Source organism: Oryctolagus cuniculus, chromosome 1, assembly GCF_964237555.1.
Source record: "Oryctolagus cuniculus chromosome 1, mOryCun1.1, whole genome shotgun sequence".
Taxonomy (NCBI): Eukaryota; Metazoa; Chordata; class Mammalia; order Lagomorpha; family Leporidae; genus Oryctolagus; species Oryctolagus cuniculus.
The window spans coordinates 130,236,351-130,308,439 of record NC_091432.1 but is presented as its reverse complement, the minus strand read 5'-3'; the positions used below and the strand labels follow the sequence as shown (position 1 = coordinate 130,308,439).

Below are 72,089 nucleotides of genomic sequence, written 5' to 3'. Positions count from 1 at the left end.
ACAATGGTCTCCCCCCCATAACGTCCCTCCCACCCACAACCCTCCCCTTATCCACTCCCTCTCCCCTTCCATTCACATCAAGATTCATTTTCGATTCTCTTTATATACAGAAGATCAGTTTAGCATGCATTAAGTAAAGATTTCAACAGTTTGCTCCCACACAGAAACATAAAGTGAAAAATACTGTTTGAGTACGAGTTATAGCATTAAATCTCAATGTACAGCACACTAAGGACAAAGATCCGACATGAGGAGTAAGTGCACAGTGACTCCTGTTGTTGACTTAACAAATTGACACTCTTGTTTATGGCATCAGTAATCACCCTAGGCTCTTGTCATGAGCTGCCAAGGCTATGGAAGCTCCCTGAGTTCACTGACTCTGATCATTTTTAGACAAGGCCATGGTCAAAGTGGAAGCTCTCTCCTCCCTTCAGAGAAAGGTACCTCCTTCTTTGATGACCCATTCTTTCCACTGGGATCTCACTCATGGAGATCTTTCATTTAGGTGTTTTTTTTTTTTTTCCCAGAGCGTCTTGCCTTTCCATGCCTGAAATACTCTCATGGGCTTTTCAGCCAGATCTGCATGCCTTAAAGGCTGATTATGAGGCCAGAGTGCTGTTAGGACATTTGCAATTCTATGGGTCTGCTGTGTATCTCACTTCCCATGTTGGATCATTCTCTCCCTTTTTGATTCTATCACCTAGGATTTGCAGACACTAGTCTTGTTTATGTGATCCCTTTGGCTCTTATTCCTATCATTACGATCAATTGTGAACAGAAATTGATCCCTGGGACTAGTGAGATGGCATTGGTACATGCCACCTCGATGGGATTGAATTCGAATCCCCTGGTATGTTTCTAACTCTACTGTTTGAGGTAAGTCAGCTTGAGCATGTCCAGAATTGCACATCTCTTCCCTCTCTTATTCCCACTCTTATATTTAACAGGGATCACTTTTCAGTTAAGTTTCAGCACTTAAGAAGAATTGTGTATTGATTACAGCATTCAACCAAAAGTATTAAGTAGAACAAACAAAAAAAATACTAAGAGGGATAACATATTAAGCTGTTCATCAAAAGTCAGGGTGAGGGCTGATCAAGTCACCGTTTCTCATAGTGTTCATTTCTGTTTAACAGGTTTCCTTTTTGGTGATCAGTTAGTTGTCACCTATCAAGGAGAACAAGTGGTATTTGTCCCTTCGGGATTGGCTTATTTCACTCAACATAATGTTTTCCATAATTTGGTTTATTTTTATAAAACGAAAAGCAATAAAGACATAGTAACATGAATAGCAATCATATTTTTTTAAAAAAATTCCTCCTAATAAATCTCATGTTGATTCTAAAACTGAGGTGAAAGACTGAAGTTTAGGTGGATCTACAGAACATGGACACAGAGACAGACCATATCATCCCAAACTGGCTACTGCCTAAAAATAGGTGTTCAATTCCAAGTTTTTAAAGGACATTTTAAAACTAACCAATGGCAGAGATATCTAGGTTAACATATCCCAACTATAATTAAACTAAGGAAAGAATTACTTGGTTACTTCCCCAGAAACTTTAGTAAACTGATTTTAGTTGATCTTTCTTAATATTTGCTCTTCATTATAGTAGTTCAGTTATATCAGTATGAACTAGAAAACATTTGTTGAACCAGATAAACTAGAAAGATAATATAAGGGCAGTTCAAAAGGTTTGCAGAAAATGGAGTTAAAAGTTTTTATTTTGTGAATTTTTTAAATCTATGGAGTTTTCTCAAAATAAACATTTCCATGAACTTTTTGAAGCATCCTCATACATCTTAAGATACTCTTCTAGAAAGATATATTGACTCCACTGACTCATGTTACACATCCACAGGAGTGGAGATGCAATCTGTAGGTTGTATCACCTTGATGTTTCTGTATGCCTTATACCACACAAAGAAGATCCCTATCTGCTTCTGACAGGATAATATTAATCTGATTCTCCAAGTGGGCACCCACCCAGCATATCACAAAGGTCAGAAAGAAAGCCTCATTCACTGTTACTGTGTTCACAGAGGATGGCATTTATTCCTTGGGAAGTAGCATCCAGACCATCATGATGGAACATCCCTCCTGTGAGGTACAGGTCTGCTTCCACACCCTGCAGGACACTGCTCCCAGAACCAGCACACAGGGCCACAGATTTGACTCATGATGCTAAGGTCCTTCCTACCCCAAGAGCTAATTGAATATGAGTTAGTTTGAGGTTTCTTTTGATTTGCTCAATTATGGTTGCCAGGGCAACAGATTCATCCAGGGTGCATGATCCACCCATTCCAGTATGTAGGGCAAAGGCTTCTGCAGTGACAGAATTTCAGTTCTCTGGTAAAGTTATCCATTTTAAGAGAGCTGAGCCACCACCTGCATCAAAGTCTCCTCAGTACAATTCAGGCTGATCCTTATTTTTCTCCTCATCAATCCTAGCAGAAAAAGAAATAACAGGAAAAACTTCAGCTTCTCTCACTGCAGACACAACTTTGTCCATATCTTGGGTATTCTTAATGTTGAATTGTACTCAGTGGTTCCCTCTACAGGATAGCTTGGAAGGATATATATACCTGGATGTGCAGGCTCCAAGACCTTTGGAAAGCCAGTTTTTCAATCCCTGGGGTGCAGCATCATAGGCTGTGTGAAGAGAGTAGATGCCAACTCTGTTCTCCAAAGCCCGGAACACCAGGTGCTCCTCTCAGGACATCCAGGTAATAGGCTTTATGTGTAGGAAGATAGGTGGAAGGTAGGAAAAGATGAGATGTGCCTTCTTATGCAGAGCCTCCTCCATCACCTGCTCAGTCAAGTCATTGGTCAGGAAGAGTACATTTATAGTTTGTGGTGGGCTTGGTTCCACCAGCAACCCAACATTGTCCCAACTCTCAGCAGAAGACAGGGATGCAAAGTCATTCAAGGAGGAAATGAGAGTCTTCAGACCCATAAAGGAACAGGAAGAATTGCAGTTCAGAGATTGGATAAACCAGACTGTCATGGGGACCAGGTGTAAGCAAGATGACAACATACAGCAATTGGCAAAACTCAATTTGAGTCCAGGTACATCTCCATAGCCTTTAATCTGTCTTTTTACATTGGCTTTTGTTTTCTAAATATCATTTTTCAAGTTGTTGTATATTTGGATTGCAGAACAATTTGTAAGATGAATTTTTTAACGTGCATTGCCAAAAATGTTCTGAGTGAAGCTAATTGTCAACTATATTAAGGAGGATTGCTTTCTGTCCACCTAGTGTAAAAATAAAATCAAGTAATGAAAAAACAAGATTACAAATGTAAAGACAAAGAAACAGAAAGATCTGAAATTAGACCTGATAGAAAATGAGTAATCCAACAAAAATCCCGTTATGTTGATTTAACTCATGGCTGGCTTGTACTACTACCATATACAAATGAAAAAGAATGAATGCTGCAGGTTTCATTTGAGATTAGTCAAGTGTGAGGTATTATTTGAACAGCTACCAAGAAGCATTCAAGATGGAGAAGAAACTATAGTCTAAAGGTCATGGAAGACGTTCATACTGGAAAGAGAATGTCTGGTTACAGATGGCAAAATCAGTCAGGCAGTATCAGAGATTGGAAAGAATGGGAGATTAGAGGGAATAACTAGATGGGTAATGTTAAGGAGAATGCAAATGGTTTCAGGAGGAAAATACAAGAAACCATCAGTGGAGTTCTGATAGAAACAGAGGAATTACCAGGGGAAAATCATATATAGTACTTTCAAATATGACAAAGAAAAATATTTGAATGGGCATTATGCATTTAGTGTAGTGGTTATGATGCCTATTTTTTTTTGACAGGCAGAGTTAGACAGTAGGAGAGAGAGATAGAGAGAAAGGTTTTCCTCCCATTGGTTCACCCACAAATGGCCACTACAGTCCTCACACTGTGCCAATCTGAAACCAGGAGCCAGGTGCTTCCTCCTGGTCTCCCACATGGGTGCAGGGGCCCAAGCATTTGAACCATCCTCCACTGCCTTCCTGAGCTACAGCAGAGAGCTGGACTGCAAGAGGAGCAACCAGGACAGAACCGGCACCCCAACTAGGACTAGAACCTGGAGTACTGGTGCCACAGGCTGAGGATTAGCCTAGTGAGCTGCGGTGCTGGCCTATGATGCCTATTAAGATACCCTAGTTCTACTTTACAGTACCTGGATGTGACTTCCAGAATCAATTAATTAGGCTTCTATCACACCTGTGAGAGACTGGGACTATATTTCTGGCTCTTGTATTCACTCTTGGCTCAGGTCTGACTGCTGTGGGTGTGGAGGAATGAATTGATGCAAAAAGTGTTCTCTCTACCTATATGTCTCATCCTACCTAGCTCCCTTTCTCTTGAAGGTAAAAATATTTTTTAGACATGACAAAAGATTCAATTAATGCAATGATTAGGGAATAGCCTTTGGCACTGACTATAATTTATGTTACTGGTAAGTGTTTCAGGGCTTCAATTAAGACTAATTTGAGTAGCTTAAAATTCAAATGTATAATAGAATGATTTCCCTGAAAATATAACATTAAAAAGTGTCTGTGCAACCTACATTAATAGACTGAGAGAAATGCATAGAGAATTATTGAAGGCCACACAATAGATTCTGCCCTCAACACACTTCTCGTCTTATCTATATATAAGTACAGGCTCCAAAAAGCTATCAAAGATCATTCTGTTTCAGCAATTGCAAAATAACCTAAACAACCTGTTTATGTTTTTTTTTTTTTTAATTTCACCGGTAGAGTTAGACAGTGAGAGAGAGAAGGCTTCCTTCTATTAGTTCAGCCCCCAAATGGCAGCTATGGATGGCACTGTGCTGATCTGAAGCCAGGAGCCAGGTGCTTACTCCTGGTCTTCCATGCAGGTGCAGGGGCCCAAGCACCTGGGCCATCCTCCACTGCCTTCCTGGGCCACAGCAGAAAGCTGGACTGGAAGAGGAGAAACCAGCACTAGAACCCATATGGGTTCTAGTGCCCATATGAGATATTGGCACACAGGTGGAGGATTAACCAACTAAGCCATGGCACTGGCCCCTGTTTATGTTTTAACATTAGGTAATTCTTGACTCTGCAGCATATTGAGAGTTTATTTCCAGCCTTGAACTAAAACATTATGCACAACATCATCTTTATGACTCATAAAGGTTCTGTTTCAGAATACATCTCCTAAGTATTTAGTAAATTTCCTCTTAATTTTTAATTTGAAATGTAACAAATATATCTTTTTGCTATAGCATCAGAAAGACAAGAGACTGTCTAAAGCCATACAACCCTGAACCTCCCACCCCCAATCTCATCTGATCTTGAGAACTAAGATGGGTCAGGCCTGGTTAGAACATGGATGGGAGAAAGACAAGATACTAATTTGCTCTCAGCTTACATGGCTATATTGTCTTATAACCATGCCAACTTTATCTTGTTCATGTGCATTCTCTAAAGATGAATGTTGTGTTTGCCTTTCCATTTTAATTAACAAATTTTCATAAAGGTCCTAAAGCATAATGTAAAATGTGCTGAGGAATGATAAAGTAAGCAAGTCACTGAGATATATTAATTTCTCTGGTCTGAGAAACATGTAGACATGTAGAAGTCAATGGAACTATATCTGGAAGAGAAAGTGAAAGAAGGTGGTATTGGGAGAACTGGTCAGGATTGTACCAACATTCTACTGTGCAAAACAAGATTATGAAAGAAATGTATATACAGAATAACAGATATATAAGCTGGAAGAACAAAAACAATAAACCTCCCTCTGCAAGAGTAGTGTTTTACCCATGGTTACAGGCTGGAAAGACATTCCTGAAAGGGCACTCACAGTGTATTAATTGGTAAAGATTAAACACAACTTAGTTTCATGAAGACATTCATTTGCTATTGAATTTGTAAAAAAATTACAGTTAGTAAAGATAACATAATTTTAAGAATTCTTATCCAAATAAATTACAGAATTCCAAAGAAAGATCATGTGTCACCAACAACTGAACAATGGAAAAATAATTCAATGATATTAGCTCTGTTCTTCTTAATACAGAGGTACCCATGGGATTCCATGTTAGCATTTTTCAATACAGTATCTCTGGATTTTATATTCCTAAAATTCCATAAAAATCTCGCATGTTGCAGGATTCCAAGATGGTGGAATAGGGAAGGGTATATACTAGTGGTAACTAGTTTCAAAAAATGTTGGAAGTACATTGTTGGGGAAGAGTTAGAGAAAACTGTGGTGGAAATTCTACAGGAGAGAAACACCATGGATCAGTGTGGAAGATGCAGACATGCAGCATGAACACAGACACAACATGATGCCAGCAGCCAAGAGGAGGAGAAAGGACCAGCTTTGGAGAGTGAGGTGAGATCAGACTGCAGCAACCCCTACCACTGGTAATATAGACAGAGGGAGACTTTGAAATGAGTCTGGCCTGGAGCTCTGATGGGGAAAGTGTACCCACTGACCCAGTAAAAAACTAAGGGGGCATGTTTCTCTCACTACAATCACTAAGCAATGGTGCCCAACAATCAGTTTGGAGAAGGTGGGCACCATTTTGGACATAAACAGCAGATGCAGAAGCTCTTGTGCATGTGCCCTGCACTTGGCTGAGACAAGACACCATCTTCTAACAGTACCAGTGGCAGCAACTTGAATGCATGCAACTTGCAACTGGTAGGGGGAAGGAAGCATTTGGTTGGTGGCTATTGTGCATGTGTGTGATCCAGAGATTCTAACAGAAGGAAAACTCCATGTTTCCCACTGACTTTGAGCATGGCTGGGTAAATTGACTAGAGTCTGTGCACCCACATATTACTGAGGTCCCCCCTATCTCTCAACATGTCACAGGCTCCAGTGCTCTGGGAATGTCTCTGCCTCTCTGTGAATGAGAGTCTAGCAAGGTGGAGCAAATCCTCTGCACCCATTGACAGTGGGAACCTTGTGTGCTGAGACTGTGGAAACTCTGTGACTGCATAAGAGGGCACAGGGTACAGCTGGTTCTCTGGGCAATCAGTGTGAGCTGCTCTACAGGCACTTATCAAAAGAGAAAATTTTAAAAACCACAGGCAAGTGAAAAATGCTCAATATCGCTAGTCTCCAGGGAAATACAAATCACAACCACAATGAGGTTTGACCTCACCCCTGTCAGAGTGCCTCTTATATAGAAATAAAAATTCAACAAATGCTTGCCAGGATGTGGGGAAAAGGCATCTTAATCCACTATTGGTTGGAAAATAAACTAGCACAGCTATTGTGGAAGATGTATGGAGACACCTCAGAAACTTGAAAGTAGGTATACCATATGACTCAGCAATCTCAATCCTGGAAATTAATCTAAGTGAAATGAAATAGGCATATGAGGGGCCAGCACTGTGGTACAGTGGGTTAATGCCCTGGCCTGAAGCAGCGGCATCCCATATGGGTGCCAGTTCTAGTCTTGCCTGCTCCTCCTCTGATCCAGCTCTCTGCTATGGCCTAGGATAGCAGTGGAAGATGGCCCAAGTCCTTGGACCCCTGCATCACATGGGAGACCTGGAGGAAGCTCTTGGCTCCTGGCTTAAGATTAGTGCAGCTCTGGCCATTGCTGTCATCTGGGGAGTGAACCAGTGGATGGAAGACCTCTCTCTCTGTCTCTACCTCTCTCTGTAACTCTGTATTTCAAATGAATGAAATCTTTAAAAAAAGAAATTGGCATATGAAAGAGCTATCTGTATCCTCATGTTCATTGCAACTCAATTAACAATAGATAAGATATGGATTTAACCTAGATGTCCATCAACTGATGACTGGATAAAAAAATTGTGATATATATATATATATGTGTGTGTGTGTGTGTGTGTGTGTGTGTGTAATAAACAACTACTCAGCTATAGAATATAATGAAATTCTTTGTTTTGCAACAAAATAAATACAATTGAAAACCATTAAATTTAGGCAAATACCTTATGTTCTCCTTGATCTGTGGTAACGAATAGAGCTGCAAAATATGGAATGCATAGGAGTGAAATTGACATTTTGAGATTTTATGATTGTTTACAGCCCTTGTCTCTACTGCTGAACAACAATGCTGTACTCTTGACTTACTATAGTGTTAATATTAAGAGTATAAAATCCACTGAAAATAGATCATAGTAAAAAGTAAGAGAAGTAGGGCTGACACTCTGGTGTAGTGGGGAGAACTATGCCCAGTTTCAGTCCCAGAGGCTCCACTTCCAATCCAGCTCCCTGCTAATGTGTCTGGAAAAGATCAGAAGATCACTCAGGGGCTTGGACCCCTGCAGCCATGTGGGAAACTTGGAAGAAGCTCCTGGCTCCTGGCTTTGGACCAGCCCATCTTCAGCCATCGCAGCCATGTGGGGAGTAAACCAGTGGATGGAAGATCTCTCTCTGTCTCTCCCTTCCTTTGTCTTTGTAACTTTGCCTTTCAAATAAAAAATGAATGGATCTTTAAGGAAAAATAAGACAGGGAGTTATAGAGGAAGGATGAGAGAGGATGTGTGGGTGGGAGAGAGGATAGGGTGGGAAGTATCACTATGTTCCTAAATCTGTATATATGAAATACATGAAATCTGTTTACCTTAAATTTAAAAAATTAAAAGCTGACATTTAATTTCAATAGCTGTGAAATAGAGTAACTACAATAAAAAATTCTACTTGTAGGCCAAATAAATTGGAATAGTAATAAAAATGGAATATAATTTTTAAAATGGTCTGACTTTAACTTGTATCATCCCAGACAGATGATGTATTGAAAACCTAATACCTGGGACTGGTGCTGTGGCACTGTGGGCTGAGCCTCTGCCTGTGGTGCCAGCATCACATATGTTACCAGTTCATGTACTGGCTGATCCTCTTCCAATCCAGCTCTCAACCACCTGAGAAAGCAGTGGAGGATGACCCAAGTGCTTTGCCCCTACACTGATATGGGAGACCTGGAGGAAGCTCCTAGCTCCTAGGTTCAGACTGGCCAAGCTCCAGCCATTGTTACCATTTGAGGAGTGAACCATCAGATGGAAGACCTTTCTCTCTGTCTCTCCCTCTCTGTCTGTAGCTCTACCTCTCAAATAAACAAAATCTTTTAAAAAATCCCCAAGACAATTGTTTCAACCTCAGGAATAGATTGACACCAATTTTGAAAGGACCTTGAGGTGATGAATTTTATCTCTTACACTCTCTCACCATGTGATGGCTCCTGCCAAGTTAAGTTACAGGAATATGGCCATCTCCTAATGGAGCCTCTAAATCATGGACTTCTCGTATGGACTGTAAGATACACTTTTTCCTCTATAAATTACACATTTTACACTGGTTTTGTAACAACACAAAATAGACTAAGACTGAAAATAGTTCAATACATATTTTTTCATCTTTAGGAAAGAGAAAAGAAAAATGGAGAGCCAGCATGTGGCTTAGCAGGTTAAACTGCTACCTGGAGTGCTGGCATCCTATTTGGTCACTGATTCTAGTCCTGGCTTGCTTTATGTCTGATAACTCTTATTAATATGCCTGGAAAAGCAAAGAAAGATGCCCTCAGTACTTGAGAGTGTGCACTCATGTGGGAGAATTGGATGAAGATCCTGACTCCTGGCTTCAGCTTGACCCAGCCCTGGATATAGCAGCCATTGGTGAGTGAACGGATGGATGGAATATTCTCTCTCTCTCTCTCTCTCTCTCTCTCTCCTTGTCTCTTCCCCTCTCTCTGTAATACTGCCTATTAAATAAATAAATCTTTAAAACAAAACAGAACACCAGCTTCTGAAGGATAGCATGTTAATTGAAAAAAGAGAAGGAAAATGCACAGAACTTTAGAAAGCCATGAAACTATTATTTTTTATTTTTAAAAATTTTTAAAGATTCATTCATTTATTTGAAAATCAGAGTTACACAGAGAAAGAAGGAGTGGCAGAGAGAGAGAGAGGTCTTCTATCTGCTGGTTCACTCCACATCTGGCTGCAAACAGCTGGAGATGCTCTGATTTGAAGCCAGGGACACAGAGCTTCTTCCAGGATTCCCAAGCAGGTGCAGGAGCCCAAGGACTTGGGCCATCTTCTGCTGCTTTCCTAGGCCATAGAGAGAGCTGAATTGGAAGTGGAGCAGCTGGGACTTGAACTGGTGCCCATATGGATGCCAGCACTGCTGGCAACAGGCTTACCAGTTATTCCACAGCACTGGCCCCATCTTTTTTTAATTTAGTTCATGTCTGTTTTCTAATGAGAATAGGGAAAGATTTTCTTAAGATTTATTTGTTTATTAGAAAGGCAGGTTTACAGAGGAAGAAGGAGAGAGAGAAAGAGAGAAAGAGAGAAAGAGAGAAAGAGAGAGAGAGAGAGAGAGAGGTCTTCCATCTACGGGTTCACTCCCCAAATGACTACAAACAGCCAGAGCTGAGATGATCTGAATCCAGGATCCAGAGCTTCTCCTGGGCCTGCCACGTGATTGCAGGGTCTCAAGGACTAGGGCCATCTTCCACTGCTTTCCAAGTCCATAGCAGAAAGCTGGATGGGAAGTGAAGCAGGCAGGACTTGAACCAGCATCTATATGGGATCCAGCAATGCAGGCAGTGGCTTTACCCACTATGCCACAGTGCCAGGACCATGAGATTATTTAGCAACCAACATAAGAAGCATACTTCAAAAAGTTTGCAGAAAGTTGAGTTAAAAATAAGAGAAGACTGAAAATAAGCTGAAGAATAATTAAGTGATCACCTTACTGGAAGAAAATTAATTTTCTTTGATCTTGGAAATATATAGATGTCCTTAGGATCATAACTGGAAGAAAGATGAATGGAGAGAGTTGTAGTTGGGTTTTCCCTTAGATTTCAATGTGCAAAATAAAATTATTATTGAAATGAATTGGAAGTGGAGTAGCCAGGATTTGAACTGGTTCCCATTTGGGATGATGGCACTGCAGGCAGTGGTGTTTCCCACTATGCCACAGTGCCAGGCCCTATGTATAAATCTTATGGCATCAGTAGAGACATTATGTCATATTATCCACTACACATGAACAGGGAATGGTGATGTGAATATGTGAAAATACTCGATCCACACATGATGATATGAAGTATTCATGGACAAAAAATTGTGTAACTTTTAGCTATAGACAGATACACATATTAAGTGATTTTGTAAAGATGAGTTTATTTCAACCAGTATAAATACACTAGTCATATGCTCTGTCAGATGCAGCCACAGGATATGCAAATGTTTGGAGTTACCAAGCTTACATCCTTAACCAGAAGATGTGGTGAATGAGAGTTTAGAGTCTTTATGATGTATGATTAAATGAATAACTACAGTGAACTGGAAAATATGAATAAGAGGTTGGTATTATTGGAAGTGGGTCCAATAGAGGGGGAATCCCCTTGCAGTACTATAAATGAGTCATATAGAATGACAGTGTGAGTAAGCTAAAAGGTGATATTCTAGGTAAAACTTGCATCTGATATGTACCCCTAAAGACGTACATGTTTAGGATTCTGAGCTTTGAAAAGAAGCACACCTGAATGCAAATTCTTGTTTTGTCATATTTTGCAAGGCAATTTTGTTATATTACTAAAGTTTTGACCTATATTTCTCCTCACATGGAATTAAGAATTCAATCCATAAGTAGCAGGTGTACTTCAAAGATTAAATAAGAAAAAATATACAAAAACCCATGGATATGCTTTTAATTAAACAGCATTTGAAAAACTTATTTTCTTGCCATGGGTCGTGGGACTCCAAATCCTATTAAGTTGGCAGGTACCAATGTCATCTTACTAGTTAAAGTGATCAGTTTAAGCTCATAATTGATCATAAATATAGGATTAAGTGTCAAATGGATCACATAAATAAGATCAGGGCCTGCTAATAATAATTGAAAGAATTAAAAAGGAGAGAACGATTCAACATGGCAAATAGTGTACATAGCAGACCCATAGAATGACAAATGCCCTAAACAGCACTCTGGCCTCAGAATCAGCCCTTAAGGCATTCAGATCTGGCTAAAAAAGCCCATGAGAGTTTCTCAGGCATGGAAAGCCAAGACACTCTGGCAAAAAATGATCTATATGGAAGATCTCTGTGAGTGAGATCCTGGTGGAAAGAAAGGGCCATCAAAGAAGGAGGTACCCTTCTCTGAAGGGAGGAGAGAACTTCCACTTTGATTATGGCCTTGTGTAAATAAGGTCAGAGTTTGTGAACTCAAGAGACTTCCATAGCCTTTGCAGCTCATGACAAGAGCCTTGGTTGATCACTGACATAAGAAATGAGTGTCAATTGTTAAATCAACAACAGGAGTCACTGTACACTTGCTCCCCATGTAGGACCTCTGTCCTTAATGTGTTGTACTATGACGATTAACTGTAAAAGTAATCTTCAGGGCTGGCGCCACAGCTCACTTGGTTAATCCTCCACCAACAGCGCAGGCACCCCAGGTTCTAGTCTCGGTTGGGGTGCTGGATTCTGTCCCAGTTGCTCCTCTTCCAGTCCAGCTTACTGCTGTGGCCCAGAAAGGCAGTGAAGGATGGCCCAAGTGCTTGGGCCCTGCACCCACATGGAAGACCAGGAGGAAGCACCTGGCTCCTGGCTTTGGATCGGCTCAGCATGCCAGCCATAGTGGCCATTTAGGGGGTGAACCAGTGGAAGAAAGACCTTTCTCTCTGTCTCTCTCTCTCTCTCTGTCTAACTCTGCCTGTCAAAAAAAAAGTAATCTTCAAACAGTACTTTATACTCTCCCTGTCTCCCTCTCTCCCCTTCTCCCTCTCTCTCTTCTGAAAAGTCTGACTTTCAGGTAAGTAAATCAATAACTTTTTAAAAGAGAAACTAAGAAAGCAGAACAGAAAAAAAATATTTTAATAAAGACTCCAGAACAGACTATAAATGTGCTACTACTGCACTTTTGTCACTATGATGTACTAAAAGAAAAATAATTAATGTATATTATCATGTACTAATTTGAATGATTAATTATTGGTAATTAGAATTTGGTTTTAAATGAAAACATTTCAAGTGATAATATTCATCAGCCTAGTAGAGATTGAAACAGGCCAGTTCCATGGCTCACTAGGCGAATCCTCCGCCTGCAGTACTGGCACTCCAGGTTCTAGTTCCAGTTGGGGCACCAGATCTGTCCCAGTTGTTCCTCTGCCAGTGCAGCTCTTTGCTGTGGCCCATGAGTGCAGTGGAGGATGGCTCAGGTCCTTGGGCCCTGCACCCACGTGAGATACCAGGAGGACGCACCTGACTCCTGGATTCAGATTGGTGCAGCGCTGGCCATAGTGGCCATTTGGGGTGTGATCCAGCAGAAGGAAGACCTTTCTCTCTGTCTCTCTCTCTCACTGTGTAACTCTGCCTGTCCAAAATAAAAAGGTTGAAATAAAGCACTCTTTCTTAATCTCACAAAGTCATGTGAATAGAAGGCATATCTGATTTATTCTAATCAGCCTTCCTAAAATTTACAATTTTTTTCTGACAAAAGTGAATTTGGCTCATCATAGAAAAATCTTTGAAGCCTCTTGTTAAACTTGTTCCTCTTTGAAAAGGTAAATTTTACTGCATGAATCTACAAGAGGTAAATTTTTGATTTATAGAAATTTGGAAAACCAATTATGCTTAGTCTCTAATTTCTGATTTACTTTATAGAACAGAAATTACACAGAAAAATTTCACTTTATCTATTTTTAAAAAAAATTCACTTACTTATTTGACAAACAGTCAGGAAAGAGACAGAGAGTCCTTCCCTTTGCTGGTTCACTCCCCAATAGCCACAATGGTCAGAGTTGGGCCAATCCAAAGCCAGGAGCCAGGAGATTTTTCTGAGTCTCTCACATGGGTACAGGGGTCCAAGAACTTGGGCCACCTTCCACTGCTTTCCCAGGTCATCAGCACAGATCTGGATTGAAAGTGGAGCAGCCGGTGCCATGGCTCAATAGGCTAATTCTGCACCTGTGGCGCAGGCACACCGGGTTCTATTCCCGGTCGGGGTGCCAGATTCTGTCCCAGTTGCCCCTCTTCCAGGCCAGCTCTCTGCTATGGCCCGGGAGTGCAGTTGAGGATGGCCCAAGCCCTTGGGCCCTGCACCCACATGGGAGACCAGGAGAAGCACCTGGCTCCTGGCTTCAGATCAGCGCAATGCGCGGGCCACAGAGCATAAGCTGCAGTAGCCATTGGAGGGTAAACCAACAGCAAAAGGAAGACCTTTCTTTCTGTCTGTCTCTCTCTCTCTCACTGTCCACTATGCCTGTCAAAAAAAAAAAAAAGTGGAGCAGCCAAGACATAAACTGGCACATGTATGGGATACCAGTGCCACAGGCAAAGGCTTAATGACTATGGCACAGCACCAGCCCCCACTTTATTTAAATTTATGGTAGACCCATGAGTTGCCCCACCACACAATTTTCCTTCCTTCCTTCCTTCCTTCCTTCCTTCCTTCCTTCCTTCCTTCCTTCCTTCCTTCCTTCCCTCCTTCCTTCCCTCCTTTCTTTCTTTCTTTCTTTCTTTCTTTCTTTCTTTCTTTCTTTCTTTCTTTCATTCTTTCTTCTTTCTTTCTTCTTTCTTTCTTTCTTTCTTCTTTCTTTCTTCTTTCTTCTTCTTTCTTCTTTCTTCTTTCTCTATTACTTTTGCTTTTCTTCTTTCTTTTTCCTTTTTTCTTTCTTTCTTTTTGTTAATTTTTTTTTCTGTGTCATGAAGCTTGTACATTGCATCCAAGGACATGGACCAGGGAAAAAGAGGCTTAGGATTACTGTGTTCAAGAACTCTCCTCTTGGGGGTCAAAGCATCTGGCAAGGAAGCTCTCCTAGATTAAGTCCCCAAGTGCCTCTCTCAATAACAAGCGAGAGAAGGTGTGCTAACAGGACAGCATGTTTAGTTTAATTAACTCTGGGAGGTCTGAGTATTGCTGGGGTCCTCATTGGGATATATCATGGGTCATGAATCATTTGAATGTGACTATTCACCACTAGAGGGCTCTGTAGGGTCAATGAAATTTTCACAATCATTGACACCTGATTCCCCACTGTTGTCTCCAGCTGCTCTTCTGGAGAAGAAAATCTGCTCCACTTGCAGGATACTTAAGTCCAGCACTGGTGGAAACATAATTGAAAGAGCCCACAGCTGAGGACAAGGCATACAGACACTTGCTTCCATGTGAGATTGCTAAGAATACTGTCTTGATTGGGTAGAAGTCATCATGAAGAGGATCAAGGACCTCTGCATCTCCAAGTGTATTTCTACCTCCCAACTGTGAACCCAGAATAGGGCATCCAATGAATAAACAATGATTCCATACTTCCATGTGGTGCTTCTCTGCTGAACTTTGCTTGCTGAACTCTTCTTGTTCCCATATATTGTTACCCAGCATGATTTATCTTGATTTTTTCACTTCTCCCTGACAATACTCAACAAATTGCACATTGTGCTTTATACCTGCACGCCCTGTCAGCACTTTCTCTTGATGTGCATTATAAATCTGATAAATTGCCCTAACGATTTTTATTATTCCATCATTGTAAAAATGCCAGTATCCTGTCCTTTAATAAGTTTTGCATAATACTGAAAGGTGTTTGACACTGAAGACACTGGATTTTTGCTTGCTAGTATTAGTTAGATTGGGAGTAGTGATATCCTCTAATTATACCTTCAAATTGAACTAAAGAGAGCCTAAATTCTAACACAGGAATAAAATTTCTGAGAGTGGAGGTGAAGCTGAGGAGAAGACAAGATTGGGCACATTGATGGTGTGAGTGAGCTGTTGATGGGTGATCTGTTCCTTATATAAAACCTGCTGCTACAGGTTTGCCAAGTTATGTACCAGTCAATAACCTTCTTTCATTATCTTTAAGAATTCTGTCTCAAATCTCTTCCCTTAATTTCACTTTCACAGTCATGGAAAACAAAGTTTTGAACAAAGCTGATGGTTATGGATTTCAATTATTTGCAGAAATTCTGTCTTGCTAATGTATGCATCACTGATGCTAGAAGTTTCCTCTTATCTCTCCCAGCAAGAATCCTTCATGGCCCACACTGCTGCTCATGCTGTAGAAAATTAGAGGCTGAAGGTGTAGTCCAAAATGGAAGCTGTCATGATGAAATTCTCTGAGTGCACTATTTTAATATCAGGCATCTTAAATAATCACTTATTGTATTTTTGTGTTGCTATTGACCAACTCACAGTATCATGCTATCCTTCACCTGCTCAGCTGAGCTATACTGCAATCTTTTTTATGGTCATGATCATTACTTTTTACCCAGAGATAAGTATTCATTACACATCTCCTCTGAGTTAGGCCACTATCAAGGAATGAGGTTGTGTTGGTAAACAATTTAGTTATATTGTGTGTTCTGTGGAATTTAAAGGTTTATTTTTAAGATTTTATTTATTTATTTCAGAGGTAGAGTTACAGGCAGTGAGAGGGATAGACAGAGAGAAAGGTCTTCTGTCCTTTGGTTCACTCCCCAAATGGCCACAATGGCTGGAACTGTGCTGATCTCCAGAGAAAACTTAGGAGAGTACTGCTGAATTGTAAATATTCAATGATAGCTACTAACAAGAGTTGATGACAGAAATGGGACCTTTAAGGGAAATATAATTCAGAGAAGGGAGATAAGACTTAGTGAGTCTTTTCTCTTAGATTGGTATTTACACTAACTTTAGGTATTAGGGTCTTAATTTGGTGTATTGAAGAAGATTCCACTAGGATCTGGGATAACTTGAGCATCAGAACATGTAATTTCAGACTATAACACATTTAACAAGATAAGAATCAAAGAACTCATAATAATAGAGTCATAATGACAAAATAACTGGGAAAGAAAAGTGAGCCCTTTGCTTTGATGCTAGATCAAAATATGAATAGAGAAACAATATTGGGAATTAAAACACCAACCTTTCATAATGTTGATGATTAAAAATAAGGAATCCAGTATCAAAGGTACTGGGTGAAAATTTAATAGGAAATGGGATGCTGGGCCAGTGTCGTGGCTCACTAGGCTAATCCTCTGCCTTGAAGCACTGGCGCACCAGGTTCTAGTCCCAGTCGGGGTGCCGGATTCTGTCCCGGTTGCCCCTCTTCCAGGCCAGCTCTCTGCTGTGGCCAGGGAGTGCAGTGGAGGATGGCCCAACTCCTTGGGCCCTGCACCCCATGGGAGACCAGGAGAAGCACCTGGCTCCTGCCATTGGATCAGCGCGGTGCGCCGGCCAGCGTCGGCGGCCATTGCAGGGTGAACCAATGGCAAAAGAAGACTTTTCTCTCTGTCTCTCTCTCACTGTCCACTCTGACTGTCAAAAAAATAACTAACTAAATAAAAAATTTAAAAAAATATAAAAAAATGGGATACTGGCATAATATTAGAATTTTTTTTAGTAAGAGTCCACACATTCCGAAAAGGAATAACAATTTGTATATAGGGCTAGCATTGTGGTGCAATAAATTCTGCCACTGCTTGCTACCCTGGCATTCCACATCAGAGTGCTGCTTCTAGTCCCAGCTTCTCTGCTTTTGATCAAGCATAGTGTGAATGCACCTGGGAAGGCCCAGAACATGGTCCAAGTACTTGGACCCCTGCCACCCATGTGAAAGATGAGGATATAGTCCCTCCCTCTTAGCTTCAGCTTGACAAAGAAATTACTGTTGCATTCCTTTTGGAAATGAACCAGTAGATAGCTAGAAATAGTGATAGTGATAGTGATAGTGATAGTGATAGTGATAGTGATAGTGATACAGAGATATAGAAATATAGAGAAATAGATGTAGATATAGATGTAGGTATAGATTCCTCTCATATTGTCATTATGCCTTGAAAATAAATAAATGCTTTTATAAGCAGTGCCTAAATCTACTTTTCGCAACCTACTTTTTTTTTTCCAAATTAGGCAGTTTTACACTGAATGACACAAAAGGAAACTTAAATTGCCAATAGTTTACATGTAAGCTTGATTCCAGTCTTAACGAAAAGAAGTAGAACAAAAACAAAAACCCTCAAGAAAGCTTCCATATTACACTCCCATTTTGTGAACTGGCAACTGTTACTGCTCCTTAAATCTTTGATTGTCTGCTACTTTCTGTGTAACAGGCTATGAAGCCCCCAAAACCCACAACTCACTGAAGGCAACACAATGACAGGTATGCAACATTCGTCACCTGTTGGAATACACTGAACCAGTTTTTAAATGTAAACTGCAGGCATCCTGACCAATACAGCAACATGAAACATTCACACCACTGACTAGTGGTGACCAGTGATGCGATGACAGGAAGGACTTTTCAGAAACATCATGACACCAATTCTCAAGAGAACAACTACTCTATTTGAAATTCATGTCTGGTGAAATGGGGCCAGGTCCTTATTTCTATATTTTCAAACGGTAAGTAACATCACACAATTTTACAAGTTAAAATATCATTTGTGATTGTTGTAACTCTGATTCTATAACTTGAGGTACTGCTGGGGGTGGGGAAAAGAATGAGTTGAATTGTAAAAAATGTACAAAAGCCACATATCATTAGCTGTATGTGAAATAGCAACAGTCTCTATGTGCCATCACAGCTTCCTATTGTGAAAACTCCCATTTTTTATGAGTGGAACATCTCAAAAGCAATATCAGACAGGCTTTTTATTGGACATTAAATAGTTATTTGGCAGGGCTGGTGCTGTGGTGCAGTGCGTTAACGCCCTGGCCTGAAATGCCAGCATCACTTATGGGTGCTGCTTCAAGACCTGGCTGCTCTACTTTTGATTCAGCTCTCTGCTATGGCCTGGGAAAGCAGTAGAAGATGGCCCAAATTCTTGGGCCCCTGCACCCACAAGAGAGACATAGAAGAAGCTCCTGGCTCTTGGCTTCCAAATGGCACAGCTCTGGATGTTATGGCCAATTGAGGAGTGAACCATCAGATGGAAGACCTCTTACTCTCTGCCTCTCCTCTCTCTATGTTACTCTGATTTTGAATAAATAAATCTTTTTTTAAAAAAGTTATTTGGCGTATCACCTTTACTATAAAAATCACTTCTAAGCAAGGTTTAGGCTCTGGATACAACAGATGGTCACTGGCTAAGTGGTAATTACAGTGTACTGACCTCGTCCGCTGGCAGAAGAACCCACCAGAACAGCCCCTTCTCTGTGATGATGCCACTCCACATGCCCACTGTTCCCCTGCATGCTGCTCTTGAGCTCTAGCCTTTTAGCTTGCAAACAACCAACCATAGTTGGTTCTAATCATACCCACATCGTGCTGCAAAGCTCACACACTGGGGAAAGGACTTACTGTTACAGACCCACTGGTGCATGGGGACGGGGATAGCTGAGCACACCCTGGCACCTCCTCCTAAGAAGTGACACAAAGGGCCCCAGATCTCAGAGCTTGCCCTTTGAGTGTTTACAGCATCTCTTGGTTTGGTTTTAAGAGGTCAATTATTTCTGAGTTTTCGGTCCAGCGATCTGACAGCTACCAAGAAATTAATTCTCCCATTCCTTTATCAGGCATTTGAAACTTATTAGCAATATGTGTATTTCTACATCTTTGAATAATGACTACTTCTCTGAAGGAAACAGTGAGAGACACCAGGCATTTTCCTCTGGTAGGATAATAACACTTAGTAATATATGATTCGAATTAGTAGATCATTTTCCATTTTGGCTTAAAGATCCTACCAGTTTCTGCTTACTATATTGTACTTTCACATTAAATATGACTAATATGCATTTCCATATTTTGAAAGAGAGTATAAAAACATCTCATGGCTTTTAATAAAACTTCCCATTTCCCTTTTGCAGCAAAGAGGCAAAATTAGTTCAACACACCATTATGAGAATGGAAAAAAAAAACTCAACAAATTAAAATAATATTCAAACCACAGCATTAAGTATATCTACATCCAGCTCAACATCAACATTTATAATACATCAATAATTTTATCAAATTTTCTCTGTAGGGAACATTTTTTTATTTAGTAAATATAAATTTCCAAAGTACAGTTTATGGATTACAATGGCTTTTCCCCCCGATAATTTCCCTCCCACTCACACCCCTCCCATCTCCCACTCCCTCTCCCATTCCATTCACATCAAGATTCATTTTCAATTATCTTTATATACAGAAGATTGATTTAGTATATATTAAGTAAAGATTTCATCAGTTTGCACCCACACAGAAACACAAAGTGTAAAATATTGTTTCAGTACTAGTTATAGCATTACTTCACATTGGACAACACATTAAGGACAGATCCCACATGAGAAGTAAGTACACAGTGACTCCTGTTGTTGACTTAACAATTTGACACTCTTATTTATGGCATCAGTAATCTCCCTAGGCTCAGGAACATTTTTTAATAAGTTATGATTATTTACAACTGTACAAGCAAAGCACATTCCCAAAGTGCACATACTTAATACAGTATCAACTATTTGCATTTACAGGACTTTTCAACAATCGGAAAAAAGATCAACTGTTTAAGATCCTTAAGGTATATTACAAAAACTACTGCTAGTTCTTGTACTATGGTATGCTTACTCAGTCAAGCTAGCGACAAAATATCCACACAGTAACTGAGTAATTCTGATCCACTCATGCCAACCCGGGGTGAGTCCCCATGAACTCTAAGCTGTCTTATACAAAAGTTAAGGCAAAGTCATTTTCAAGTTTAAATGCAATTCAAGTCTTTAAATATTGGATGGAAATATTTTTTTAAAAAAAAACTCAGTCTTGTTAAATAACATTTCATGGAATAAACTGTATGGTTACATGTAGCAGGAAATATTTTAATGTCTGCTGCTTAGGATACTTAAAAATGTTGGGGGCCAGCACCGTGCCTCACTTGGTTAATCCTCCACCTGCGGCGCTGGCATCCCATATGGGTACCAGGTTCTAGTCCCAGTTATTCCTTTTCCAGTCCAGCGCTCTGCTGTGGCCCTGGAAGGCAGTGGAGGATGGCCCAGGTGCTTGGGCCCCTGCACTCACATGGGAGACCAGGAGGAGGCACCTGGCTCCTGGCTTCAGATTGGCATAGCTCTGGCTGTGGCAGCCATTTGGGGGGGGGGGGGTGAACCAATGGAAGGAAGATGTTTCTCTCTGTCTCTCTCTCTCACTTATATAACTCTATCTGTCAAGTAAATAAAGAAAGAAAGAAAAATTTTAGGCAATTTAAAACAAAATAATTTATATTTAAATTTATTATAAACTTGGTAACTTTAGTGCATCCTTGTTCAGAAGTACAACACTTCTAAAAGTGGATCAATGAGACCCTCATCTTGGAGGTAAAAAGAGCATCAATTTTTGTTCTCTACCAGCCAAAGAGGGGAATAAAACCACAAACACCATTCTCTCACCATTGCATACCTTTTAAATCCATGTGCTGATGCAGAGGTTCAGGAAGACATCCTCATGGAGTTAAGATGAGGACTCTTCTGAGAGAGTACCCAGGGCCAGTGGAACATGAACAGAAATGTGCATGGAGCAGGTGCACTAGGCCAAGAGCCAGAGCAGCCAGCTCACAGGGATCAAAACCACTCCATGATACAACATCCTGGCAATGTGTCAGTGGCCAACAAAGTATATTTTCATTTAGGTTCTATTCACATGTTTTGAATTGATTTTAGGTGGTAGCCACTTGCAATTGAGGGGAGAAGCTGGCTACTTGCTGGCAGGATGTCAAAACTCAAAGCTTTCAGGTTTTTCTAGGGTGCACTCTGCAGGTTCTTTCTGCCCACTGGATCCAAAAAGGCCTATATGTACATTTATATGTATTTTTAAATGCTAGACTCACTTGTTAACAGTTTAGATGAAAGCACAGCTCCCATGCCAGTGTGTCAGCAACCTGACACTGCCAACCCCTTTCCGCCTTGAGGCCAAGGCCACCCTTGCCATCCCTCATCTATCTGCTGGGGCATCTGAGATATACACTTCTAGATCAATATGATTTAAAAAAATTAAAGTAGCATAGTTCCCTTAATTTAGAAAAATTTACTATATATAGCTTGCATTCAGAACCACACGGAGGCTTAACAAAAAACACAAATCTATTGGGATAAATGCATTTTCTACCCTGAAAAAAAATCAGACTTACACATCACCTCCAGTTAACCATCAACCAAAAATAAGGTTTATGCTAATTAAATCCTGAAAAACAGCTTTTTTTTCAAGAGGGGGAGAATCTGACTCTCAGAAGAAAAAATAACTTGCAGGCATTCCATGGGGCTCACAGACACTGCAAGCGCCTAACCAGCGACTCATTCTCATACTGAGTGGGAAGAGTGTTTCATTTGTGGCTAATGCAGCTCTATGCAACCGCTCCCAGACATAGGATTTTCACTGAGGAGACTTGGGGGGAGTGTTCTGTCCTCTGTGAAGACACTTTCCAACAGCTGGGGGTGAGGGCTGGGGCCCAGGCTGCCCCCTCTGGTCTTTGGGGACTCCGGGAGTGGACTTGAGGGCAGGAGCTTCCTCTATTTCTCCACAGGTGCAGTGAGCTTCTTCTCCTCCTTCCTACAACTGTCAACATTTGACTTTTGTCCTTTTGGGGGTTGCAGTGGGGAAGAAGGCAGCTCTTTACTCGTTCTCTGACAAATCTCCATGTAGCTGGGATTTCGCAATTCTGTGGCAGCTCCACTCACCTGCACCAATTTACACGCAGTTGTAGTAAGGACAGAAGGCAGTCTGTCCACACTGTGGTTTCCCTCTGCTTTTCTACCACCTTGGGATCCTCAGGTAAATGGGCTGGGGAGAGGGATTGTTCATATGTTGCTGATACAGCACAAGAAGCCAGCAGTGAGGGCTCTCTGGGGACCACTACAGGAATAACATTCCTACTTGCATCTGCATTGAGGCTCCTTTCCTTTGATAACCCTTTTATCAAGCTAGATAACCTGTTTTCAAACAAGTCCTCTGGCTTCAAATTGCCTGCAGCTCCAGGTAATGGGGGGGAGTTGGACAACCCCAGTTCAAAGTTTGGTGATGGAGGCTTTGGTCGTGTTGGAGACTGAGTTTGTCTGCTTGTAAACTTCTCCCTTTTCTTCCAATAGCCAAAGGATTTTTTCCTGCTTCTGGGAGGATACTGTCTGAGTGAAGTCAGAGGAGAGGCTGCAGGCTTGAAGGTTGGAGACGTAAAAACCCATGTATAAATCCAGTATTTGGAAATAGAGTTACCAGGGGTGGATCGAAATAGCTATGCATTGTTGACAATGGGGGGCAGTCAGGCTGTGCAGAGGCAACTGTTGTCGGGGACTGTATACTTGAGGTAAATAAATGATGTGTAACCTGGCTGTGTATAAAGGTTCATGTCGTGAGATCTAAATCCATTCTTTGGCAAAAGTGGGTTTATAGCTATTGCCTTTGCTTTTAGCTGCACCTTAATTGGTTTCCCTTGAAAAGTTTTGACTTTTCACAGGTATTTGTAAGCCTGTTGTGCATCAGATTCTGTTTCAAATGTAATAAATAAATTATCATTATAGGCAAATTCACAGTTTATAAATTTCAGTAAATTATTTCCTTTAAATAGTGCTTCTACTTCTTCCACAGGAATAGATTCAGATATTTCTCCCAATATTACTATGCAACGATTGATTTGGGCTTACTTTTTCTCCCTTCTCATCCACCTGGACTAAAAGTAAAGATCTCAGCACTTCAACAATCAAATCCACACTAGTACTGAGTTTCTTGATATGGTCAAGGTTAGCTACCATTGTAATTAGAGCATACTGATCATCATCCATCTGTGATGTAAGATACATGGCACTAGCGAGAGTCTCCCTGGATAAACAGAATTCCAATTTTTTTAAGTACTTCTTGAGAGTCTTCCTGGCTTTCTGGTTGAGATTCATTCCTCCTTGTTTTACTATTTTCAGGTAGAGATCCGTATTCTGCATGATCCAGATCCAAAGTATTCATGTCTGTTTTGACTCATCTAAGTCTGGTAATGCTGCATTCTCATGACTTTTGTCACCATCACCATTGACATCTAGCCCCAAGGCCAGCTGTCTCCTCCTATGCAGCACTCAAACTGACAGCTGCACTACTTGCTTCCAAATGTAACATGAGTCCCCCACACTTTCACATTAGGGTTTAGCTCTGAAACCTTAGTTGTTGGCACCTGACTCAAAGCTGGGATGGAACTTCTTTGAGAAGTGGTTTGAGATATAGGACCATTCATCAGATGAGAGCTGTCCTTGCCCTCTCAGCCTCGCTGTGCCTGCAGTTCAGCCACAACTTTAGCATCCTGACCAGAAGTCTTGGGTTTCACTGGGAGAAGTTTAATGTAAACTTCAGAATGCTACCAGTGCCGCCCACCCAACACGACCAGCCTCCGGCATGCTCCTTGCAGCAGCCCTGGTGCCCAGCGACCACTCAACACACGGGGAGAGCTGAGGAGGGAGACTGTAGGAAGAGGCGGCACTGCAGAGCTGGGCTGGACGAAGGGAGGAAGGGTGGGCATGGGTCGGGTGCAGTGGCCAAAAATGTCTCAACCTCGAGACTCCGGATCCCCAACACTCCTTCCCTTCCCATGAGAACACACCTAAATAAATCCTTAAAAGGTTGTGTGTGAATCAATCTAGCAGAAATTCACTAAATACCAAGTTGATAGCATCCATCATAGCGCAGATGGGAGACTGAGCAGAGCCCAGCATCGGACCAGGGTGCTTCCGATGAGAATACAGGGCCCACATTTTCTCATAAAGGAACACTGGAGGGACCCAGCTTGAGGTGGGTCAGGGGCAAAATTACTTAAGGATAATAACTGGGCATTCTCAATGAATAGGACTCATGGTATTTCTGTAAGTTTGAGATAATTTCAAAATTAACTACTCTTAAAATGACCAAATTTTAAGATGACAATATCCATATCATGTTAGTAAAGCAGGGACAGCATAAAATATTATGCAAGCTAAACCTTGCCCAATTCCTATTAGGCCGAAGTTGTAAAACTTGTCCCCTTCTAAGCATCTACATGCCTGTGTGGAGACTGCACAAAAAATAGAATAATATTCACTATGCATTTCTTTTTGTGAATATATTTGTGATACTTCAGAAACAGCTTGATCTTTCTATTTTAAAGGTTTTGAAACCCTGTTGCTCTTTAAAAATAATTATTTTATTTTTGTACTTGAAAAGTAGAGATGGGGTGTATCTCAAATCTGTTGGTTCACCCCCCAACTTTATACCACAGCTGGGGCAGTACCAAGTTCAAACCAGCAACCTGAAACAAAATTTGGGTCTCTACAAAGGTGGCATGGACTCAACTCCTTTAACCCTCATCACTGTCTCTCAGAATGCACACCAACATGAAGCTGGAATCAGAAGCAGAGCTGGGACTTTTCCCAGGCTCTCTGACATGGGATGCAGGCATCCCAAGCAGTGGTCCAACCACTATGTCAAATGGCCACTCCTTAATTTTTAATTTAGTTTTTATTTGAAAGTCAGAGAGACTGAGAAAGACAAGCAGCAGAAATCACTCATCTATTGGCTTACTACACAATGCCCTCCACAATCAGGGCTGAATTAGATGAAAGACAGGAGCCAGGAGTTTCATCCAGGTCTTCCATATGGTTGACAGAAATGGTTGGGCCATTATCCACTGCCTTCTCCACAGATTAGCAAGAATCTAGATTGGAAGAGGAGTTGCCAGGACTCAAACCTGCACTCTTGTATGAGATGTCAATGTCAGAAGAGCAGCTTGAACTATTGAATCACATGCTAGTTCCTGCATCAATTCAAACCAGTGCATTCATCCTATCCTATATGTATTCAAAGAATGCAAATCTGGACATCCCCCCCTTTCTTTATTTTAAAAGCCTCAGTCCTGCTTTACCTCAGAAGAACCATGGTTCACTTTAAACTGAATCTGTCTCCCAATTTTCAATCCTATCCTATATCTGAAAAACATCTCTCTGATTTTATTTTAATCTCATTTATGACCGTTTGCTTTATATAATCCAGGACTCTCTGGTCTTGTCTCCTTGCCTACTGGCAGATTTGGGAAAATATTTTATAATATGTATTTTTAATTCCCTTGGGTGAATACCTGAGGGTTAAAATGTTAGATAAGTGAATGCTACATTTTTTTTCCTAAAAACTCTTCCTTGAATTAGAATCCATATGTCTTACTGCTCATAAAACAGATGTTCTTCAGAATCATGTCCTGTACAGCTTCCTCTCAGATGTCTCAAGCAGGGCCTGAACTTCCTTGGTGACATCCATAACCATATCCTTGAATGTGACTAACTCCTAAAAGATGGACATCCTTGCTCAGCCAAGGCCATCTGTACCAATGTCTAGGAGAGAAGGTCATAACTGTACCAAGTGGGTGGCTCTATGGATAGAAAATTTAAACCATGGTTGGGATAACCCTCAATTATATTCCTGTGCTGGCCTTCCACATGTCTTTCCCACACAATCACTGGGTTATGTACACAATCTGAACAGTCAGTCATTTCAATTTATGGGAGTGTCACAGCTATGCTGTGAAATAACCTGTAGATGTCTGAGTAAAGTGGGAAATTATACATGATTATAAATTTTTGAACTTAAGAATACAGAACTATTTCCTTATCAGTTTCAAATGCATCTCCTAACTCATTATGAGACAGCTAAACATGAATTAATTCTGACATAACAACTATGACCATGAGTTAACTATTCTCTGATAGGAACCTTAAGTTCCTCCACAAAATGACTGAACATTGGAAGAGGCAAAGCGCTAAAGTATATGGTGTTGCTTATGTAGCAAATAATAAATGGGACTTATGTCTGTTTGTGTTAAGGTGGAGAGGATGATGAAACAGTGACCAGCACTCTTCAGATTGAACAGTCTAAATACAAAACCTGGGGTTCAGCAGGTGCAGGTCTTTCACCTCTATCTCCATTGTGTTCACTGTCATAAATAAGAAGCCATTCCAGACAAGCTGAGATTCCTGAATTGCTGCAATATGATGGTCTTAGCCTGATCTTTTGTGGTGAGGACTTCCTTCTCTCTTCTCTGGGATTTCCAATAATCAGTTATTATTTTCTTTGTATCTGTTACTATTATTATTTATTTATTTGAGAGGCAGAGTTTTAGACAAAGAGAAGAGATACAGAGAGAGCTCTTCCATCATCTGGTCCATTCCCCAATTGGCCACAATGCGCCAATCCCAAGCCAGGAGCCAGGATCACCTCTGGGTCTCCCCTGTGAGTGCAGGGGCACATGCACCTGAGTCATCTTACCCTGCTTGTTTTTTGTTTTTAACTTTTATTTAATGATATAAATTTCCAAAGTACAGAATATGGATTACAATGGCTTCCCCCCCATAACGTCCCTCCCACACGCAACCCTCCCCTTTCCCACTCCCTCTCCCCTTCCATTCACATCAAGATTCATTTTCGATTCTCTTTATATACAGAAGATCAGTTTAGCATACATTAAGTAAAGATTTCAACAGTTTGCTCCCACACAGAAACATAAAGTGAAAAATACTGTTTGAGTACTAGTTATAGCATTAAATCTCAATGTACAGCACACTAAGGACAGAGATCCTACATGAGGAGTAAGTGCACAGTGATTCCTGTTGTTGACTTAACAAATTGACACTCTTGTTTATGGCATCAGTAATCACCCTAGGCTCTTGTCATAATCTGCCAAGGCTATGGAAGCCTCCTGAGTTCACTGACTCTGATCATATTTAGACAAGGCCATGGTCAAAGTGGAAGTTCTCTCCTCCCTTCAGAGAATGGTACCTCCTTCTCTGATGTCCCGTTCTTTCCACTGGGATCTCACTCCTGGAGATCTTTCATTTAGGTCTTTTTTTTTCCCCCAGAGTGTCTTGGCTTTCCATGCCTGAAATACTCTCATGGGCATTTCAGCCAGATCTGCAGGCCTTAAGGGCTGATTCTGAGGCCAGAGTGCTGTTTAGGACATCTGCCATTCTATGGGTCTGCTGTGTGTCTCACTTCCCATGTTGGATCATTCTCTCCCTTTTTTATTCTATCAGCTAGTATTTGCAGACACTATTCTTGTTTATGTGATCCCTTGGGTTCTTAGTCCTATCATTACGATCAATTGTGAACAGAAATTGATCACTGGGACTAGTGAGATGGCATTGGTACATGCCACCTTGATGGGATTGAATTGCAATCCCCTGGTATGTTTCTAACTCTACCGTTTGAGGTAAGTCAGCTTGAGCATGTCCAGAATTGCACATCTCTTCCCTCTCTTATTCCCACTCTTATATTTAACAGGAATCACTTTTCAGTTAAGTTTCAGCACTTAAGAAGAATTGTGTATTGATTACAGTATTCAACCAAAAGTATTAAGAAGAACAAACAAAAAAAATACTAAGAGGGATAACATATTAAGCTGTTCATCAACAGTCAGGGTGAGGTCTGATCAAGTCACCGTTTCTCATAGTGTTCATTTCACTTTAACAGGTTTCCTTTTGGGTGCTCAGTTAGTTGTCACCTATCAAGGAGAACAAGTGGTATTTGTCCCTTTGGGATTGGCTTATTTCACTCAACATAATGTTTTCCAAATTCCTAACAGGGATCACTTTTCAGTTAAAATTTAACACCTAAGAATAATTGTGTGTTAATTACAGAGTTCAACCAATGGTACTAGAACAAAAAAAAATACTAAAATGGATAAAGTATTACATTGTACATCAACCGTCAGGACAAGAGCTGATCAAGTTACTGTTTCTCATAGTGTCCATTTCACTTCAACAAGTTTCCCCTTTGGTGCTCAGTTAGTTGTCGCCAATCAGGGAGAACATATGATATTTGTCCCTATGGGACTGGCTTAATTCACTCAGCATGATGTTTCCAGATTCCTCTATCTTGTTGCAAATGACTGGGTTTCATTGTTTTTGACTGCTGTATAGTATTCTATAGAGTACATGTCCCATAATTTCTTTATCCAGTCTACTGTTGATGGGCATTTGGGTTGGTTCCAGGTCTTAGCTATTGTGAATTGAGCTGCAATAAATATTAATGTGCAGACTGCTTTTTTGTTTGCCAATTTAATTTCCTTTGGGTAAATTCCAAGGAGTGGGATGGCTGGGTTGAATGGTAGGGTTATCTTCAGGTTTCTGAGGAATCTCCAGACTGACTTCCATAGTGGCTTAACCAGTTTGCCTTCCCACCAACAGTGGGTTAGTGTCCCTTTCAGGGAACTGGATCAGAAGTGGAGCAGCCAGGACACCAAACAGTGCCATATGAGATGCTAGTACCACAGGAGGAGGATTAACTTCCTATGCCATAGTGCCTGTCTCATTTCCTTGTCTCTTAATCCAGTCTATCTAATAAATGGGAAACAGAATATTTCCAACTTAATGCCATCTCAACAGTCATTCCAAAAATTGTCATGTAACATTATTTTTTATTGTTACATGCCTTTTAAATCTATAGCCAGGGGGTCAGCATTGTGGCATAGTGGGTAAAGAAACTGACTGTGACACCAGCATCTCTTATGGGTGCTGGTTCAAGACCTAGCTTCTCCAATTCCAATCCTTCTCCCTGCTAATATGCCTGGAAATACAGTGGAGGATGGCCCATGTTCTTGGGCCCCTGTACCCATGTGAGGAATCTGAAAGAAACTCCTGACTCCTGGTTCCAGCCAGAGCATTGTGGCCATTTGGGGCATGAAACAGTGGATAGGAGATCTTGTGTGCTCTCTCTCACTCTCTCTTTCTTCCCTTCTCTGTGTAACTCTGACTTTCAAATAAATAAATAACTATTTTAAAAAAATCTTAAATCCACAACTAAAAGTAAATAAAATTACTCTTCATATATTATATGTATTTTAAAAATATGGATAAGAGGAGCAGGCAGGTTTAGTAGTTAGATGCCTGAATCCTACATTACAGTGCATGAGTTTGATATCTTCATCCAGAACCATACTCCAGTTTTCTGTTAATGCACACCCTGGAAAGCAATGGTGATGGTTCAACCTACTGGGTTTCTGCCACCCATTTGGGAAACATATATAGAGTTCTTGACCCCACTTTAAATATTGGCACAATCTTGACCATTGCAGATATTTGGGGAATGAACCAGTGAAAGGGAGCTTTAAGGTTAATAGTTGACTTTATTATGCAGCAAATCTTTTTTTTAAAACTTTTATTTAATGAATATAAATTTCTAAAGTACAGCTTATGGATTACAATGGCTTCCCCTCCATAACGTCCCTCCCACCCGCAACCCTCCCCTTTCCCACTCCCTCTCCCCTTCCATTCAAATCAAGATTCATTTTCGATTCTCTTTATATACAGAAGATCAGTTTAGCATACATTAAGTAAAGACTTCAACAGTTTGCTCCCACACAGAAACACAAAGTGAAAAATACTGTTTGAGTACTAGTTATAGCATTAAATCACACTACTCTACAGCAGTAAAAAACAATGAAATCCAGTCATTTGCAACAAGATGGAGGAATCTGGAAAACATCATGCTGAGTGAAATAAGCCAGTCCCAAAGGGACAAATATCATATGTTCTCCCTGATAGGTGACAACTAACTGAGCACCAAAAAGGAAACCTGTTAAAGAAGAATGAACACTATGAGAAACGGTGACTTGATCAGACCTCACCCTGACTGTTGATGAACAAGTTAATATGTTATCCCTCTTAGTATTTTTTTTGTTTGTTCTTCTTAATACTTTTGGTTGAATACTGTAATCAATACACAATTCTTCTTAAGTGCTGAAACTTAACTGAAAAGTGATTCCTGTTAAATATAAGAGTGGGAATAAGAGAGGGAAGAGATGTGCAATTCGGGATATGCTCAAGCTGACTTACCTCAAACGGTAGAGTTAGAAACATACCAGGGGATTCCAATTCAATCCCATCAAGGTGGCATGTACCAATGCCATCTCACTAGTCCCAGTGATCAAATTCTGTTCACAATTGATCATAATGATAGGACTAAGAACCAAAGAGATCACATAAACAAGACTAGTGTCTGCAAATACTAGCTGATAGAATAAAAAAAGGGAAAGAATGATCCAACATGGGAAGTGAGATACACAGCACACCCATAGAATGGTAGATGTCCTAAACAGCACTCTGGCCTCAGAATCAGCCCTTAAGGCCTGCAGATCTGGCTGAAAAGCCCATGAGAGTATTTCAGGCAAGGAAAGCCAAGACACTCTGGGGGGAAAAAAAAACCTAAATGAAAGATCTTCGCGAGTGAGATCCCAGTGGAAAGAATGGGTCATCAAAGAAGGAGGTACCTTTCTCTGAAGGAGGAGAGAACTTCCACTTTGACCATGGCCTTGTCTAAATATGATCAGAGTCAGTGAACTCAGGGGGCTTCCATAGCCTTGGCAGTGTCAATTTGTTAAGTCAACAACAGGAATCACTGTGCACTTACTCCTCATGTAGGATCTCTGTCCTTAGTGTGCTGTACATTGAGATTTAATGCTATAACTAGTACTCAAACAGTATTTTTCACTTTATGTTTCTGTGTGGGAGCAAACTGTTGAAATCTTTACTTAATGTATGCTAAACTGATCTTCTGTATATAAAGAGAATCGAAAATGAATCTTGATGTGAATGGAAGGGGAGAGGGAGTGGGAAAGGGGAGGGTTGTTGGTGGGAGGGACGTTATGGGGGGGAAGCCATTGTAATCCATAAGCTGTACTTTGGAAATTTATATTCATTAAATAAAAATTAAAAAAAAAACATAAAAAAAACAGAAAGTTAGTTTTCTCCTTCATGAATAGCTATGTTTCTCTTTCCTTAAACTGTACAACAGAAGAAATGGAGTAATTATTATTTCTAAGAAAAACAAATAAAAATGAGCTCTGTAACTGAAAAACAATTATAAAAGACAAGGAACTTTTTTGTTTACATGAATCATTGATATAAGACAAATTATTATAGACTACTTTAAAATAAATTGAAATTCTAGAGACCTGCGTGGAGAGCGTGGGAGCCCACAGTTCGGGACATCAGCGGCAGACTCAACACACCAGCGCTGGAACGCGAGGTGAGCCGAACCTCAATAACCCGAGACACCGGCAGGCAAGCGGAGAGAGGAGACTAGAGGGAACGACCCCCGGGGCGGGGGGGACTTCACCAAGCTAACTGGAAGAGAGAGAGAGGGAAAAAAAAAAAAAAAGGTGACTGGTACGGACACGGGTTTCTCTCTCTCCGCTCACCTCTCAAGGGCGAGCAAGACAAAGAGCAGGCGCCATCTTGGACATACGTCATAAGCAGAGCGACCTCAGGTCTGCACCGGCCCTGAGCCTAGCAGTAAAACCTGACTCTGGGTGGGGCGAATTAACAGGAGATTAGGACTTAGTAAATTTATGGTGCTACTGAACTGAGACTGTGAAAAAAGAGACGGTGGGGGAGAGAACTCACGGAATTCACGTGAGCACTCTCCAGAGACGCTACAATTCCGTAACTTTGGCAACCCAGTGGGAGACTGAAGGAGAATTTGAGCCCACTCTAAGGGCCGAACAGATTCCCTGTGTGGTCCTTGGGAAAGAGCTTCTGATCTCTGGCTCCTGTGGGTATATCATTTGCCTGCTAACTACCTCCAAATTTGTTCAGCTGTGCAGAATAACTTCCCTGTTGAATCAAAAAAAAAAGAGAGAGAGAGAGAGAGAGAGAGAGAGAGAGAGGTTTACCACGCCTAACCTGGGAGTGTCACCTTTGGCACACCAAACAGAGCTCTCAGGCCACACCCATCTCAAGCCCTAAGGCTCCATCAAAAACAGTCCACTTAATCTAGAGTCATAGTATAACAAGAAAAAGCACCACAGTGAAGAAACCAAATATCTCCAATATGACAAATAACAAACGCAAAAACCAAGGTAATAAAAACAAGGAAGTCACCATGAAGCCCTCAAATGAAAAAGACACCCCAATTCAAGATTATGAGGATGATGACATAGAAGAAATGCAAGAAGCAGATCTCAAAAAATTGATAAGAACATTAAGAAGTTCTCAAAAACAAATTCTTGAACTACAGAAATCCTTAATGGACAAGATAGAAAATCTCTCTCATGAAAATGAAATATTAAGGAGGAATCAAAATGAAACGAAACAACTAGTACAACAGGAAACTGGGATAGTGACTGAAGTGAAGAATTCAATAGATCAAATGAAAAACACAATAGAGAGCCTTACAAACAGAATGGGAGAAGCAGAAGAGAGAATATCGGACTTAGAAGACAGAGAACAGGAAAGGATACAGTCAGACCAAAGAAAAGAAGAGGAAATTAGGAATCTAAAACATATTGTCGGGAATCTTCAGGATACTATTAAAAAACCCAACATTCGGGTTCTAGGAGTTCCTGAAGGCATGGAGAGGGAGAAAGGATTAGAAGGCCTTTTTAGTGAGATATTAGCAGAAAATTTCCCAGGTTTGGAGAAGGACAGAGAAATCCTAGTACAGGAAGCTCACAGAACCCCTAATAAACACGACCAAAAGAGACCCTCACCACGGCACGTTGTAATTAAACTCTCCACAGTGAAACATAAAGAAAAGATCCTAAAATGTGCAAGAGAGAAACGTCAGATTACTCTCAGAGGATCTCCAATCAGACTCACAGCTGACTTCTCATCAGAAACTCTACAAGCTAGGAGGGAATGGCAAGATATAGCCCAGGTACTAAGAGAGAACAACTGCCAGCCCAGAATATTATATCCTGCAAAGCTATCATTTGTGAATGAAGGTGAAATAAAGACTTTTCATAACAAACAGAAATTGAAAGAATTTGTTGCCACTCATCCAGCCCTGCAAAAGATGCTTAAAGATGTGTTACACACAGAAACAAAGAAACACGGTCATCAATATGAAAGAAGGTAAAGGAAGGAAACCAAGGAAGGAAAGCTCACAGCAAAAGATCACAGGGAATTCAAAGCATATATTAGAACTTATCTTTGGCAAATGGCAGGGCAAAGTTACCACTTATCATTAGTCACATTGAACGTGAATGGCCTGAACTGTCCAGTTAAAAGACACCGTTTGGCTGATTGGGTTAAAAAACAAAACCCATCTATTTGCTGCTTACAAGAAACACATCTTTCCAACAAAGATCCATACAGACTGAAAGTGAAAGGCTGGAAAAAGATATACCATGCCAACAGAAATGAAAAAAGAGCAGGCGTAGCCATCTTAATATCAGACACCATAAACTTTACCACAAAAACCGTTAAGAGAGACAAAGAGGGACACTACATAATGATTAAGGGATCAATTCAACAGGAAGATATAACAATTATCAATGTATATGCACCTAACTACAGGGCACCGGTTTATCTAAAAGATTTGTTAACGGACTTAAAGGGAGACTTAGACCCCAATACAATAGTACTGGGGGACTTCAATACTCCACTCTCAGAAATAGACAGATCAATAGGACAGAAGATCAACAAGGATACAGTAGATTTAAACGACACTATAGCCCAAATGGATCTAACAGATATCTACAGAACTTTCAATCCTACAGCTAAAGATTATACATTCTTCTCAGCAGTACATGGAACCTTCTCTAGGATTGACCACATACTAGGCCATAAAGCAAGTCTCAGCAAATTCAAAAGAATTAGAATCATACCATGCAGCTTCTCAGACCATAAAGGAATGAAGTTGGAAATGAACAACTCAGGAATCCCTAGAGCATACACAAACACATGGAGATTGAACAACATGCTCCTGAATGAACAATGGGTCATAGAAGAAATCAAAAGAGAAATCAAAAACTTTCTGGAAGTAAATGAGGATAACAGCACAACATACCAAAACTTATGGGACGCAGCAAAAGCAGTGTTAAGAGGAAAGTTTATATCAATAGGTGCCTACATCAAGAAATTGGAAAGGCACCAAATAGATGAGCTTTCTATTCACCTCAAGGATCTAGAAAACCTACAGCAAACCAGACCCAAATCTAGTAGGAGAAGAGAAATCATTAAAATCAGAGAAGAAATCAACAGGATTGAATCAAGAAAAACATTACAAAAAATCAGCCAAACGAGGAGCTGGTTTTTTGAAAAAATAAACAAAATTGACACCCCATTGGCCCAACTAACTAAAAAAAGAAGAGAAAAGACCCAAATCAATAAAATCAGAGATGAAAAAGGAAACGTAACAACAGACACCACAGAAATAAAAAGAATCATCAGAAATTACTACAAGGACTTGTATGCCAGCAAACAGGGAAACCTATCAGAAATGGATAGATTCCTGGACACATGCAACCTACCTAAATTGAACCAGGAAGACATCGAAAACCTAAACAGACCCATAACTGAGACAGAAATTGAAACAGTAATAAAGGCCCTCCCAACAAAGAAAAGCCCAGGACCAGATGGATTCACTGCTGAATTCTGCCAGACATTTAAAGAAGAACTAACTCCAATTCTTCTCAAACTATTCAGAACAATTGAAGAAGAGGGAATCCTCCCAAATTCTTTCTATGAAGCCAGCATCACCTTAATTCCTAAGCCGGGAAAAGATGCAGCACTGAAAGAGAATTACAGACCAATATCCCTGATGAACATAGATGCAAAAATCCTCAATAAAATTCTCGCCAATAGAATGCAACAACACATCAGAAAGATCATCCACCCAGACCAAGTGGGATTTATCCCTGGTATGCAGGGATGGTTTAATGTGCGCAAGACAATCAATGTGATACACCACATTAACAGACTGCAGAAGAAAAACCATATGATTCTCTCAATAGATGCCGAGAAAGCATTTGATAAAATACAACACCCGTTCATGATGAAAACTCTAAGCAAACTGGGTTTGGAAGGAACATTCCTCAATACAATCAAAGCAATCTATGAAAAACCCACAGCCAACATCCTATTGAATGGGGAAAAGTTGGAAGCATTTCCACTGAGATCTGGGACCAGACAGGGATGTCCACTCTCACCACTGCTATTCAATATAGTTCTGGAGGTTCTAGCCAGAGCTATTAGGCAAGAAAAAGAAATTAAAGGGATACAAATTGGGAAGGAAGAACTCAAACTATCCCTCTTTGCAGATGACATGATTCTTTATTTAGGGGACCCAAAGAACTCTACCAAGAGACTATTGGAACTCATAGAAGAGTTTGGCAAAGTAGCAGGGTATAAAATCAATGCACAAAAATCAACAGCCTTTGTATACACAGACAATGCCATGGCTGAGGAAGAAATTCTAAGATCAATCCCATTCACAATAGCTACAAAAACAATCAAATACCTTGGAATAAACTTAACCAAGGACGTTCAAGATCTCTACGATGAAAATTACAAAACCTTAAAGAAAGATATAGAAGAGGATACCAAGAAATGGAAAAATCTTCCATGCTCATGGATTGGAAGAATCAATATCATCAAAATGTCCATTCTCCCAAAAGCAATTTATAGATTCAATGCAATACCAATCAAGATACCGAAGACCTTCTTCTCAGATCTGGAAAAAATGATGCTGAAATTTATATGGAGGCACAAGAGACCTCGAATAGCTAAAGCAATCTTGTACAACAAAATCAAAGCCGGAGGCATCACAATACCAGATTTCAGGACATACTACAGGGCAGTTGTAATCAAAACAGCATGGTACTGGTACAGAAACAGAAGGATAGACCAATGGAACAGAATTGAAATACCAGAAATCAACCCAAACATCTACAGCCAACTTATATTTGATCAAGGATCTAAAACTAATTCCTTGAGCAAGGACAGTCTATTCAATAAATGGTGCTGGGAAAATTGGATTTCCACGTGCAGAATCATGAAGCAAGACCCCTACCTTACACCTTACACAAAAATCCACTCAACATGGATTAAAGACCTAAATCTACGACCTGACACCATCAAGTTACTAGAGAACATTGGAGAAACCCTTCAAGATATTGGCACAGGCAAAGAATTTCTGGAAAAGACCTGGGAGGCACAGGCAGTCAAAGCCAAAATCAACTATTGGGATTGCATCCAATTGAGAAGTTTCTGTACTGCAAAATAAACAGTCAGGAGAGTGAAGAGACAACCGTCAGAATGGGAAAAAATATTTGCAAACTATGCAACAGATAAAGGGTTAATAACCAGAATCTACAAAGAGATCAAGAAACTCCACAAAAACAAAACCAACAACCCACTTAAGAGATGGGCCAAGGACCTCAATAGACATTTTTCAAAAGAGGAAATCCAAATGGCCAACAGGCACATGAAAAAATGTTCAAGGTCATTAGCAATCAGAGAAATGCAAATCAAAACCACAATGAGGTTCCACCTCACCCCGGTTAGAATGGCTCACATTCAGAAATCTACCAACAACAGATGCTGGCGAGGATGTGGGGAAAAAGGGACACTAACCCACTGTTGGTGGGAATGCAAACTGGTCAAGCCACTATGGAAATCAGTCTGGAGATTCCTCAGAAACCTGAAGATAACCCTACCGTTCGACCCAGCCATCCCACTCCTTGGAATTTACCCAAAGGAATTTAAATTGGCAAACAAAAAAGTGGTCTGCAGCCTAATGTTTATTGCAGCACAATTCACAATAGCTAAGACCTGGAACCAACCTAAATGCCCATCAACGGTAGACTGGATAAAGAAATTATGGGATATGTACTCTTTAGAATACTATACTGCAGTAAGAAACAACGAAATCCAGTCATTTGCAACAAAATGGAGGAATCTGGAACACATCATGCTGAGTGAAATAAGCCAGTCCCAAAGGGACAAATACCATATGTTCTCCCTGATCGGTGACAACTGACTGAACACCAAAAAGGAAACTTGTTGAAGTGAAAGGGACACTATGGGAAACGGTGACTTGATCAGCATAGCCCTGACTGTTAATGAACAACTTAATACATTATCCCTCTTAGTAGTTTTTTTGTCTGTTCTACTTAATATGACTGATTTAATTCTGTAATTAATACACAGTTATTCTTAAGTGTTGAAATTTAACTGAAATGTGATCCCTGTTAAACATAAGAGTAGGAATAAGAGAGGGAAGAGATGTACAATTTGGGACATGCTCAAGCTGACTTGCCCCAAATGGTAGAGTTAGAAACATACCAGGGGACTCCAATTCAATCCCATCAAGGTGGCATGTACCAATGCCATCTCACTAGTCCAAGTGATCAATTTCAGTTCGCAATTGATCATAATGAAAGGACTAAGAGTCAAAGGGAGCACATAAGCAAGTCTAGTACCTGCTAACACTAACCAATAGAATAAATAAAGGGGAGAGTGATCCAACATGGGAAGTGAGATACTCAGCAGACTCATAGAATGGCAGATGCCCTAAATAGCACTCTGGCCTCAGAATCAGCCCTAAAGGCATTCAGATCTGGCTGAAAAGCCCATGAGAGTATTTCAGGCATGGAAAGCCAAGACACTCTGGCAAAAGATCTCTGTGAGTGAGATCTCAGTGGAAAGAACAGGTCTTCAAAGAAGGAGGTACCTTTCTCTGAAGGGAGGAGAGAACCTCCACTTTGACTATGACCTTGTCTAAACAAGATAAGAGTCGGAGAACTCAAGGGGCTTCCATAGCCTTGGAAACTCATGACTGAAGCATAGGGAGATTACTGATGCCATAGACAGGAGTGTCAATTTGTAAAGTCAACAACAGGAGTCACTGTGCACTTACTCCTCATGTAGGATCTCTGTCCTTAATGTGCTGTGCATTGAGATTTAATGCTATAACGAGTACTCAAATAATATATTTCACTTTGTGTTTCTATGGGGGTGCAAACTGTTGAAATCTTTACTTAATGCATACTAAACTGATCCTCTGTAAAAAAAAAAAAAAAAAAAAAAAAAAAAAAAAAAAAGAAAAGAAAAGAAAAGAAAAGAAACTATCAACTCCCAACTTGACTCTCACTGGGATTAAACATGACATTAGGTCTGATCTGATTTCATCATCATTAAAAAAAATCATCTATTATTTTTCACTTTATGTTTCTGTGTGGGAGCAAACTGTTGAAATCCTTACTTAATGTATACTAAGCTGATCTTCTGTATATTAAGATAATCGAAAATGAATGTTGATGTGAATGGAAGGGGAGAGGGAGTGGGAAAGGGGAGGGTTGTGGGTGGGAGGGACGGTATGGGGGGGAAGCCATAGTAATCCATTATTCGTACTTTGGAAACATATATTCATTAAATAAAAGTTAAAAAAAAATAAAAAAATAAAAAAAATAAAAAAATGAAATTCTATATGTTCTTTTATTAAAATACTTTGCTCTTATTTTAGAGGCTTTTTAGGATTATTTCAAAATGCAAATTAAGGAACCAAAAATAGGGAAGAGAAAAATGAGAATGAGAATGTGTCTTGGCACCCAAGATGTGTTTCAAATTACAAAGTGGTAGCTTCACGATCTGCAAGAGAGAAAACCCACAATTCCAGGAATGAAAAGTCCTTGCCAAGGTCTCATGTGCACCTAAAAGTCAACCAATGAGGATCAGACACACATCAACCTTTAACCCCCATGCCCTGTATCTATAAAAGGAGCCCTCCCAACCTCTGATGCATGACTTCCCTGGCCCCTACTCTGTTGGAACTGGTGAACCTTGCCCAGAAGTGGAATTCCAATAAAAACCTGTAAACTGATTCATTTGGCTGGGAAGATTTGTTACACATTGGACACCTTGCACAAAGAATGCAAGTGATACTTGTCCTAACATGAAATAAAACTGGTGTTTGGCAAGGAGAGAGAGGAACAAAGCAGAACATATAGCTTAAGGAATATAAGAGAATATAAGAATGTTACAGATTTGTAGCAGATGATTTTGTGTGAGATTGCTTTGGCTGAGATTACAAGGAAATTATTTCTATGAATTGCTCAAAATTGAGCATTGTTATGTAAGTACAAAGACAGAACTATGGATTTGGTCAACATTCTAAACCAATAAAGTTATTTAATTACAGATATTTACATATATATACATGTATGTGTATATATAATATGTATCTGAAATAAGTCATATATATATACTTTATATATATGTATATATATACATATAAGTCTTAATGTTTCATTTTGAAATCTATTTTTAATGCAGTTTTGCATTTTAGTAGTTTCTACTTAATTGATCATTTCCTTTGTCAAATTTCTAGGCATCTCCTGTAAGTTTTTTCTTCCTCTTTGGTTCTGACTGTTCTGATCTGACAGTAAAACTCTTTTATTTTAGAAACCTAAGATTATAGGATAACTTGATTCTTCTGTCTTTTTGTTAGGTGGGAAGTCAGAAATGAACCTATGTGTGTGACAAGGGCCTAAGGAAATTGACATCTACAGCAGTCCAGCATTCTCATTTCAAAGTCACCCAATAACATTCGAGGTGCTGTCCAGTATCTGCACTTCAAAGTACTGCCCTCAGACCCTGATAACCTTCCAGGGGGTCCTACCCCTTCTATCTGGCCTGATAAGCATCCTTCCTCTAAGGTGGGCACCCTAGAGAGAAGCCCCTTGGCCAAGCTAGCCAGGCTTCCCCTGTCTGACAAGTTCAGTTGGAAACTCACAAAGAAATTTGTCCTATTTACACCTAAAAAGTCCTTTGTTCTGGAGAAGGAGATGGGGAGAAAAAAAGTGGAAAGGCAAGACCCAGCCCCTTAAAAACCCTCACCTAAATGTGAACTAAGCACTCTCTCAGGTTCTGTCTGGAGAAGTGCCCATCCATTCTTATGTATGTCCCAACCCTAATAAACTTTGCTACTTTGCCTTTCACTGCTCTCTGTCTCACACCTGAATTATTTCTTGCATGAATACGAGGACCCTTAGCTTCTTCTCCAGTGACATTTCCTTAATGTGTTTAATTTTTCCCATGTAACCAGAAAATTCCTTCAGCTTTTGTTTCTAAGTGTATTCTTCTATCCAAGGTTTTCATGTTCTTCAATAATATTTTTAGATAGGAAGATAGAAATTAGCCTATGTGTGTGAAAGCAACCATGGGAAACAAAACATGTGCTCTGCAGAAGGAATGCAGTAGCCTTAGAAGCAGGCCTTGGAAAACAGCCCAGTATTTTACACTTCAAAATCCTACCCTTATCTCAATTATTTCATAGGTGGTTCCAGTCTTCCCCTTCAACAAATGCACACCAGCAATTTACTGCTTGCTTGGTGTAAAGAAGGCCAATGAATCTGATAACATCACCTAATTTTGTACCTGGGAAATCTTTTGTCCAGGAGAGGAGTGTGTGTGTGTGTGTGTGTGTGTGTGTGTGTGTGTGGAAACAGTGAGAAGTAGACACTCAACTCTTAGAAACCCCATTATTAATTTTTGCTCCTCACAACTTCATCAGGGGCATCTGTGGAAATTTACAGTAGGTTTTTAAGAGAGCAGAGAAGTCCCAGGTCTCTGTTCTACCATTAGACTGAGGCAGAACTGAAGGACACAGGTGCTAGAAGGTTTGAGGACCACCAGGAGGAATCAGAGAACTTAAGCATTGTCATCAACCTAGTGACAAGCCATGACACTGAAACCAGAGACTCAACTCTTTCATGATTTCACCACACCAAAGAAATGGGGGAAAATTGTAATGAAAGAAGGTGACTGGGGTGCTTGTCTCACAAGGAATTTCATGTGGACAGGCAGTGAGGAAAGCAAGATTTATTTAAATGAGAAACCTCTTCCCACAGCAGCCATAAGTGTTAGGAAAACGATGCAGTCTTATCTATGGCACATTCTACAGGCTGGCAACATCCTAGGCCCTAGCCCCTGCCGCCATTACTGGAAGCCAGGTGGCCCCATGGCCTAACCACTGGTGTCAAGCTCCACTCTCATCCTAATGGAATTTTTTTTTCCATGTTGCTTCTTTTTTTTTTTATCTTTTATTTAATGAATATAAATTTCCAAAGTACGACTCATGGGTTACAATGGCTTCCCCTCCCATACCGTCCCTCCCACCCACAACCCTCCCCTTTCCCACTCCCTCTCCCCTTCCATTCACATCAAGATTCATTTTCGATTATTTTAATATACAGAAGATCAGCTTAGTATACCTTAAGTAAGGATTTCAACAGTTTGCTCCCACACAGAAACATAAAGTGAAAAATAATAGATGATTTTTTTAAATGATGATGAAATCAGATCAGACCTATTGTCATGTTTAATCCCAGTGAGAGTCAAGTTGGGAATTGATAATTTTTTTTTTTTACAGAAGATCAGTTTAGTGTACATTAAGTAAAGATTTCAATCGTTTGCACCCCCATAGAAACACAAAGTGAAATATACTGTTTGAGTACTCCTTATAGCATTAAGCCTCAGTGTACAGCACATTAAGGACAGAGATCCTACATGAGGAGTAAGTGCACAGTGACTCCTGTTGTTGACTTTACAAATTGACACTCCTGTCTATGGCATCAGTAATCTCCCTATGCACCAGTCATGAGTTTCCAAGGCTATGGAAGCCCCTTGAGTTCTCCGACTCTTATCTTGTTTAGACACGGTCATAGTCAAAGTGGAGGTTCTCTCCTCCCTTCAGAGAAAGGCACCTCCCTCTTTGAAGACCTGTTCTTTCCACTGGGATCTCACTCACAGAGATCTTTTTGCCAGAGTGTCTTGGCTTTCCATGCCTGAAATACTCTCATGGGCTTTTCAGCCAGATCCGAGTGCCTTTAGGGCTGATTCTGAGGCCAGAGTGCTATTTAGGACATCCGCCATTCTATGAGTCTGCTGAGTATCTCACTTCCCATGTTGGGTCACTCTCCCCTTTATTTATTCTATCGGTTAGTGATAGCAGGTACTAGACTTGTTTATGTGCTCCCTTTGACTCTTAGTCCTTTCATTATGATCAATTGTGAACTGAAATTGATCACTTGGACTAGTGAGATGGCATTGGTACATGCCACCTTGATGGGATTGAACTGGAATCCCCTGGTATGTTTCCAACTCTACCAATTGGGGCAAGTCAGCCCGAGCATGCCCCAAATTATACATCTCTTCCCTCTCTTATTCCCACTCTTATGTTTAACAGGGGTCACATTTCAGTTAATTTTCAACACTTAAGAATAACTGTGTGATAATTACAGAATTAAACCAGTCATATTAAGTAGAACAGATAAAAAAAAAAATACTAAGAGGGATAATGTATTAAATTATCCATTAACAGTCATGGCTATGCTGATCAAGTCACCATTTCTCATAGTGTCCATTTCACTTCAACAAGTTTCCTTTTTGGTGTTCAGTCAGTTGTCACCGATCAGGGAGAACATATGGTATTTGTCCCTTTGGGACTGGCTTATTTCACTCAGCATGATGTGTTCCAGATTCCTCCATTTTGTTGCAAATGACTGGATTTCGTTGTTTCTTACTGTGGTATAGTATTCTAAAGAATACATATCCCATAATTTCTTTATCCAGTCTACCGTTGATGGGCATTTAGGTTGGTTCCAGGTCTTGGCTATTGTGAATTGTGCTGCAATAAACATTAGGGTGCAGACCGCTTTTTTGTTTGTCAATTTAAACTCCTTTGGGTAAATTCCAAGGAGTGGGATGGCTGGGTCGAACGGTAGGGTTATATTCAGGTTTCTGAGGAATCTCCAGACTGATTTCCATAGTGGCTTGACCAGTTTGCATTCCCACCAACAGTGGGTTAGTGTCCCTTTTTCCCCACATCCTCGCCAGCATCTGTTGTTGGTAGACTTCTGTATGTGAGCCATTCTAACCAGGGTGAGGTGAAACCTCATTGTGGTTTTGATTTGCATTTCCCTGATTGCTAGTGACCTTGAACATTTTTTCATGTGCCTGTTGGCCATTTGGATTTCCTCTTTTGAAAAATGTCTATTGAAGTCCTTGGCCCATCTCTTAAGTGGGTTGTTGGTTTTGTTTTTGTGGAGTTTCTTGATAATATTATGGATTATTGTGCACCCCCCACAAGAGATAGGCCCTTTAAGTATTCAGTGAGGACCTGTCCAAATTGGTGTAGGGCTATCTGAGTTAGCTGTTACTGAAAGCCCTGTTTTTAGGAACTGGCAGGGAGGGCTTTCTAAGCTTAATGCTATTGGATAGACTTTTAAGGCCTGGCTGGGTGTGTGAGGCCCAGACCTATCCATGGGGTGCTGGAAAAGAATTGCAAGAGATGCAAATCTCCTTTAAGGGAGGCACCCTGTTGACTTGCATTACATGACTGGACTAGGAGGAGAGCTGAATAGGAGGCTGATAGAAATAGGCAACTTGCGTTTCACTGACCCTAGGCCATCCCCTCAATAGCAGTGGCTAGAGCTGCAAGCTGGGCAGAGGCTGGGCAGAGCCAAAGGCTTTTTAGCTCAGGGCCACAGGGTCTGCAGTTCTGAACCAGGAGTCTTTCAACACCCAGAGCAGTTCTGTGTCCAGTGGCCTTGCTCTTGGCAGAGCTGACAGAAGACAGCTGCTTGTCCAATTCCCTGGCTCCTGCAAGTTTGGGATGCACTGGCCTTGCTGGGTCTCCTTGATGGTAATCACCGTGTAAAGCAGCCATTGATTGGTCTGTTGCCTATCCTTTGCTGCTTGCTTGCTCCTAGTTCTCCTGGTCTCTAATAAAGTAGACCTCGGAGGCAGCCTCTATGATGTCAGTCAAGCAGGTTCTCAACCCAACCCTGATTTTTGGAGATTTTTTTAATATCAGAGTGAGCTACAAAAACTATAGTCATGGGCAAATTCTGACACTTAGTATTTTTCGTCGAGTTAAGACTGTGCCCATGAGGAGAACTATGACCCTTTTAGGTAAGATCAACTGTGGTGACCTGCTTGCCTACTTTGAGGTCATCAGCGTAACTGTTTACACCAAAAAATTGATCTAGTTTTCACATTATTTTATAGTTTAACTTTTTTTTTGTTGTTATGTTGTTTGGGGCCCTATACTGTGGTCAGTCATCACTTACATAAGGACTTGGGTCAAACCATACATCACAGTGGAGAGTACTGCAGAACAATAGTAACTTCCCTTCTGGAAGAGAAAAGAGGAGAAGTGAGGCAGCGAGTTGGGTCTCTAGCCTGACTTTGTGGGTTTTTAGATTTAACTGGCAGTTTAACCAGTGTTTACTGGGTAGCCCGACTTAGAGGAGAAATTGTGACAGAGGTCTCTGCCATTCTTTGGCTTCCTTTTTTTTTTTTTTTTTTTTTGGTTTTCTGGAACCCAGTTTTTTAGCATTTGCTGCATAACCATAACTTAACAGAGACAGTAGAGTACACAATGGATTAACATGAATTTTTTATGTCTCTTGTTGTCGAATAAACCAGAAATAAAAAAAAAACCTTGTATATAAGAGTTTACATAATTTAGAATTATTTAACAGAGTCAAACAAGCTTACAGGACCTAACTCTAGAAATGGCAGAGTAATCAATTAAGCAGACACTGTTAAAATAGATGTTACAGTTTTTGCAAAAACAGATTCCAAGATTTATGATTTAGACCATTTTTAGATATTTACTAACATTAGCACACATTTTGTTTTAAAAAAAAAAACCATTGTTATAACAGAAGATCAGACTTTAACTTTAGGTCAGTATAATTTTGGCATCAGCACTCAACTCCATAAGCCATATTTTAAAATGGTAAACATTTTAAAACTTTTTATGACTTGTTTACACCTTTTGAAACTTTATACTCGTAGTTACTTTTACATAGCCTTGAATTGTCATGTATGGACAACCTATGAGAATACATGTTAACAAACTCAAGGTTTTTTTTAAATCGAATTTGAGATGTTAAAAGTATATATGATATATTTTCCCAAGTTTTACTTAGCACTGATGCCTAGATGACTTAAGACACTGAGTTATTAATGAATACCACACCATTATCTGAAATAAAAGTTAAAATTACATTTTTATGTTTTTAAGTAACATGAGGATAACACCTCCTGGACAGCAAGCATGTTTACAACTTTGAAAAGATCTTCCTCATTAAGAGAAACAAGTTTAAAGCATATCAAAGACATGTAAAACTGAGCAAGCAAGCCACTGAGCAAACCGAAGGGTGTTTGCATTACCTCAATTTTATGAACCAATCTGCACTGGCTTACTTTAGTTAACAACATAAAGGCTTGTATACACAGAATTTACTCTTATTTTTATAAGACCACTTTAGCTGGAAAGCAAAAACATAAATACAGTATAGGTTTGACACCATTTATAAGATTTTAATATATTTTATATAATCTGAATTGACCCAAGCAGCTGTTACTTTAACAAATTTAGAGTCTCATCCTTTGAGAGTTCCAGGGATCCTACTGGAAGCCCAAAGTTGGAAGACTCGGTTTGGAATTTAAGCTGTCAGAGTGTCAAACCATTTAGCCAAAATTAGTTGAAGAGTGAATCAGCTAATGGATGATCTCTCTTTCTCTTCCTCTGTCTCTATCTCTCTCTCTGTAGCTCTGCTTTTCAAATAAACAAATAAATCTTTTTTAAAAAATAAAAAGCATAATAAATTTTTATTCCAGATCCATGGCTCCTACTTAGAGAAGCATTCTAATACAGGGACCATATGAAGCACAAAATGATAAAGTTTATCTAAAAGGTGAGAAAACACACACACACACACATGCACACACACACAGGCATTCATGAGGAATGGAGAAGGCCAGAGGGAGAAAAGGGGTGGGGGAGGGGAAATAGAGAGATGGCATCTCAGCACCTGTTTTAACATTGGTTTTTGATGAAAGAGAGGTGAGCACCTCCTGTACCTACCTTTTTTGAGGTACTGTAGTCACATGGGAGTTTTATGACATCTCCATCAAATTCCATGTAGACTTGGTATACATACTTACATGGTGCCTTTTCCAAAGGACCTGTATAAGAAACAAAGCATTCTGGAGAAGGGAGTGTCTGATTAACAAGTAGGATAGAATTAAATGGGGTGGGAGCTTGTAAATTCCAGCTTCATGGATATTAGGTATCACAGCCTCTAGAATACATTGCTTAGCACATTTTTGCATATATTCCCCAGATAGTCTAAAAGCATGGTGATTTAATATGATACATTTTTTAGAATAATGTTTAGGTTATCAGATAATATGAGTAAATGTTTCCCAAATAGCTGTAAGTGGGCCAGTAACCTCCCTATTCTAGAAATAGCAGCATGTGCTGATGTGGGCTACTCAAGAGTAAACTACTCTGCAGCCTGTAGTATGTCACAGGTAGCTGCTATTTTTCTCAGATAAGTTGGTAAGCCTTGGGTAGCAACACCCAGATACTTTGAAAAATATATCATGTACTCCATTTTTTAGATTTTAGTCAACACTGTCAGTCCTAATCCTTGTTTCCTATTTATAAACAAGTCAAACAGCTATCTCAAGTCTGAAAACCCCAGTACAGTTGCTACATAGAAATTCTAGAAAAGGATATGAGAGTTCTCATGCATCATATCTTGCTCGCATATCTTTGAAGTGGTGGCCCTCTGTAGAGGCTACAGTTCTGGCAGTTTACTGTGATAGTTGCTATCAAATAATCATTTGAAAGAATTCCTTCTTCATAACTTCTTGATCTATTCAGATTGGTACCAGTGATTCCACCTTAACTCCTATATCCACATCCACTTCTGTCATGTTTTTCTCCAAAACACTGTCATCAGTGATCCTTCAGCTAGTCTATATTCCACATTGTCAGGATAAACTCTGTACTGGTCGTTTGCTCTTATCTCGTTCCATTTTGCAGAGGAAACACTGATGACCAAGAATCATTGTTAGAAACCTTTTCTGTGGGGAGCAACTCGGACTAGACTAAGTTACTGGAATTAAGACTTATTCTATGCATCTGCTCTCCCACAATATGGCTCTGGGAGAGGAGAAAACAGCTTCTACGCAGCTGCCTCTTGCCAGCTTGAGTGATGACCTCCAGGAGCTGATCCTGCTCCTGATTGGAGGAGAGCAGCGTACTCGGCATGTGGGCAGCAGAGTTGGGATTGGCGGAGGAGGACTATAAAGGAGGAGAGAGACAACATGCACCAGGAACATCTATCTGAATAACACCTGTGCAGCCCCCAAGAGAGCCGGCCGGTGGTGTGCCGCTCCCCCGTGGAAGTGGGGAAAGTGGCCAGGGGGAACCGCCCTTCCACGGAGGTGGAAGGGATGGTAGCCAACCCGGGAAGAACCAGCAGCAAAGCCGGGAAGGGCCGAGCAGACAAAAGAACAGCGCAGGGTTTTGTGTCGTTCCTCCATGAAGAGGGGGAGTGACAATGGTGCCGTGACTCGGATAGGAAACCTAGGAGGGAAGAAACAGGAAGAAGTGGGAAAATACCGGAGAGAGAGACTAGCAAACAGCCTAGGGAAAAGCCAGACGAAAAAGGTGCCGGAAGAAGCTATCGAAAGCCTAGGCATAGACTCGGATATGGACTACGGGGGGAAGCTGGGAGAAATCTCTAAGGTCGAAAGCGAAAGTGAAAGCTAGAGCAAACAGACTCAAATACAGACTGTGGGGAGAAGCCAGGAGAAATGAGGGAGAAATATTGTTGGAAGAAAACTTAGGAAAATATACCAGGTAGAGAAAAATGTTAGGGAAATTGAAGCTGCGGGGGCAGGCCAAGGCGGAAACGTAAGCCAGCTTGGGATTCTTGAAGTCAGCCTGGGGAGCAAATGGCAAAAATCTGGAACCAGAGGCAGAGACGTGGGGCGCCAGGTTGGAATTCCCCAGGTTAGCCCGGGGAACTTGGACTGAATGCCGGTGGTGGCGGAAACGTAAGCTGTGCTGTGTGACTCGTGGAAGCCGCCGCGTGCAGAGAGAGCACGGGGCGTGAATAGATAGGGAACGTGGGGCTAGCGCGAGGCCGTGGTGCAGGCGCAAAGGGGCGCGAAGACTGTGGAGTGCAGGCGCGAAGGGGCGCGGAGACCACGGAGCGCGTGAAGCCAAGCCGCGCAAAGCCGGGAAGCTGTGCAGATGAGAGAAGCGCGGGCTGAAGCGGCTCAGAGCCGGGAAGCCGCTGCTGTGGGGCAAGGCGCTGAGAAGCAGCCTCGGGGCGGGTGCCGGGAAGCCGCAGGGATAAGAGAAACAGAAGTTTAGAAGTAAAATGAGAGAAATAGGAATGCTGGTAGATAGAAGTAAAATAGGAGAGATAGGAATGCCCAGAGATAGAGAAATAGAGAAAAATAAGGCCTCCCCTCAACATGGCAATGAGAGAGCTTGGATTCGGTCTGCCTGATTAGGGAGGTGGTGAGCACCTGCGGGCGCCAGCAGCTTATGCGCCGCAGGTCACCGAAGACAAGCACGAATTAACATCAATAAGTCTCCCCACAATACCGCAATGAGAAGGCTTGGATTTGGTCTGCCTGATTAGGCGATAAGCACCAGCAGGCAGCTCGACCAGAGTATGAGCTGCAGGTCACCGAAGATAGGCACGAATCAACACCAATAAGTCTCCCCACAATACGGCAATGAGAAGGCTTGGATTTGGTTTGCCTGATAGGACTTGTAAGCACCTGTGGGCAACTCTAGCAAGCAGAGCAGAGTGTGTGCTGTGGGACACCAAAGACAGGCGCGTATCAATGCCAAAAAATAAAAAGAAAGGGGGATCTGTGGGGAGCAACTCGGACTAGACTCAGTTACTGGAATTAAGACTTATTCTATGCATCTGCTCTCCCACAATATGGCGCTGGGAGAGGAGAAAACAGCTTCTATGCAGCTGCCTCTTGCCAACTTGAGTGATGACCTCCAGGAGCTGATCCTGCTCCTGATTGGAGGAGAGCAGCGTACTCGGCATGTGGGTAGCAGAGTTGGGATTGGCAGAAGAGGACTATAAAGGAGGAGAGAGACAACATGCACCAGGAACATCTAAGGGGAACATCTGAGGGAACACCTGTGCAGCCCCCGAGAGAGCCGGCCGGTGGTGTGCCGCTCCCCTGCGGAAGTGGGGAATGTGGCAGGGGGAACCGCCCTTCCACGGAGGTGGAGGGGATGGTAGCCAACCCGGGAAGAACCAGCAGCAAACCCGGGGAGGGCCGAGCAGATGAAAGAACAACGCAGAATCCTGTGTCGTTCCTCCACGAAGATGGGGAGCGACATAATGGTGCCGTGACTCGGATAGGAAACCTAGGAAGGAAGAAACGGGAAGAAGTGGAAAATACCGGAGAGAGAGACTAGCAAACAGCCTAGGGAAAAGCCAGACGAAAAAGGTGACGGAAGAAGCTATTGAAAGCCTAGGCATAGACTCAGATACGGACTACGGGGGGAAGCTGGGAGAAATCTCTAAGGTCGAAAGCGAAAGTGAAAGCTAGAACAAACAGACTCAGATACAGACTGTGGGGAGAAGCCAGGAGAAATGAGGGAGGAATATTGTTGGAAGAAAACTTAGGGAAATATACCGGGTAGAGAAAAATGTTAGGGAGGATGAAGCCACGAGTGCAGGCCGAGGTGGAGATGTAAGCCAGCTTGGAATTCTTTAAGTCAGCCCGGGGGGCAAAAGGCGAAAAGTTAAACCAGAGGCGGAAATGTGGGCCAGGTTGGAATCCGTCAGATTAGCCCGGGGAGCAAAAGACGGGAAGCCAAACCATAAGGCAGAGATGCGTAAGCTAGGTTGAATTCGCCAGGTTAGCCCGGGGAACTTAGATTGAATACCGGTGGTGGCGGAAACGTAAGCTGTGCTGTGTGACTCGTGGAAGCTGCCGCGTGCAGAGAGAGCACGGGGCGTGAATAGATAGGGAACGTGGGGCTAGCGCGAGGCCGTGGTGCGGACGCGAAGGGTGTGGAGACCACGGAGCACGTGAAGCCAAGCCGCGCAAAGCTGGGAAGCTGCGCAGATGAGAGAAGTGCGGGCTGAAGCGGCTCAGAGCTGGGAAGCCACCGCCGCGGGGCAAGGCGCTGAGAAGCAGCCTCGGGGCGGGTGCCGGGAAGCCGCAGGGATAAGAGAAACAGACATTTAGAAGTAAAATGAGAGAAATAGGAATGCTGGTAGATAGAAGTAAAATAGGAGAAATAGGAATGCCCGGAGATAGAGAAATAGAGAAAAATAAGGCCTCCCCTCAACATGGCAATGAGAGAGCTTGGATTCGGTCTGCCTGATTAGGGAGGTGGTGAGCACCTGCGGGCGGCTAGCAGCTTATGCGCCGCAGGTCACCGAAGACAGGCACGAATTAACATTAATAAGTCTCCCCACAATACGGCGATGAGAAGGCTTGGATTCGGTTTGCCTGATTGCTAGGGCTTGTAAGCACCTGCAGGCAGTTCTAGCAGAGCATAGCATGCGCTGCAGGGCACCAAACACAGGCACGCATCAGCACCTAAAAACCTCCTCACAACATGGCGAAGAGAGGACCCGGATTTGGTTTGCCTGATTGGTAGGGCTTGTAAGCACCTGTGGGCAACTCTAGCAAGCAGAGCAGAGTGTGTGCCGCGGGGCACCGAAGACAAGCGCGTATCAACACCAAAAAATAAAAAGAAAGGGGGATCTATGGGGGGCAACCCGGACTAGACTGAGTTACTGGAATTAAGACTTATTCTATGCATCTGCTCTCCCACAATATGGCGCTGAGAAGGGAGAAACAGCTTCTACACAGCTGCCTCCAGTTCAACCAATAAACTGTAGGACCTGCTCCTGATTGAAGGAGAGCAGTGTACTCGGCATGTGGGTAGCAGAGTTGGGATTGGCGGAAGAGGACTATAAAGGAGGAGAGAGACAACATGCACCAGGAACATCTAAGGGGAACATCTGAGGGAACACCTGTGCAGCCCCCGAGAGAGCCGGCCGGCGGTGTGCCGCTCCCCCGCAGAAGTGGGGAATGTGGCAGGGGGAACCGCCCTTCCACGGAGGTGGAGGGGACGGTAGCCAACCCGGGAAGAACCAGCAGCAAACCCGGGGAGGGCCAAGCAGACAAAAGAACAGCGCAGGGTCCTGTGTCGTTCCTCCACGAAGATGGGGAGCGACATTTTCTAACTTATTTGAGTGATAAAGAAGTAGAAGAGTCCTTAGGATACCTTTACCTGCAATCTATTGTTAAAATATAACTTAATCACTTCTGCAGCTCTAAGTGCTAGGCAAGAGTTATCTTGCTGGGAGTTGTACTTCTGTAGAATTCTGATGGGCAGTAGACTCAAAGCTCAAAAAAATGAGTAACAAAACAAATGATAAAAAACATATGCATCATAGGAATAATAAAGAAATATACAATCTGAAGTAGACATTATAGTTTGTTGATTGGTCATTTGTATTAAGTACAGTAAGAAAATTTGATTGGCTATGTAGTAATCTCAGATTTGGAATATTCTCAGAGTCAGCAAGCCCAACTAAGGAAGATTCACATTTTTTTAAAAAGATTTATTTATTTTACTTGAAAGTCAGAGTTACGCAGAGAGAGAAGGAGAAGAAGAGAGAGAGAGGTCGGCCTTCCATCTGATGGTTCACTCCCCAGATGGCCACAATGGCTGGAGCTGAACTGAAGCCAGGGCCATCTTTTACTGCAAAAGAAATTCCGATACAAATCAACAGAGTACTGTTCCAAACCAAATCCTTCTTGTGGAGGGACTGATGTCCTGCCAACTGGTACTGGAATAGTACAGAACATTTGGACCTAAACTAGGTCCAAATAGCATGAAGCCCAAATGTCAGAGACAGGATTCCCAGTGAGCACCCAGTTTATCTTAACATGTCTGGAGCCCATCAACTTGTTACCCAAATTGGGAGCCTATCAATTCCCTCTATCCATCAGAATACTGTTTCCCTGTACCAATGAGCATTAATAGGTAGTTGACACCAAGGCATGGAGAGAAGGGTTGTGAGGAGTTAGACAGGCTAATAGGCAGTGTGATGAGGTTCCTGTCAGAAATAGAAAAGGGGCAGAGTCCATTTAAGAGCAGACAAAGTGCTTGCCTCCTCACAGAGGCCACCTGTAACAACACTTAGTTTTTTATCATGAGCAGGCTGGATAAGGTTACCAACTCCAGCTCTCTGATGGGTTTTATTCTTGCCTCTGATTGGCTGTTATCTCAACCTATGATTGGTTGTTATCCTAACTCTATGATTGGTTGTTAGCTTCTCCACTGATAGCTTATATCTAGGTAGCCACTTTTGTGTATAAAAGACCCAGTTGCTGGCAAGTTTCCAAGGCAACTTCTCCCTTGGAGCCCCCCTCCTACTACAGTACCAGGAACCTTCTCACTTAAAGCTTGTTTTGCACACGGTCTCTGTCTGCATGGCAATTCTTCTTTGACATGACTTTATGGGCAAAATGGTGGTGGGGAAAGGTTACCTCAGTTCTTTGTCTCACATGGAAGAAGAATTGCCATGCAGACAGGGCTAAGAGGAAAGCAAGATTTTCTTAAGTCAGAGGCCTCCTGCCAAGGTGCCTAGGAGAGGGGGATCCAAGAGAGGCAAAACCCAAAGGGGCTGGTGGTAGTGGAGTTTTAGGCACAATTTTGGGTAAAAAAAAATAAAACAACTGAGAATCACCTGTCAGAAGGCAGGGACAAAAACCCATCAAAAGACCTCATTTGCTGTGTCTGGCTTGCTCCTGATAAAACAGAAGAGCCATTGGGAGTGATGGGATAGACAACTTGTTTTCACAGTAAACTGGGAGCTCAGAAGGCTGGAATCACCACTCCCTTGCTGTTATAAAATTGGAAGCTCAAGGTGAAACTGAACTGCTTATCAATATTTCTGAAATTAATAATCTGTGTGGGATCTTACCACAAATTCAGAAAAGAATTCTAAATACTGGCTCAAATAGACTAGGCAGCATGGTAAGTTTTTTAATCTTTTTATTTAGTGAGAGAAATGCATAGGGGATTGAGGCCTTTATCTAAGGGAGAAAGAAAAGTCCAGAAATTATGTTGGGGCCATACTGAGCAGAGAGCAGGCCAGGAGCCACGTGCAGCAAGCATTTGGTTATGAGCAGCTACAAGCAGCTTAGCACAGGTAGCAAAGCCAAGGCAGACAGCAAGGGTGGCCCGAGGGCCATGTGCCCCAAAGGTGTGGGGGCAACAAAGGGATCAAGGGCATCAAGGAAAATAAAAAGGACAAAAAGGGAGAAAAAACTGGGCCCAGCATGTTCTAGGCCTTTTATCTACTTCCAAAGGGGTGTGGTTAATTAGTCTGATTGGCAGGTGAGCATGCAGGTGTGGTCAGGTAGGGGCATGAGATCACAGAGGAGCACAATGAAGGTGTCTTCCAGCTCAAATTTATCCTACCTGCCTGCCTACATCAAATGAGTCACATAGGTACTTTTGGGGGAAGCAAGTGTTGTGGGCTAGGTTGGGTCTAAATTTCTATTCCAGACTCTAGCCTTTTACTTAGAGAAGAATTCGAAGTACTAGCACAAATATGATGTGCAGTATGGTAAGGTTTATTTAAGGAGAAGACACAGGAACATGAAGGCTTTGTTTAGGGAGAGTGGGCCAGGACAGGTGAAGAGGGACATCCATTCCTTGCTCCCTAGGGGCCACAAGGGGGGGGGAGAGAGACACGGGGCGGGAGGGGGTTGGCGTGACAGACACAGAGAGAGAGCACCCTCCCGTTTATCATGCTTCCTATGAGTCTCATAAAAGGAGTTGTTACACAGTATTGCTGTGAGGAGTCAGACACGTTAATAGACAGTTGGGTTAGTACAATGGAAACTGAGGATGTAAAATGCTTGCATCCCACAAAAGTTATCTTTAGCAAGATCAGCATGCCAAATCCCACTGCATCTTTCTCTTCAAAAGCTGCTTTTAGCAAAACAAAATTTCCTGCCCCACTCCTCAGGAGCTTCCAATCTTATAATGAGACTAGTAAGGGAGTGGTGATTCCACCCTTCTAATGCCTCTTTTGTTTTATGAAGAGCAAGCCAGACATGGCAAATAAGATTACAAATCAGGGTTTTGTCCCTGCCTTATAACTGATTGTTAGCTGAGTGTCAGTTTTTCCCCCCCAAACCTGTGCTTAAAGACCCTGCTACCAGCAGCCCCTTCTGGTTTTGCCTCTTGGAGCCCCGCTCCTGGCCACTCTGGATGGAGGTTTCTGACTTACATAAGTCCTGCTTTTCTCTCTGTTTGTCCATTTAAAAATTCTTCTTCCTTGTGAGTCTATGACAAGGTGGGGTGTTCTAAAAGTTTAAAACCTCAAGACAGTAGAAGTAAAGGTGTGTGGGTTGTATTGATTGAACATTAAGGAAACACTTGGTACCAGACAGCAGATGCTGGACACCTGGCACCGGCCTCAGACTTCAGGCAGGAATAGGTGTTGGTTGCTGATTGATAACTGCTTTCAGCTTGCTCACCATGCCTGTGCAATTAACTCCTGATAAAAACACCCTGCTACTGCAACTCACTGCTGTCTCCTCCAGACTTGCTCTGTGAGAAAGGCAGTTGCCAGCTGGCTAATAAAACTCCTAATTTGGCCTCAAAGTCTCACTATTTAATCAGTGCACCCCCCCAACAAGATGAAGAACAAAGATAATTCACCCATAACTCTGCCTCCAGATCCCAGGAAAGGTGAGGTACACCCTGGGGAAGAGTCATCTGATTGACAGGTGGGTTGTTAGCATGACATGGGCTGGGGGAGGTATGGTCTCCAGCTCATAAACTTTATCTCCCTGGCTTTTCCCACATGACAAGCGTTTTCACCCTCCTTAGGAGTACTATTCTTTCCTTGTTCTTTACCGTGACCAAACTAACTGCCTATTACCCTAACTTCTCACAGTGAGACAAGAACTGAGATCACCTTTATCACCCTGCAATGGGGAGAATCCCCAAGAAAAAAGAATTCTTGGCAGCTGTTTGGGATATCCTTTTATGCTCTGCCCTGGGCCCAGCTCACCTTGAGTAGCCTGTGCACATAAGCCTGCTCCTTTCCAGTAGAGGGGGCAGATTGCTTGGAAAATTCACTTATATCCCCCCAGATTCACCATTCTGTTATCCAACCAAAATTAGGCCCAGGCTGGTCCATGCTGGACAGTCAACACATCAGAAATAAGAGTTGATGCAGGGAGGCAGAATGTTTATTAGCATGGCCTCCAGAAGAAGATAGATTCTGTCATAGCAAATATGCTCTTTCCTAATTTGCAGGCTACCAGGATGACTTAAAGGAGAATGGATAGCTGTGGATGGAGGATTAAAAAATAAACATTTGGTCTAGTCAACTGATTATTAGACAAAATAAGTCACAGGCAAATTCACAGTAGTTACCTTTAGCTAGTTAAAATGTGAAAAGAAAGGAATTTGTTAAAATTGCAAATTCTTTTGTTAGTTAAATGTGAAAAGAAGATAATGCGCTTATGCACTTAGTATTCTTACAAAAGGGGTTATACCTTGAGTAGGACCTAACTGAATATCAGATGGAGCTGAGTTTCAGGTGCCCTTCCTTCCTACCATATCTCCTCTCTTCTCCCTTTTTCCTGAATTTTGCTGGGCAGAGAGCTAAAATCTGTGAAATTCCTCCTGGGTTTTATTGCATAGTGTTAGCAGAACAAATAGAATGAACCGCCCTCCTGGCACCAGGCCAGGAAAATTTCCCAGGATGTCTCCACGAGCAGGGATCCTCCCTACAAGGGGGTTATTTGACCTGGAAAGAACTTCTGATGTGTGAATGCCACACTGATTCCAAGGCAGCTTCTAAGACTGCTACATTCCTTCCATCATGAACTTCTGCTTCCGTTTTCTGTAACTTCTTCGAAGCTGGCATGTGGGCATCGAGGGGGATTTGGGTATTTCCTCTTGTTATCTGTCTTATGGTGTGTGACATTGGCCTTGGAAAGACTGTGCTGCTCAGTCCAGAGGGCTGCTCAGGTCATCCAGTGGAATGGGCTGGAAGCCTTGTCTGACAACCATTTGGAGTTCAACAGCTTTTAGTCAGAGACAAAACAAACAAGGGCATTAAAAAACACATGGTCCAAAGAGAAGCATCAAGATTACAGAAGTTATTGGGCCAAGGAGAGGAAATAGCCAGGATTTCCATGACCAGATGTCAGGCCAGAAATCCCAGCCCTGCTTGGCCTGGTCCTGGAGGTGCTTGGCTTTGTCCAGGAAAAGTACAAATTTGGGTTTTTACCTGTCTAGTCTGATTGACCCAGAGACAACATTCTTCCTGGAACATGGCACAGATACCTCCTGGAGCAGCAGTTAGCATGTCCAACATTTCTTTCTTTCATAACCTTTTGTGACTTCCGCACACCTTCTTCAACTTACTTCCTTCATTCCTTCATTTCCATTCCAGTCTAGAATAAATTAGCCATCAGGATAAAGTCATTCTCTTACAAACCATGTCCTTTCCTTTAACTCTTTCCTTCTTAACCTTTCTTACCAAGCACACATTTCTATACTTGTGATGTTTTCCACAGAGCCTGGTTGACTCTTTCTACCTTCAGGAAGACTGAGGTTTCCATGCAGAGTGAAGGGGCCAGGTTATTCCTAGGGCCTTACAAATCCCTTGTGTATCCTGGGAGATCAGGGAAGGCCCATTGTCGCTTTGTAAAGATTTTGGAAGACCAAAGCGTGGGATAACTTCCTTCAGGAGAGTTTGGGTCACTTCCTGAGCTCTTTTAGTTCTGGTTGGGAAGGCTTCTACCCATCCAGTAAAGGTGCCTTATAAGTACAAGCAGGTAGGTATCTATAGCATTGACAGAGGCTGTGTAAAATCTGTTTGCCAGCCTTCCTTGGGGTAAGTTCCCTTTTCCTGTATAGACCCCTAGGAGTTATTTTCTCTTCTCCTTACCTAGTTCTAGAGCTCTGGTTAAGTGATCAGTTCTGTTAACTGAGTGAACTTCCTGGGGGCAGAGCACGCTTCAATAATGTGCCATGCCATAACTGTTGCATGCTCTGAGAAGCAGGTCCCGTCTGACAAAACTGCTTCTGTCTGTGAACCAAACCTCATCTGCGTTAGTCAGGGGGCTGTCTCTTGGGTCCCTTCTGCTGGCATAGATCAAGTCTATAGTCTCAGTACAGGAGTGGAGGGGACCACTTTCCCCTGGAACTGGCATTAAAGTAGCTGGGTTTAGAGTAGAGCAATGCCTTATTTTTACCTGAGGGTTATCTAGAAGCAGGACCTGATATTTTAGAATTCTGCTATCTGTGAGCCAGTGGGAGCCCTTTTGCTCTAATAGAGAATTTATTTGATGTGGGGTATAAAGGGTGATGTCTTGTCCCACTGTAATTCCAGATTCCTCTGTCAGCAAGGCAGCTGCTGCCATTGTCTTTAGGCTGTGAGGCCATCCTTGTGCAACCATGTCTAAGGTTTTAGAAAAGTAGCCCACAGGTTGCTTAACAGGTCCCAGATCCTGAGATAAATTTGAGCTGGAAGACACCTTCATTGTGCTCCTCTGTGATCTCATGCCCCTACCTGACCACACCTGCATGCTCACCTGCCAATCAGACTAATTAACCACACCCCTTTGGAAGTAGATAAAAGGCCTAGAACATGCTGGGCCCAGTTTTTTCTCCCTTTTTGTCCTTTTTATTTTCCTTGATGCCCTTGATCCCTTTGTTGCCCCCACACCTTTGGGGCACATGGCCCTCGGGCCACCCTTGCTGTCTGCCTTGGCTTTGCTACCTGTGCTAAGCTGCTTGTAGCTGCTCATAACCAAATGCTTGCTGCAAGTGGCTCCTGGCCTGCTCTCTGCAGGTGACTCCCTGCCTCCCAATAATGTACAGCTAGGAGGGTCTCCCTGGATTTGGCAGTCCTAGCACAGGGGCTTTAGTCATAGCTTCCTTTAGTTGAGAAAGGCTGTGGTTTGCTCTTTCCCCCAAAGGAAGGGGCTCTGCTTTGCTTGGTCTGCCTGTTGAGATCTTGGTTTAGGAACTGTGCTGTTTCACTGTATCTAGGAATCTGACAGAGAAAACTGGGACTGCCTGAAGTTTGCAGAAGTAAGAATTTGCTGCATGGCCCATATCCTCTCTGGGGCAGGTTTTCTCTCCCCAGGGGTGAGGATAAGGGTTAAATAATTAACACTCTAATGGACTAGCAATGCTTTGTTTTCCTCTGGATACCTAGTAGCTAGTTTTGCTAGGAAGTTAAGCCAACGTACAAGACTAGAGTCTCAGGCTGGGAAAGGAGACAGACTAACAAATCATTTACATTTAACCATCTACATTATGGACTATTGTGCACCCCCCACAAGAGATAGGCCCTTGAAGTCCTCAATGAGGACCTGTCCAAATAGGTACAGGACTATCTGAGTTAGCTGTTACTGAAAGCCCTGTTTTTAGGAACTGGCAGGGAGGGCTTTCTAAGCTTAATGCTATTGGATAGACTTTTAAGGCCTGGCTGGGTGTGTGAGGTCCAGACCTATCCATGGGGTGCTGGAAAAGAATTGCAAGAGATGCAAATCTCCTTTAAGGGAGGCACCCTGTTGACTTGCATTACATGGCTGGACTAGGAGGAGAGCTGAATAGGAGGCTGATAGAAATAGGCAACTTGCCTTTCACTGACCCTAGGCCATCCCCTCAATAGCAGTGGCTGGAGCTGCAAGCTGGGCAGAGGCTGGACAGAGCCAAAGGCCTTTTAGCTCGGGGCCACAGGGTCTGCGGTTCTGAACCAGGAGTCCTTCGACACCCAGAGCAGTTCTGTGTCCAGCGACCGTGCTCTTGGCAGAGCTGACAGAAGGCAGTTGCTGTCACGACAGCTGCTTGCTCAATGCCCTGGCTCCTTATATCAGCAACAGGTGCCGTTTGGGGTGCATTGGCCTTGCTGGGTCTCCTTGACAGCAGATCACTGTGTAAAGCAGCCATTGATTGGCCTGTTGCCTATCCTCTGCTGCTAGCTTGCTCCTCGGTTCTCCTGGTCTCTAATAAATTAGACCAAGGAGGCAGCCTCTATGTCAGTCAAGGGGGTGCTCAACCCAACCCTGATTTTGAGATTTTTTTAATATCCAGGTGAGCTAGAAAACTGTGGTCATGGGCAAATTCTGACAGTATTTTCCTACCAATTAAGACCGTGCCCATGAGAACTTTTAGGTAAGATCAGTTGTGGTGACCTGCTTGCATACTTTGAGGTCATCAGTGCAATTTCCAATCTATCCCTCAGTTTGGTTTAAAAAGGGAGTTTTGCCCTTTTACCATGTACATCAAAAAATTGATCTAGCTGTCACATTTTAACCTCTTATTCTGGATATGCTGTTTGGTCCTCTATACTGTGGCCAGGCATTATTACAGAAAAGGTCAGTCATCCCTTACATAAGGTCTGGGGATCAAACCATACATCACAGTGGAGAGTCCTGCAGAACAGTAGTAACTTCCCTTCTGAAAGAGGAGAAGTGAGGCAGCGAGTTGGGTCTCTAGCCTGACTTCCTGGGCTTTCAGATTTAACTGGCATTTAACCAGTGCTTACTGTGTAGCCTGACTTAGAGGAGAAATTGTGGCAGAGGTCTCTGCCATAGCCAGTGGGTTATGGGCCTGGGTTTCCGGGTTTAACTAGTATTACCGTGTAACCTATAAGTTTAGGTTTTGGGGCTTCCGGGCTTTCACCGTGTAGCCTGTGGACACTAGAGCTTTCTTGGGCTCCTGGAACCCAGTGCTCTAGCATCTGCCACATAACCATCTCCCGTCATCTCTAAGTCTCTTTTGGAACACTTTCTCCCTTTTGGCTAGACCTCCCATTTGATCCACATTTGAACCAGCAATACATTTGAACTAGCAATGCCTGGTTGTTCAGCGTTAGCTGGACGGAGACTTTGTCAGTCCCTCTTTAAAGGATCTGGCTTCTGAGCCATAGACTGGAGCAGCTAAAAAGAAACATGTTTATAACTGAAGTTTAGCATCATTTCACATCTTGGCACCATTTTTAATCTAAACAGCCCGATTGGTTATTATCTCTGCAAGATGAGAGATCTTTTGACATCTCCAGGGGCCCTCTGGAGATACCAAAAGTCCAGAGAATTTAGAACTTGATTTTCAGAAAGTCTGTTAAAGGTGCCAAGAGAACTTAGAGTATCTGGTCAAAATAGAATTCCTTAACATCCTGAAATGATAGCCATTCATTTAGGGTGATTTTAACACTTTTAGACAAGATCTAATAACAGAGACAGTAGAGTACACAATAGATTACTTTGGCAGAACATGAATTCTATGTCTCTTGTTGTCGAGTAAACCAGAAATAAAAACCTTGAACATTAGAGTTAGCACACAAAATGATCACATAACTCAGAATTATTTAACAGAGTCAAAAAGAGCTTACAGGACCTAACTTTAGAAATGACAGAGTAACCTGGCCGGCGCCGCGGCTCAATAGGCTAATCCTCCGCCTAGCGGCGCCGGCACACCGAGTTCTAGTCCCGGTCGGGGCGCCGGATTCTGTCCCGGTTGCCCCTCTTCCAGGCCAGCCCTCTGCTGTGGCCAGGGAGTGCAGTGGAGGATGGCCCAGGTGCTTGGGCCCTGCACCCCATGGGAGACCAGGAAAAGCACCTGGCTCCTGGCTCCTGCCATCGGATCAGCGCGGTGCGCCGGCCGCAGCGCGCCGGCCGCGGCGGCCATTGGAGGGTGAACCAACGGCAAAAGGAAGACCTTTCTCTCTGTCTCTCTCTCTCACTGTCCACTCTGCCTGTCAAAAAAAAAAAAAAAAAAAAAAAAGAAATGACAGAGTAACCAATCAAGCAGACACTGTTAAAAAGAGACATTATGGTTTTTGCAAAAACAGATTCCAAGATTTATGATTGAGACCATTTTTAGATATTTACTAACATTAGTACACATTTTTTAAAAACCCCATTGTTATAACAGAAGATCAGACTTCAAATTTAGGTCAGTGTAATTTTGGCATTAGCATTCAACTCTGTAAACAATATTTTAAAATTGTAAACATTTTAAAACTTTTCATGACTTGTAGTTACTTTTGCATAGTCTTGAATTGTCATGTATGAACAACCTATGAGAATACATGCTAACAAACTCAAACAGTCTCTCATCAAATTTGAGATGTTAAAAGTACACATAATACATTTTCCCAAGTTTTACTTAACACCGATACCTAGATAACTTAAAACAGTTATTAATGAATACCACACCATTATCTGAATTAAAAGTCAAAATTACATTTCCATGCTTTTAAGTAACATAAGGATAACACCTGAACAGCGACAGGGACACTAGTGCATGTTTACAACTTTGAAAAGATCTTTAAGAGATCTTTTGATCTTAATGATCTTTAAAAGATCATTAAGAGAAACAAGTTTAAAGCATATCAAAGACATGTAAAACTGAGCAAGTGAGCCACCAAGAAAACTGAGCAAAACAGAGCAAAACCGAAGGGCATTTGCATTAACTCAATTCTCTGAACCAATCTGTATTGACTTACTTTAGTTAACAAAATAAAGGCTTGTATACACAGAATTTACTCTCATTTTCATAAGACCACTCTAGCTGAAAAGCAAAAACATTAATACAGCATAGGTCTGACACCATTTACAACATTTTAATACACTTCACATAATCTGAATTGACTCAAGCAGCTGTTACTTTAACAAATTTAGAGTCTCATCCTTTGAGAGTTCCAGGGATCCGGCTGGAAGCCCAAAGTTGGATGACTCAGTTTAGAATTTAGAATTGTCAGAGAGTCAAACCATTTAGCCAAAATTAGTACATTTCTGACCAGTTGGGTAATCACTCAGACATTAAAAACAGATAAACAATGTAAACAAACTTTGCACTGTAGTTTTCACAATCAAGACTCATAATGGCAATAGAAAAACATGAAACCTTCAAGACAGGTGAACACTCTCATCAGATAAGTCAGGGACAGCAGCACAGAAAAGAGCTGATTATTAGCATATGAACCCATTGTTTAGGTTTTCATTAGCTGCAAAGAGAAAAACCCATCAGGTTGTAAAGGGTTAATGGCTTAAGGTTCTGGCTCCCTTAGGTAAGGCCAGCAGTAGTATTGAATTGGAAATTCCTCCAGGAGAAGAGAAAAAAAAAAAGCCGCCCTGGGGTGGGGGCTCTGCCTAGAGCTATTTGGCTATGCCTGCCTGGGTGTGGCAGGCCACATGGACTAGAATAGAGTGCAGAGAAAGGCTGTGGTTCCCCATTTACAGGGAAGACTGCACACACCGGGGCCTGGCAGGACTAATCATGGGGTTGGGTAGGTGCGCCGTTTCACCAAGAGTGTTGGAACCTCCTATAATTTAACCAAAGCCAGATCAATTAGGACTACTGCAGACACTCAGTCAATTACAACAGACAGTTAACTTTAGCTCCTTTCCAGATTTAGTCCTCAGGCAATCAAAGCTTAGCAACAGTAATAGTTCACAAAAAAACTTTAAGACGCATCAGAGCTACAATAAGCTGCAAAGACAGAAAACTTTCTACCAGGTTGGAAAGGGTTAACAGGTAACAGGTAAAAGCTTTTCCCTAGGTGGAGAGACCTGTGGAATTTCCCTCTCCCTTTCTCCTGCCCAGTGGTATAGGAATGGAGATGAGGAGAGCACAAGAGTGGGGGAGGGAGCACCTGGGAGGAGGAGGAAGGCAGAAAGCAATGAAGCTCCTCTTGTCTGGGGGCTGAGTGGGGTTTGAAATCTCCTATCGCTCAAGGTTACCCACTACCTAGTTGTCTGAGTTTACCTGGAGGTCCAATATTAGCCTTGACCGAAGCTAAGCCCTGCTCACGTAGCAGTAGGCAGCGTGACCAGGCGTCCTTCCAAGAGAGAGACCTGGTCCTTGGGTTGCAGTCTGGCCACTGGGAAGCCGAAGTGAGCTCAGGGGTTCTCTAGGCTCTCAGCCAACTGCCCTTCCTGATTTCCCTCCCGTTCCTTACAATCCCTCTGGAGTTTTGGCCGTAGCTAAGCCGTGGCCGGGGGGACTCTGCATTCTTGGAGAGCTGTGGGATGCCGGATACTCAATGGTCACTTCCACAGATCCAGTCCCACTTGAGGGAAGGAATACTGACCTCCGATGTCTTCTAAAAATCCCGGTCCGGGTGCCCATGATGGCCAGGCTGGAGAATGGCCTCTTTCACTGGGCTAATGAGTGGTAAATGGAATGAGCCCTCTAGGGGCCAATCCACTCTGAGAGCAGGCCATTTAGAGGCACAGAAAGACTGACACTTTACCTTCTTGACTGACAAAGAAAGGTTATGTGCCTAGTGGCTTACCTCTGACCAATGATTCAGTTAGAGACAAAAGTGTAGACACAGTCTGGCCCATGTTATCAAACAACGCAATGTACACAAACAGACAAACAGCATAGAGAAGCAGCACACAAGGACCACACAAAGTGTCTACCAAATGGGTGCCATCAAGGCGTCCCATACAAATGCTTAATGGCAAGAGAATACAATCAACAAACAACAAGACAGCCAACAAAGCACTTAACAAATACAAAAGACTAACGAGCTCGATCAAATACCAAAATTTCAGCAGTACAAACAAAACGTGAATCTCTGCAGTCTATTTCCCTACTGCAGGCAACCCACCAAACAGGAAACACTGGGCGTCCCATTTTCCCTTTCTCCAGGGGCATCCCCCAGGATGTGGTCTGTGGCTCTGGAGCACGTCTGCCCGCCACAGTCGGGTGGAGCTCTTGCTCGAGCCTGACAACCATGTTGCCGATTACAAACAACAAACCTCACCAAACAACAAATCAAAGTGTACACATTCAATCAAAACAATAGGTGCCATACTCACCCCGAGAGATATCCATTGGAGGCATCCGCAGGCAGCAGTCAGATCTTGGTGGGACCTCCAAATGTTAGGGTCCGAAAAAGCCCACCGCCCGAGGAACGACTCAAAGAGACTTATTCTCTCATGCAACCAGCAAAGGGTTAAATTTATTAATCCAACATATTGGGGCCCTCTGAACATACAAGGACAGAGGAGCCCCGAGGAACTACAGTATAGGGTTTATAAAGGCAAAAACCACAAAATTGGGAGGGGGGAGAGAATACATGGTTGCTAAGCGGTTGCTAAAATCTTACAATCAGCAATTATGATTTTAAGACATAAACAAATCACATCTTCTTTATTAGCTCAGGTAACCCAGGTGTAACCTTTTTATTTTTAAGCTTGAGCAATCATGCTAGGGGGTTTTTGTGCATTGCCAAGGGTGATGTAGTGCACTGCTATTGTCCGACTATTTGAGATCATAGTTTCAGACCAGAGTCTCACAGTGGGGGTGTGCTTTCCCAGAATGGAGTCTCAAGTGCTCCAAAATGGAGTCCCTACTGTCAAGGTGCTACTTTACTCTGTTTTATTTTCACATCTGCACCAGAAAGGTTTAAACCTGTAAGCTTAAGCTTAACTTTTTACACCCACACATATACAATTTTAACTCTTCATCCTCTCTCTTCTCCCCCTCTCAGCTCCTCGCATCTTCTTTCTCTTGCTATCTCCTCTCTCTCTCTTTCCCTCCATCTCCTGGCCTCTGTCTCTCACATTTGCCTTCTCCCTCTTTTCCTTCCTCACCCCTTCCCTCTGGCCTGCTGGGTTTTAGCCAATAAACCCTGTCCCTTACTCCAGTGTTTGGTGTGTTTTGTGGTGTCCTTACAATAAGGGGATCTCCACGAGAAGGACACCTGAAAAATGGAGTGGAGTTTTTTAACTGCAATTTGGATGAACAGAATAATCACAGCTAACTGGTAGCTTTGGGACCCACAAGGAGGGAAGGCCTACACTTCCAGGAATGGAGAGGCCTACTTCTGGGGAAGAAAGTCCTTGTCAAGATCCCTGCAGGTGCCTAAAGGTCAACCAGTGAGGATCGGACCTGCCTCAACCTTTAACCCCCATCCTCTGAATCTATAAAAGGAGCTCTCCCAATCTCTGATGCGCGACTTCCCCAGTCCCCACTCTGTTGCTCTGTTGCTCTGTTGGGACCGGGGAACCTTGCCTGGGAGCAGAATCAAGCCTGTGAATTAATCAATTCCTCTGCCTGGGAAAATTTTTTATGCACCAGACACATTGCACTAACAATCAGTCAGAGGCTGGGGACAAATCCCATCAATAATCCTGTCTAGCTTGCTCTTGTTAAAACAAAAACCCAGTGGAATAGTAGGATAGGCAAATTCTTTATATTTTCATGATAAAACTAGAAGCTCAGAAGCTTGGGATCATTACTTCCTTGCTATTCTCATGATAAAGCTAGAAACTAGGGGAGTGGGATCACCACTTCTGTCTTGCTAATAGACAGGTTCTGCGGAGAAGCAAGCATCTTGTCCACTCTTATAAGGACTCCCCATTAGGTCATCTAGTCCTTACACCAGCACCCCCTTCCTTATAACCTCTTTATAAACACCCAATCACCTTCCTCCAACAGCGTGGTAGTCCTGAAACCACAATAAGTGCATTTTCCCTCTTCACATTTTTACATTAATGAAGGCACCTACCTTCCCTTAATCTTGTGAGTAATATTTGCCAAAGAATTTCAGAAGCCTATTGAAAAAAAGGAGATGATTTGGAATGGCAGACTTTTGTCCCAGCTGACAAAGAACCCTCCCCCCAACTGAGGCAGAAAGCACCTCCCACCTGACACCCTGGATGCCCCCTGACTGGCTGGTGGGACCTCAGAACAAAGCCTGAAAATCTGCATAATTGTCAATTGAATAGACTGATTGGTTTATTGCAAGCCTGGTCCTCCAATTACCCTTGTCCCTTTAAACATCCTCTGTGCTGTGTGGTTTGGTAACAAAAGGCTTCTTTGGATTGGGAGGGCTTTCTTCCCCCAATATTGCAGCTGCCTTCTGGAAATACACCCTTTCCTCTGGCCAGCACTCATCTACGGCGAATTGAAATGGTGAGCATCAAGAGCCAGATTATTTGTCTGGTAACATTGATGAGCTAGCCCAGAAGTCTGTGATGTATTTTTCTTTTTTTTAAGATTTTATTTATTTATTCAAAAGTCAGTTACACAGAGAGGAGAGGCAGAGAGAGAGAGAGGTCTTCCATCTGATGGTTCACTCCCCAATTGGCCACAATGGCCAGAGTTGCGCTGACCTGAAGCCCAGAGCCAGGAGCTTCTTCCAGGTCTCCCAACTGGGTGCAGGGGCCCAAGGACTTGGTCCATCTTCTACTGCTTTCCTAGGCCATAGCAGAGAGCTGGATCAGAAGAGGAGCAGCCAGGACTAGAACCCAGTGCCCATATGGGATGCCAGTGCTTCAGGCCAGGGCATTAACCCACTGAACCACAGCGCTGGCCACTGGAATGTGTTTTTCAAGTGGCTTAACCCTTTCACATTAGTAAGGAGAGCAATAGCCACTTTTACCTCCACCCCAGAGCTGCTTTTGAGCTAACATTTTGGCTGGGACTCTGGGGACATCCCAGCAGCTTCTGAGAGCACTTTCTCTCTGGGACTTTCTTTTATCTTCCTGCTGTGGTGTTAGCTACCTTGTGGGGAGTCAATGGCTCCCATTTGTGTATGGAGTCAACAGCTCTGAGATTGGGTAAATTGAACCAGGGGCATACCTGCAATTTCTGTCTCTGCTGCTTGGGTTCATGGCATTTGGACCTGGCTTAGGTCATTTTTTGTGGTACTGGTTTGTGTGACAGATTCTAAGATTTTTACTTCAGCCTCCCTGTGAGGAAATTTGGATATTTTTGGAAGAGTTCTCATTTGGTTGTTTGTATGAGGATTGCTTCCTCTTTGGTGAAATATGAGTGGTTCAATTTAATTTCCACCCAAAAGCACCTTGAGTTGCATCATGGCTGATTGGGCAGCTTATAGTTATGATCCTATTACTAAGAAGAAAATGGTGTTCTATTGTAATATTGCGTGGCCTGTGTATGTGTTAAACATAAGAAAAGGTGGTTGTTAAGTGGAATTTTTTAATGTTTATTTTATTTGAAAAGTAGAGTTAAAGAGAGGCGGGGGAGGGGGCTGTTAGGAAAAGAGGCACGGAATAGAGAGGAGGCAGTGTACGAATTCATAGCCAGACCAAAAAAATTCAGAGAAAATAAATCCATAGAGATGGGTGACCAACTGCAACTGCCCATGTGCCCATGATGGAACACCTGACAGAAGGCCCTGACCCCCAGGAGCCAGGCCTTTTTATATTTTAGGAAGCTGGGGGTGGGGGTGAGGTAAGGGGCAGCAGGCAGAGGGGAATTCCTGGAACTGGTCTTTCAGGTGTTGAGAGCTACTGGTCTTCCAGGTAGCTGTAAGGGGTGGAGTATGGAGACAATAGAGTGGTGAGACCCAATTGAGGTTGTTTTTTTTTTAAGATTTATTTATTTACTTGAAAGTCAGAGTTACACAGAGAGAGAAGGAGAGGCAGAGAGAGAGAGAGAGAAGGTTTCCATCCTCTGGTTCACTCCCAGATGGCCATAATGGCCAGAGGTACACCGATTCAAAGCCAGGAGCTTCTTCTGGGTCTCCCACATGGGTGCAGGGGCCCAAGGATTTGGGCTGTATTCTGCTGCTTTCCTGGACCATAGAAGAGAGCTGGATTAGAAATGGAACAGCCAGGACTCAAACCAGTGCCCATATGAGATTCCTGAACTGCGGGCATTGGCTTTACCTGCTATGCCACAGCGCAGTCCCTCCAATTGAGTTTCATGGGAAAAGAATACATTCCAATGTTTATCTCTTTGGAGCAATGAGGGAGAATGGCAGAGGCTTATGTCCTTGTTCCATCAGGTCCTTCATCTACTGGTTTACTTCTCAGATGGCTGCAATGGCCAGAGCTGGGCCCAATTGAATCCAGGAGCCAGAAGCTTTCTCTGGGTTCCCCTCTCACATCCAGTGCAGGGGCCCAAGGGCCTGAGCCATCCTCCACTGCTGCCTCAGGGCCACATCAGAGACCTGGATCACAATTGGAGCACCCAGGACCAGCCCTAATGGGATGCTGGCACTAACTGCAGGTGGCTGCTTTACCCAATGTGCCACAGTGTTGGCCCCTGTTAAGTGGATTTCTAACAGTAAAGGTTTTGTGAGAGATCTGGTAAATGGGCTGAAGTAAGCATTTAAATCCATTAAACCTTCCAGCAACTATGTCTGTGGCTATTGATGTCCAAGGAGACAGATTAGGAGTCCTTGTCAATTTAGTAAAAGCAGGATCTTCATCTCTGCCTTAGCCCAATGGTTGAGCAGAGACCCTGGAACTCCCTGATCTCTTAAAAAATCTATTGTAGGTGCCAGCACTGTGGCTCACTTGGTTAATCCTCCACCTGTGGTGCCAGCATCCCATAAGGGCACTGGGTTCTAGTCCCAGTTGCTCCTCTTCCAGTCCAGCTCTCTGCTGTGGCCTGGGAAGGCAGTGGAGGATGGCCCAAGTGCTTGGGCTCCTGCACCCACATGGGAGACCAGGAAGAAGTGCCTGGCTCCTGGCTTCTGATCGGTGCATCACTGGATGTGGTGGCCATTTGGGGAGTGAACAAACAGAAGGAAGACCTTTCTCTCTGTCTCTCTCACTGTCTAACTCCATCTGTCAAATAAATAAATAAATATATTAAAAATATATTATAAATTTCCACAGACATCTCTGATAAAATTGACTGAAGAACAAGAGTTAATAATGCAATAAAAGATGTTTCTCTAACAGAGTGCCTACTGAATCTGAAATGAAGATATAATTATTTTTATGCATGTTAGTGTCCAGTACCATTACTGGGACTAGAGTTGCTTTCCAAGTTAAATGCTCAAGTAAATTTTTCAGGTTTCAACTGTGGAACAATAGGGTTAACTGAGGTTACTAACAGCAGGAAGTAATTATATTTAGTTCATCAGAATTTTTAAAAAGGAGTGTAACCATACTAAAGCCATCCTCCTTCTCTTTTTGTTTTCATATTTTATGTAGGAAAAGCAATTACTGATATTCTGAATTACCTGAATTACTCTGGCAAATAGTAGCATTTGTGTAATGGTGGACTTTTGACCCAGCTAACAAACAAGCCTTCACTCAACTGATGCAGAGCCCCCTGGTTAAGAGGTCTCCATCATGAGGCTGGCACTGTGGTGCTAACCTGCTGCACCAGCCTCCCATATGCGTGCCGGTTCAAGACCCGGCTGCTCCACTTCCAGTCCAGCTCTCTGCTATGTATGGTCACAAACTCTGGTTTATTTATTTATTTTTGATTAGGGTTATTTAATTTACCACAGTTATTTTAAAAGTCATATTTTGAGACCTGTTTCAGAAACCACAGTTGATTTGGGACAAACACTGTTTGGAAGACTTCCTTGTCCATGGTTACACTTTTTCCCTAATAATCTCTATGGATTGTGTATCCAAAAGTGGGCGTAATACAAGTTTTTCACACTTAATATCAGCTACTTATATGCTACAAAATTTAATGTGAATCTATTTCCACTATTTAACATGTGAATAAATCACACTTTTACAGCTTGTTGGTTTGTAAAATACAAATTAACCACAGTTCAATGCTCAAATAGATGTATAAGATTAAAACAGTTTTGCAGCCTGTGTTAAGGCATAGCAGGTGAAGCCATTGCCTGTGACCCTGGTATCCTATAAGGCACCAGTTAATGTCCTGGCTGCCCCAATTATGATCCAGCCCCTTGCTGATATTCTGGGAAAAAACAGGAAGATGGTCCAAGTGTTTGGGTTCTTGCCACTCAAAATGGAGAAAAATTGTGCAACTATAAAATTCAATCATTTCATTTGTAATTCTTAGTAAGCATTTTGGGGTGGCCTCTGCTAGGCCATCCATATGCTGGTGGTACCTGGAGTCACCAATGATGTTTTAGTTAGCTACTGCTTTAATTGAGGCTGCTGCCTTCAAGATTGCTTAACTCACACCAATATTTTTTCTTTAATTTATTTATTTGTTCATTTGAAAGGCAGATTCATAGAGAGACAGGAAGGGACAGATCTGTTTTTCTATCTAATATCTTCTGCTGATTCACTCTTCAAATGGTTTCAGTGGCTAGGACTGGACCAGGCCAAAGCCAGAAAACAGGAACTCTGTCCAGGTTTCTCAGGTGGATAGAAATGGTCCAAGTATTTGGACTGTCTTCAGATATTTTCCCAGGTGCATTAGTAGGGAACTGGATTGGAAGTGGAGCAACTCTGGCTTTAACCAGTGGTGGTAGCGACCCATTGTTCCATATCACATACTGATAATTTTTTACTGATTTGTTTATTTGAAAGGCAGAGAAAAAGGTCCGCCATCTGCTGGATCACTCTGCAAAACCCCACAATAGCCAGGGTTATATCTATGAAAGCCAGGAGGTAGGAACTCTATGTGGATTTCCCATTCAGATGGCAGGAAACCAAGTTTTTGAGCCATGATCTGTTGACTCAAAAGAACACTTTTGGGCTGGTGCTGTGCTGTAATAGGTAAAGTCATGACTTGCAGTGCCAGCATCCCATTGTAATTGGTTCCAGTCCTGGCTGCCCACTTCCAATCCAGCTCTCTGCTATGGCCTGAGAAAGCAGTAGAAGATAGCTCAAATCCTTGGGCCCCTGCATCTTCTTGGGAGATCTGGAAGAAGCTCCTGGCTCCTGATTTTGGATCTGTGTAGCTATGGCCATTGTGGCCATTTGAGGAGTGAACAAGCAGGTGGAAGGCCTATCTCTCTCTGCCTCTGCCTCTCTGTAGCTCTGCCTTTCAAATAAATAAATAAATAAATAAATAAATAAATAATTTTTTTTTTAAAAAATAAACAAACAAAAACACTTGCAGGAAGTTGAGTTGGAGGTGTGGAATAGCCAGGACACAAACCAGGCACTCTGTGATGTGGTATGTGCAGAGAAGTAGGTAAGCCTACTGCATCATAATGCCTACCCTTCCAATGTCTGATTTGCACAGCCTATGACCTAGGCCCCAGGTGTCCATCAGGTAAGTCTCAGGATTCTCCACATGATTACTGTACAAGAAGGCAAACTCCCAAAGGTAAAATACTTTACAAACTATGTTTATATCACTTTTATGGTCATCTCATGGGCTAGAACAAGTGAACTGGAAAATATCAGGAGTCTGTGTGGTGGAGAATTATGTTAAGATTTGGATACAGGGAGGAGTGTCACAGAAAACTGTGCTAGTAGCTTCTGTCAATTTTTCCTATACATATAGTTGTGGCCAAAAACTAATTTTCAAGATGGATACTTTTAAGGAATTTGAGATACATAAAAGCAAGAGATGTTTTAAGGAAAACAGTACTGCCTGAATAATTTTCTGTGTAATATAGATTCTAGTGAAAGCATACTTTTTTTTGGTATACTACTACTTGTTTGAACAATTGTGATGAACATTATAAATTATTTCTATGTGATCTATTTATTTGAAAGGCTGAGTTACAGAGAGACAGGCAGAGAGAGGCCTTCCATCTTCTAGTTCACTCCCACATGTACTCAGTGGCTGGGGCTGGGCTGATCTGAAGCCAGTAGCCTGGAGCTTCTTACAGGTCTCCCATGTGAGTGCACGGGACCCAAGGAC

The 72,089-nt window shown here is 42.2% G+C and overlaps 2 pseudogenes; both read right to left on the bottom strand.

The window, feature by feature from the left end:
• Positions 1–1,800: 1,800 nt before the first annotated feature.
• On the bottom strand, positions 1,801–3,038 carry LOC100355741 (NIF3-like protein 1 pseudogene; annotated as a pseudogene).
• Positions 3,039–22,292: 19,254 nt separating this feature from the next.
• On the bottom strand, positions 22,293–64,307 carry LOC103345036 (la-related protein 4B pseudogene; annotated as a pseudogene).
• Positions 64,308–72,089: the final 7,782 nt, after the last annotated feature.